We start from the raw sequence: 72,089 nt of genomic DNA on the forward strand, positions 1-72,089 counted from the left end.
GCTCCTGTGCGTCTATTTCCGCTTCTGTGCAGTGATAGGTGAGCTGCCGGTCACGGCTGCATCTCTCTTATACGTTGCCTTTCCAGTGCTCATTTTAGTTATTGTTTGTAAAGGGCTCACTTGGATGTTGCTGCTGGCTGCGCGCTGCTCATCGATACATGGCCGATGCCGCCTACTGAACTGTCGCTTTGGTATAGCGTCCCGTTCCCTGCTCCACGCCACGTTGGCCGGGACTGCCCGATTGGGTGGCCGACAGTAGCGGCGCAGCGGCGGCCAATCCACCTATAAAAACCACTGCTGCTTTGCTTCAACGTTATTACCGCCTTGCCAGGGCCAGCTCGGACCCGATCGCTTTGCCGTTCATTCGGCTAGCGATAGTTTGTTCCTTTTCCTGTTGTGTCGCTATCTCTTTTGTTTAGTTGGTGCAACTACATCTTAAAGTGTGAATGTTATGTTATGTAAGAGTTTTTGCTGATTTCTCCTTGTGTTTAGTTATTATAGATTTTGTTTATTTAATTAATTTCTCTTATTATTATTTTGTTTCCATTATGTTTTCTAACTGGTTGCTCTGCGATCCCCCTCAATTCAGGTGCTGAGCCTACGGTGGTGGACTGGTGTCCTGGTCACGGTGTCCCTTTTGTATTGTGTTTGCAGTTGGTTTATTTTTCATTTGTTTTACGCGTGGTGTTCCTGGGACCCCCTTTCCTTTGGATGCAGGTGTTCACAGTAGGTCTCAGCACTGATTGGATCTCAGCACCCAATTTCCCTCCTTAGTGAGTAATTATTTAGTAGTCTTAAGAACAGACATTTTGTATAAATAAAAGTATTTTTGTATGATCGAACTGCCGTCTCTGCCTCATTGCATAACGGACCTCAGTGCCTTTCCTTCATTTGTGCTAGTCCACTTAAAATAAATCTCTGGGTGAAATTCCCAGGGTGGCGTTGTCTGGCAATAATTAATGCTACCGATACTGCCTTTAAGAAAAGGGGCATCACTCCATAGCTCGTGCTGCCAGACAAGCAAGGAGTAACAGCCACATGATGCAATCAAATAGTGGCAGGGGTTTGAATGAATTCTGTTTTTGTGTTCAACCATTCACAAAAATATTGATTGTATAATCTATATAAAATCAGCAACGTTTTGTCAAATTTACCATGGATACAGCAGAAGGACTATCAGAACAATTAGATGCCATCTCCCGAATGATCTATCAAATTAAGCTAGTCTTGGTTATGCATTGGCAGAGCCAAGGGGGGTGTGTGGGATGATAGGGGCGACATGTTGTGCGTTTATCCCCAACAACACAGCTCTGGATGGGTCGGTGGCCAGGGCGCTGGAAGGATTATAGTGCCTCAGATTAGAGTTGGCAGAGATCTCCGGAATCAATAACCCCTTCTCAGGACGGATGGAGAGCCTGTGAGCAGTGAGTGCTAAAGGAGCACCAGGTGTCATCCAAGAGTACATGGAGATCCAGTTAAACCTGGAGGCACAAATGAGGATCCAAAGGAGGCCCGACCCGATCCTACTGGACGGTTGGGAACATATGCCCTTGTAAAGGAGGGATGAACATTGGACTGTGATATCTCAAACACCAGGTGGAGGATCACGAAATGTGCTAGTAACCTCTTCATGTGAGCCGGCCTCGTGATCTACAAGGCTTGATTTCAGCCAACAGGAGCAACATCTATGACCTTGTCCAAAACCCCCCACCTGTATCCTTGCGCACCAATACATGAAGATCACCTGAGCCATTCAGTTCCGTGCAAACCTACAGACAATCTCAAGATTTCAAATGCTGAAATGTCCATGTTTGGGTACATTATCATGACACATATTTTCAAAATTATTCATTTTTAGTTAATTATTATGTCACATATTTTGGAGAATGATGATTTTCAATGCATGCTGAAAACATATTGTTATAATTTTTATGAGGGTATTTTAGGTACACATTTGATTGTGGTTGTATTCTAAATGTGGAAACATTGTGGTGTTATGTTTAGAAAGGTTTTATGATCTTTTTATGAATACTTTGCGGGAGTCAAAAATATTGGACATAATACACCACATTTGGCAATCTTTTTCATCACCAGGTTGCAATCCCTGGATCCAGGTTGAAACTCCTGCTTTAGATTAGCGGTGTTTTTTCTAGGTAGCCAGATGTGGTGCTATTCTGATCCAATCGCCGGCACATAGTCTCATAGACTAATTTATAGATAATGGGGACATGGGGAAATTTAAGTAATAGAGATGTTATTATTGTTTTCTTTTATTGAGGCTTGGGCAAGCCTCAAAGGGGGGATATGTGGTAGAAATTAACCTTACATTCTATGTTAAACTATGATTATTATTAGGCCTACACATCATATAGATACTTTAATAGTGGAAAACAGCTGATCACCTTTAGCCTAGATGTTATTTGCCATGTGGCACCAGTGAGTGAGTCCAGTCCATTCCCATCTGATGTGTCACACCAGTAACGCCCCGTGCCCACTACCTCCGTCAGTTGTCCGTTGCCCATTGACTTTGAATGGGGACGGTCGCGCAATGCATTGTGGATCCGTCAGTTGACTTGGAGCGTTCGCCACCGTCAAAAAGTTGAAAAATGTTCAACTTTTTCGGCAGCGACGGATCCGTCATCCAATCAGATCGCGTATGCAAATTTAAGCACTGTGACGCGACTCGGGCTCTGACGATACTGGAAAGCGGGAAAGCGGGTCTTCTTGCCTCGCAACAAGCAGGAAGAAGCGGGAAGAACCCGGCGAAGCGATTTGATTGGCTGACGGTTGCCTCTGCAAAGACTACTCCCCCATCCGTTTGTTGAGGCAACCGTCAGCCAATCAAATCGCTTCGCCGGGTTCTTCCCGCTTCTTCCTGCTTGTTGCGAGGCAAGAAGACCCGCTTTCCCGCTTTCCAGTATCGTCAGAGCCCGAGTCGCGTCACAGTGCTTAAATTTGCATACGCGATCTGATTGGATGACGGAACCGTCGCTGCCGAAAAAGTTGAACATTTTTCAACTTTTTGACGGTGGCGAACGCTCCAAGTCAACGGACGGATCCACAATGCATTGCGCGACCGTCCCCATTCAAAGTCAATGGGCAACGGACAACTGACGGAGGTAGTGGGCACGGGGCGTAAGAGAGTCCAGTCTGCTCCCATTGTGATGTACTCTCTGAAGACAATGCTTACATTCACACGTGTGCATCATCTCTGTTTGTATAAGGATAATATATGTTCTAAGGTCACATTGGGATCCAGAAGACATGAGAATATGCTGACATCCACACAGTATGACCCAGAAAAACATTCTATGCACATCAATATTTGATGAAAGTCCAACTTTGTATTGTGTAAAGGATTGGGGATATAAGGAGCTGTCCGGGATTCATTCAGCAGTGTGTATTCGCGAATACCATTCGGCTTTGTTGTCTCTCGTTTGCGGGCGGCAATAAACTCTCCATCTATACTTGACCTGGGCCCCGTTTCCCGAAAGTTTCGTTAGCCTAAGTGGATCGTGAAGTGCGTCGAAAGGGCATCGTAGAGTTTTCACCGCGTTTCCCGAAAGCATCGTGGGGAACGAACGTCTTGAAAACGCTCGTAGCTAACGAGTACTCCAGGGGTGCTCGTAGGTACTCGTAGGACGCTAAGAGCATCGTCAGCTATAGCCTCAGTGGCGACACCATCGGACATTCCGTCTATTGGATGCGTTTTATTAAAACGCATTGCGCCTTTATGTTCTTAGTTTGGTAATTAATAAAGATTATTAATTAATTTATGAATAAAGATGTTCAAATGGCCAAAATAAAACGGGACAGTCACAGTCCAGAAAATGTTTGCGCAGGCAGGGCACTCAAAATGTGTGAGAGAAAGTGGGGGGATTTGTGCAGACTGACATAGGCTACTCATAAAACGTAGCATAAAATAATGTAAAAAAATAAATTAAATTAAACAAATTAAAAAAAATAAAAAATAACGAAATAAAAGAAATTAAAAAAAATAAGAAAATAAAGAAATACCATTTTTTATAAAAAACAAGCAAAGGAGCAGGCAAAAGGCTGGGATATGGTGGGGATTGGTCACGTTGACGGGAATGTTTAGTGACATGAGGGAGGGTGGAGGGGGTTAAAAAAAAGTCTCAATCACTATTCGACGCGCATGAAAACCAGCCGCGTAGCTATGAGGGAGGCCGTCCTCACACCGATCTTCCTCATCGTCATCGTCCTCAACGTCCTCCGGTTCAAGCAATGCCACCCCAGCCTTAGCTGCAATGTTGTGCAACATAGCCGTCACACATATCACGGCGCATGACTTGGCCGGAGAAAACTGGAGCCCTCCGCCTGACTTGTGAAGGCATCTAAAGCGCCACTTCCACCTCCCGATCGTGCGCTCAACGATGCACCGGGCCAGACGGTGGGCTTCGTTGTATTCCTCATCATGGACGTCTCCCGGGTTATTCACAGGTGTGAAGAGGAATTATTTAAGGGGGGAAAATGCCGTGAAACGCACAGTGCATTCAGGATTAGGACTGATATAGGCCTATGTCGGTTTAAGCCTAATCAATTGTGTTTTAATGTCTTTAGCATTCATATAGGCTAATTGCAGTCTATTTTTTTCGTAGGATACTCTGCTGTTGTCCTTGATGGGGATATCTTTTAACCCTTTTTAACACAATTTTCCTGCGACATTCCTGCGTCTCCCCCTCCTACGGAGCCCATTTCAGCACCGTGTCAGTAGACAGTTACAATCCTACGACGTCGTGAGTGCAGCGAATGCGCGTTCACGTTAAGAGGAGTTTCGGGAAACGCTCCAAAGAAATTGACGATGGATCGCAAGATCCATCGTGAGAATGATCGTACGAGCGTGGATCCATCGTTATCGGGAAACGGGGCCCTGGACTCTCCGATTCCTCTTTGCTTATAGCTAGTTGAAGTGAATTAGATAAGTTGTTATTATTAGTGCCACAACAGCGGTAGTCTACACGAAAGAGGCTGAAAAATGGGAAAACTTAATATTTATTAGGGGTGTGTAGGGAATATTGCACTACGGTCCTCTATGTTGTTGCACGTAGCGGAACAGGAAGTTCATGACTCTATTTAGATGTAAACCTACCAGCACTTTCAGCTGCTCATGACATCTTTGGTTATTGTCATTTCACTGCTGTCGTTCATTAAAGCAAGTGAACAAATGGAAAGTTGTTCTTATTTAGTGTGCAGCAATTATTGTCCCTTCAGAGCATCAACTTTATCTATATATTGGCATATAATTAATAATAAGATATTTTTCTACCTCATACTGTACTTTAAATCTGTTTCTCTCTGTCACATGTTTTATGAACTGTCCGAGCTCCAGCACCCTATTGACTGGGGGACATTGGACATTTAGAATCTGAGACAGGATAGTAGGCTATAACAGTAATTCTTTAACTTTTATCCGTTTTATTACATTTTTCATCTCTTTTACCCCTTTTAACTGAACTAAGAGTTATGATCTCTTAGTTATAAACAGATTGTATGAACTAAACAGGCCGATCAAATAATTAAAGATCGATTTTGTCTATTGAATGAAATCACACTTCTCAGCCACCGCAGCAGAGATGAACAGCTGATAGGTGCAACTCTAGTTAAAGCGGAACGAGCTGCGTCAATTCAATTCGTGCTCATTATTTTATCACAACTTAACTCTGTTTTGGTCTACAGATGACTGTCAAAAGTAATCTTAAAAACGTTTACACTCGCAACACATCTACAAATCTGTAAAATCGTTTAAAAAGACAGACTAAAGGCTACACAACGTTTACAAAATACATTGCCTATCTTGCAAAAATGAAACCTAGCTAGCTTTATCCACGTCAGTGTGGATTAAAACAACAAATGCTTCGCGTTCGGTTATTTGTTTGATGAAAAAATCTAAACTTAATTAAACTAATAGATCGGTAAAGAAATGCAAGTCTCGTGCCTTTATAATTGTAGTATCGCTGTTTTGAATAGTCACCTACCAATACCTCCAAGTAGATAGATAGATAGATAGATAGATAGATAGATAGATAGATAGATAGATAGATAGATAGATAGATAGATAGATAGATAGATAGATAGATAGATAGATAGATAGATAGATAGATAGACACTTTATTGATCCCTTGGGAATGCTCCTTCAGGGAAATTCAAAATTCTAGCAGCGGTAGTACAGACAAGACACATAAACAAGCAAGAAAAACACAAGCTAAAATGCAACAAGACATTGTATAAATAAATAACTACATTTTAAAAAGAAGAAGCAGCAGCAGATGTTAGCAGCAATTATTATATCTTATTTATGTTAATAAATAAATGGAGTGTGTAGCAATAAATAAATAAATAGATTATGCAAGCTCGATCAGTCTATCCCAGGGGTTTTCAAAGTGTGAGAGAGTGAGCCCCCCCTCAGAGAAAAAATTCAGCTGAGCCCCCCCCCCAATTTTTTTTTTTTCTAAAGACCTGTGTTTTGAAAGCTATCTTAATTATTTTACACATTTTAAACATCTCTGATCATAATTTTAAAACATTTGAAACATATTTTTTAAACATTTGAAACATATTTTTAAAACATTTTAAACATATTTCTGAAACATTACAACATCTTTGTGCGTTTTTAAACACATTTCTTAACACAATTTAACAACTTTATCTAAGCATGTTTTAGCTTAACCTTTTTTAAATACATTTGAACATCTTAATCTGTGTAAACTGCCAGTTTACACAGATTCATTCAGGGTCCCCGACTCTGAATTTTCAGAGTCGAATCAGATCTGCTTTTTCAGTCCAGAGATTCGACTATTCGGCGGGGTTTGTTTACCGGCGTTGCTATGGTGACCTAAATTATTATAAGCAACTGAAAACGATGCCGGTTTGAAACTAAAACTGTGATTCTGAAAAAAGTATAAATTATATCGAAATTCTGTTTCGATAGTATTGAAGATACAAGTGTGTAGAGTTGTTAAATGGTTTGCACGAAGATAAACGGTTGAAAATTGATTTAGTTAGGTTACTTCTACAGTTGAAGTACGATTAATGATTTGAACCATCGACTTTCAGGTTTTTCTTCGGGTTTATTTTTTTCTCACGTCGTGCCCCCCCTGAAGAACTCTGGCGCCCCCCAGGGGGGGCGCGCTCCACAGTTTGAAAACCACTGGTCTATCCTATTTCTATTTCCCTTTATCCACTGTACACCTCCTGCTGCCCCCCCCTCCTCCCTCCAAGTGCGGAGTTGTGGAGTGTGATGGAACGATGGACAAAGGAGTTCATTAGTCTGTTGGTGCGGCATCTGGGGAGGAGCAGCCTGTCGCTGAAGGTGCTTCTTTGGTTGCTGATGACAGTGTGCAGAGGGTGGCTGGTGTCATCCAGGATGGCCAGAAGCTTCTTTGTGGTTCTCTCCTCTGCCACTGTCACCAGACAATCCAGCTTGAAGCCGACCACAGAGCCGGCCCGCCTGATGAGCTTGTCAAGCCTGGAGGAGTCCCTCTTGGTTGTGCTGCCTCCCCAACACACCACAGCGTAAAAAAGGATGTTGGCGACCACCGACTGATAGAACATGGACAGAAGTTTACTACAGATATTAAAAGATCGCAGCCTCCTTAAAAAATACATTCTGCTTTGGCCTTTCTTGTAGAGGTGGTCGGTGTTGATTGCCCAGTCCAGTTTTTTGTCAAGCCACACTCCCAGGTACTTGTAGCTGCCCACGGTTTCCACCTCTACCCCATTGATGTCCACTGCTTGGGGTCGTGGCTAGAGATGTTCCGATACCATTTTTTCCCTCCCGATACCGATTCCGATACTTATGCTGTGGGTATCGGCCGATACCGAGTACCGATACCAGTATGTTACAAAAATGACTGTGATATGATTATCATTGTGGTAAGGCCTGGGTCAGGTTAAACCCTTTGTAAATGAATGAATGAATAAGGCAAATTAAAGCCATTTATTTTTAAATAGAACAGTATAAAAAACAGTAGTGCAACAGCAACTTAAATAATAGTTATTTTAAAAAAATAATAAAGTGTAGCCACAATATCTTTAAAGGAGCATTTCACCGGTGCAGACATGAATATGTATTGAAATTGGGTCCTATATGTAGTCGAATAATAAAATAAAATTCTAATTTGGTGCCGCCTTGACCGAGAAAAGGCAGAAAGTGACTTTTTGGCGCTTGTGGATTGAAGACAACAACTCCCACCATGCACAGCTTCGCTGGCGGCCACTCCCGCTGATCATCTCCGCCTATCGGACACCTCCTTGTTCCATCTACTAATGGAACAAATCAGCGTGGAGCTTGAACCGACGTCACTAGAGTAGTGACGCTTGCACAGAAGCATACGGCCGTCATCTTTCCTTATTCTGGGTGGAAATAGTAACATAGTTACGCCATTAAATGCGTTTATGTAAACATTTTTAGCGAGAAATGTGCATTTTAATTTCATAATGTTCGCTCGTTGAATTTGAAGGATGTTTTTTTTGATAGTTATGACGAAGAGGGAACGCTCCATTCACTTGCATGGACAGCGTCTCTGGTTGCTAAGCAACCTCAACGTCTTGGCGGACTATATTATTGTTATTTATATCCGAGATTATTTAATCTAACCCGATCTAAACTCTATCATGCACCCAAACATGGCGGCGTTTGGGTTTCCTACCTCGGACTCCTAAATCCAGCGCAGCCACAGGCGCCTTGGCGCGTTGAACCAATTTTTGTGACACACAATGATCAAGCGACAAGTTAGTTACGTTACACGCGTTTGGTGTGGCCGTAGGCCGTGTCCACCAAAAGCGTTTTTTTTATGCGGTTTCACCCAAAAAATCGGCTTCGTGTGGACGGGGCCAAGAAGGCGAATACACGTCACCAAGACGGGGAGATTTACGCCACTATCTGCCAATGGATCGTGGATGCCTGGGCTGATATAACAGTCTCCACTGTGGTCCAAGCTTTCACGAAGGCAGGAATAATCACTGAACTGCCAGGCAACAACAGCGACAATGACTCGGATAATGACGAGAGGAATCCGGGCATGTTGGATGCCGTAGCCTACTCGCCCAACTGTTCAATTCGCACACACAAGAATTCGAGGAATTCGTAGACGGGGAATGAACTGAAAAGGTGATCTTATTGTTAAGAGATATTGATCAGATATTGTTAATATGCACATTAACGTTTGAACATCGTTACCATGGGAGTGACCGGAGTTGTCAGAACGCTTAATAAAGTTTGACTTTATCTGACTGTTTTGTTGACATTCTCTATAGCACATCTCGGTCTTGTCTATGCTATGCGCCTAATAATCCGGTGCGCCCTATATATGAAAACAGTTCTAAAATAGGCCATTCATTAAAGGTGCGCTTTATAATCCGGTGTGCCTTATAGTACGGAAAATACGGTAGTCCTCGTTTGTATTTCTTTCGAAATGGTGAACTTTTGCATGGAGCCATCTTCTATGTCAGATCCAGTACCCTCCGCCAATGTACTTCAGTTTTATCAACAGCCTCTGTTATCTTAGCTTCAGACGCTGTGGATGTTAGTTTCTGCTGGTGAAGTCCCACCCACTGGCACTGCTCTAATAGGTCTGTAGCGTCAGTGGGTCCCACCCCCTCGTCGTGCTCTTTAGCGTGACGCGTCTTCAAGTGTTTTATTAAGTTGATAGTGTTGAAATTAGCAACACTCGTGCCACCCCTGGAAATCTTTTCACGGCATACGTTGCATGTCGCAGTCTTGCTGGTGGGAGCATCCAGCGTGAAATATTGCCACACCGCCGACATGATAACGCTAGCTCCTTGATTGACAGGTGATCAATTCTTCTTCGCCCCTCTAAAACAGTAGGCTGCAGATGGCAGCACAGCGCAACTGTTTTAAGAGCCGCGAAGAAGAACTGTGTCAGCGCTAACGGAGCTAACCAGTAAATAGCTTTCTATTTTAATAAATTACGTGGTATCGGAGGTGCCTGGACTCCAGTACTCGCCGATACCGATACCAGCATTTTCGGCAGTATCGGAGACATTTCCGATACTGGTATCGGAATCGGAACAACTCTAGTCGTGGCCTTGACTTCCCAAAGTCTATCACCAGCTCTTTGGTTTGGTTTTTTTTTAATGTGTTGAGCTGCAGGCTGTTTGCATGGCTCCAGGTGACAAAGTCTCTCACTAGAGTCCGGTACTCCTCCTCTTGGTCCCCCCCTATACACCCCATGATGGCTGTGTCATCAGCATACTTCTGAATGTGGCACGATTAAGAGTTATGGCTGAAGTCTGAGGTGTATAAGCTGAAGAGAAGAGGGGCCAGCACCGTCCCCTGAGGCGCCCCAGTGCTGCTGATTAAGATGTCCGTTGTGGTGTCCTTTAATCGAACAAACTGTGGTCTATCTGTGAGGTAGTTGGTGATCCAAGTTATCAGGTGGGGGTCCACTTGCATAGCTGACAGTTTGTTTTGTAGTATGAGGGGCTGGATTGTGTTGAAAGCACTAGAGAAGTCTAGTAAAAGAATCCTGCCTGTGCCCGCCCCCTTGTCCAGATGTGAGTGGGCCCGGTGTAGGAGATACAGGATGGCATCCTCCACACCAACCCCTGTCCGGTAGGCGAACTGTAGTGGATCCTGAGTGTGCAGCACCTTAGGCCTGAGGTGTCTGAGAAGGAGCCGCTCCAGGGTCTTCATCAGATGTGATGTGAGTGCCACCGGTCGGAAGTCATTCAGCTCACTAGGTCGGGTTTTCTTTGGAACCGGAACTATGCAAGATGTCTTCCAGAGGGTGGGCACTCTCCCTAGTTGTAGGCTGAGGTTGAAGACGTGCTGAAGCGGCTCCCCAAGTTCAGCAGCGCTGGTCTTCAATAGGCGTGAGCACACATTATCTGGGCCCGCTGCTTTCTTTGGGCGAAGCTTCCTCAGTTCTCCTCTGACCTGGTCAGCAGTAATAATGCAGGGAGGAGGGTCCACTGGGGTGTTTGAGGAGAGATCGGTAAGAGGGGGGTGGAGAGTGGTGTCCAGTGGTGAGGGGAAGGGGGGATCACATGACTGTGGTGAAAGTGAGGGTGCCATTATGTTGGTGCCTTGGCTGGGTGGGAGGGGGGATGGTTGGTCAAACCTGTTGAAAAAGATGTTAAGCTGGTTTGCCCTCTCCACAGTCCCCCCCTCTGTACTGTTTTTAGCTTTGTGGCCTGTGATGATTTTCACACCATCCCAGACCTCCCTCATATTGTTCTCCATCAGTTTGTGCTCCACCTTTCTCCTGTAGCTCTCCTTCGCCTCCTTCAAACACTGTTTCAGCTCACGCTGTGCTGTCTTAATCACCTCCTTGTCCCTGCTCCTGAAGGCTGCCTTCTTCTTATTAAGGACAGTTTTGACGTCACACGTCACCCAAGGCTTGTTGTTTGGATAGCAGCGAACAGTCCGAGTAGGGGCGACTACATCTGTGCAGAAGTTTAGATAGTCTGTCAGGCAGTGTGTCAGCCCCTCTATGTCTTCACCGTGGGGGCTCTGTAGAACACTCCAGTCTGTAGTTTGGAAGCAGTCTCTGAGGGCATCCTCCGCTTCAGGAGACCATCTCCTAAAGGAGCGTGTTGTGACAGACTGCCTCTGCACTAGGGGGGTGTATTGTGGCTGCAGGTAGATCAGGTTGTGGTCCGACTTCCCAAGTGGGGGGAGGGGGGTGACCCTGTATGCATCCCTAACATTTGCATACAGGAGGTCAATTGTCCTGTTGTTTCTAGTGGGGCAGTTCACAAACTGATAAAAAACAGCCAGAGTAGAATCCAGGGTGGCATGGTTAAAATCACCGGAAATTAAAAAGAAAGCCTCTGGGTGTAGAGTCTGAAGCCTTGCTGTGACAGTGTGAATCTTGTAGTGGCTGTGGCAGTGGCTGCATCGGCTCTCGGAGGAATGTAAACACACACCGCGATCACGTGACTAAACTCCCTCGGTAAATAGTATGGCCGGAGGCTGACAGCTAGTAGCTCTAGGTCCCGGCAGCATGAAGCCTTCTTCACAGAGATATGTCCTGGGTTACACCAGCGATCGTTGACATATATTATGAGCCCCCCACCTTTGCTCTTACCACAGGCTTTTGTGTCTCTATCGGCTCTCACCGCGCTGAAACCCGGCAGGTCCACGTTAGTATCCGGGATGAGGGGGGTAAGCCACGTCTCTGTGAATATTAGCAGGCTGCTCTCCTGGTAGATCCGCTGGTTAGTTAAGGCCGTTAGCTCATCAATCTTATTTGGCAAGGCGTTCACGTTCCCCATGGTGATGGAGGGGATTGATGGCTCAGATTGATGGAGGGGATTGACGCCTCAGATTGTCCGCTAGCCTAGCCTTTAGTTTAGCGCCAGCCTTACAGCCCCGATATCTCCTCCTCAGCGCTGCCTTGTGTGCTTCTCAGCGCCGGCTTCTGTGCTTGTTTTCAGAGCCAACAACTCTTCTCTCGGATAAACAAGATAACTGGTGCGTGCCTTCTCTTTAAAATGCGTCATATCCATGGATATATATTAAAGGCACCCAGTGCAACTTTATGTAAACATTCAATGAAAAATAAACATTCAATTTCTAGTCTTTTTTACACGTAGTAAGTTTCAATAACTCCATACCATTACATATCGACATTCAAGGAGCAAAGATGAGACGTCGCTGTGTGGTGAGAACTGATAGAAAATCGTAAACAACAACAATCGCCGGTGGGGAGAAGCCATTTTTCCATTGACTGGAAGCCTGCTTTATTTATTGTAGGTTACAAAAAATAAAGAAAATGGCGGCATTGTTGTTGTTATCGATTTTCTATCAGTTCTCACCACACAACAACGTCTCATCTTTGCTGCTTGAATGTCGGTATGTAATGGTATGGAGTTATTGAAACTTACTACGTGTAAAAAAAGACTAGAAATTGAATGTTTATTTTTAAGCCTCGAAAGTTGCACTGGGTGCCTTTAAAACACCCTACTCCTGCACAAGGTTGCAGGAGTAGCAAAACATTAACAAAATAAAGTTAAAAACAACACAGTACTACGGAGCAACTGGAAAGGCTGCCGTCTCGCAAAGCGCCATGGCAACGCCATGGCGCTGTGCAAGTGTGTGCAAGTGTTGTGCAAGTGTAGCTGAACCGAACGTGTCACATAGCTTCGTGCAGTCCCGTCCCTTTCGCACGTTGGCAATAGAATTTGCAACTCGCGCTTGCGCAGTGCAAAACGACATTTCTTTTTTTTGTTGCAATTTCCGGTGTGCTCGTGGATGTTTCTGTGGGAGGATGTCTGCAGCGGAAGTGCGTGTGGGTGGATGTCTGAAGCGTGTGGGTGGATGTCTGCAGCCAGACCCCACTCGCAAATGTAAAGCTGGACCCAGTGTATGAGATGCTGAGTGTTTAGAAAAAATCTGGCTGAGGTTTGTGGTACCAAAAACAAGTGGGAACAAGGACTAAGAACAATGAAGCAAACATACAGTAAGTGAACAAGAACAGCAAAGTGGAGCAGGGGGTATCACTATCAATAAATAAAACAATGTTAGTCATGTGTGGACCAAGAACAACAAATGTGTAAAGGTGTGCGTGTGTATCTAACTTGTAAAACAAGAACAAAGTGAATGAACAGGGAGGAATATTATAAGTTATTAATAAACAAAGAAAATACTCCACATTATACATCAGGCTGAGGTTAAGGATAGTAAAGTGCATCAGGTCGGAAGGAAGGACAACAATCGCAGCAGTCGCCGCCGCCACCAGCAGTCGCCACCACCAACAGCCGTCGCCAGCACAAGCTGCCACCACTAGCAGCAGAAGGCGAGTCCACCATCCTTCACCACCACCAGCCAGCTCAAGCAGCCATCGCCTGCTACAGCAGCGACCTGCAGCAGCGGTGTTTGCCGGCACCAGCCAGCTAAAGCCACCAGCAGCAGCAGCCACTGCCATCAGCATCCGCCATCAGCCGCATACACCATCAGCAGCAGCAGCAGCAGCCGCCGCCACCAGCACCAGCTGCCACCACCTGCAGGAGAGTGAAAATAATCAGAAGACCTTGAATAGCCTGTAGGTCAATGAGTTTCCCCACACATGGCCAAATAGTTGCCAAATTGGGGAAGGGGTGGACAGAAGCTTACCTTATGAAAAAAAAGAATGACACTACTGTCTGTGTAATAACGTTTGAAAGCTCGTCATTATGGCTTTTGTGTGGAATAATTTCTATTCATACATGTAATCCAACAGCCTTTTCAAGGGTATAATTAACAAAAGCAACCTTATTTATACTAGTGTAACAGACTGTTCTGCGTTTAGTCTGGAAAAGGAGGTGTGTCCCCCGAACTTCCCCCTTACGGCAACTCACGAGGGACACACCTCCTATAGCATCAGACACACAGTACTTCAACACAGTAGCTAACACCGTCAGGTTCAGCAAATTAAACCCGTCGTTAATCAACCTTATTGATCCTAGTAATCCTACATCAATAACTAACTAAATAAAAGTTGGCATAGATTTACTACTTAACTTCTGGTGCAGTGATACCTTCACAGCTGGCGAAATCGAGCTGACTAACTAGCAGGCAATGACTGAAAATCGGTCGTCTACCAAGATAAATATATATAATTACGCTGTGCACATACAACTAAAGACCAGTATATGCATCATAAAGGCCCTTTGATGCAATATAGAGAGCTGACATTTCAAAAGAGGTAGCAATTTAATCAATTTACTCCCGGAAATACCGTCACAGATGGCGAAGTCGAGCTAACAAACTAGCAGGCAATCTGTTGTCTACAAAGATAAAAATATACATAATTACGCTGTGCGCATACACAAATAAATATTGGTACATGCATCATAAAGGGCCTCTGATACAATATAGACAGTTGACAATTCAAAAGAGGTAGCTATTCAATGCACTTACCTCAGAAGTTACTGGATGGCCACTGGCCAGCAATGGAAATGAATGATCTCCTACGCCGTAAATGAATGTTTTGGCACTATGCGAGGCTCCATACCATGGAAGTAGGCGGCAAAAAATGCTACAACGGAGTCCAATGGAAGGGTCGCCATCTACGTAGAGGCACTCCTGCCGCGCGCCCATATGCCTGGTCAAATCTGCCCGCGTGCGCGCTTCAAGGAAGGTAACCAATCACAACGGAGTTGGGTTGGCAGGAGGGGGGCGAGGGGGCGGAGAAGGACGAAACCGAGCGTTGACAGAGAAAGCTGAAAGCGCCCAGATGAGAGGAAGAGTTTCCCGAAAATCTACATTGTTTTTTGTGTATGGTTAAACATGACTATCAATCATTATAACAACGTTTATAGGTCATAAAAGTCGAAAAGCATAATAGGTCCTGCATTCATTCATTGATTTTAACACTCACTCGCGGAAAAACATTTTTTTGTCAAGATCAAATAGGCTACTCATAAATCCTAAAAGTTATGGGCTTGTACACGATGTCTGTGTCAAGAAAATAAGTGTTTTCTGTATGGTGTTTGCAGATGCATGATTTAGGTCCCGTCCACACGGAGCCGAAACGGGCGAAAACGATCCGGTTTCGTTTTATGCGGTTTTGGAATATAACCGCACGAGCTGTAGTAAATATTCAAAGCGCTGGTTCTCCACAGAAAAAAGTGTAGCGCATCAAACCTGCGCGCATCCTGCGCGATGTATACAACCATTCAGTCACGAAGAGATTAAATCTTTTACAATACTTTTTAAGTTAGTTTAGTTAGTAATTACATTTATCAAGGGGCTGTGTTTAAAGCTACAAAAAGAATACAACTAAAATAATAGATTAATAAATCAACGCAACTCTGACGTCGCCTAGCTGGTGGGGGGCTGATGACGTCATCATTTGCGTTTCAGGCGTCCACACGAATCCTAACACGAAACCACATAGGTCAGGATATATTTGAAACCAGCCTGGGACATGGTTTCAGAAATGTGCGGTTTCGGGCACCGGATCCGCCGGCTCCGTCTGGACGGTCGGCCGAGACACACAAGACTTATGCGGTTTCACCAAAAAATCGGCTCTGTGTGGACGGGGCCTTACATACAACTGAGGCCACATCCACACGGAGCTAAGACGGGCGAAAACGATCCGGCTTCGTTTTATGCGGTTCATGTCTCCGTAAAGACGGAGTCATTGCGAAACCGCATCGAGCTGTAGTAAATATTCAAGGCGCTGGTTCTCCACAGCAAAAAGTGGAGCGCATCAAGCCTGCGCGCATACAGCCTGCGCACTCTATGCAAACAGTCTTCAGTCACGAGGAGATTCAACCTTTTAAATTGAGCAGAAATACTTTTTAATGTACAGTTAGTAATTCATTTTATCAAGGGGCTTTATTTAGAGCTACAAAAATAATACAAATAAAATAAATAAAAAATTCAACGCAACTCCGACGTCCCCCTGCTGGTGGGGGGGCTAATGACGTCATCATTTGCGTTTCAGGCGTCCACACGAATCCAAACGAAACCGCATAGGTCCGGATAGATTTGAAACGCACAAGACTTATGCGGTTTCACAAAAAAATCGGTTGATGGGGAGTTTGTTGGGGGAAGGAGGTGCCCTAGTTCAGCCTGATAGGCCAGTTGGGACAGGGGGCGGGAACAGCTAGCCAGTGTTCGTTATCGCCATATTGTTTTGGGCACTCCTCCAACCCCGTAGTTAGTTTGTACGGAAAGGATAATTAAAAGCCTGGTTCTCCGGTTAAACGCAGGCCACTCTGTGTCCTCCTCATTCCGCTGCAGTTAGCCCCTGCAGTGACGGGCCACAAACGCTACATTATGACCGCTCTATCAGCTGTTCTTTCCTAAATAATTTAACCAACGTTATTATCTACAGTACAACAAGATTTTGTTTTGGAAGGCTGGGATATATAGCCTACTTTGCTCGAGTTTATTATCATTATTATCATTATTTTAAAGGCCCACTATGCAACTTCGGGCATTTCTTCGCTGTTTTCTTGGTTTTGGCACGCACATTTCTCTACACAGCGCCCCCTACAGCTTCGTAGTAGATATTTTACAACACTGTCGTAACAACTCGTTGACGACCCTCCCCCATGCACTTCTACGCGAGCCATGTGCATTTGTTTTCAAAGAAGCCGGCGAATGCGTGGAGCCATGTCCGAAGTAGATGTTCATAAAGTGTAGGCAAGGTTATACATTTTTAAAATGGTGTATTTGTATTGCAATAAACATAAATCCATCCTTTTTTATAGTTGATGGGGAGAATTTATATCCTAGATTATAATTGTTTTATCTCAAGTTGAACAGAACAATCAGTGTAAGAGTGTTGGCCAACATAATAATCTGAATAAACAAGAACCTGGATTCGGGGATTCAGTCTGTATCTGGGGGACGAGACAGACGAACAGCAAAACACCCATGGAAACAAAGGTGTTTATATGATTGCAACCAAGCAAGCTAGAAACATACAGGGCTCACAACAAAACGGTCGAGAAAATAATTTTTACAGGGCTCACAACAAAATGATTGAGCAATCCCATTTGTACAGAGACTATCAACATCAAGAATACCACGAAGACAAAGTTCACCCACTTTCAATTTCAAAAGCAACACGGCCAAGTCGGCGTCTGATTTGCAGTCTTCTTTTTCTTTCAGTTCACGCTATTCCTGAAAAGCTTGCCCAACGTTTACTCGTGTCTGGCCTCTCTGTCGGTCAGTCTCCCTTTTCTCTTCTTCTGTTCCTCCGACATTGGGTTTCTCTGTCTCTTTTTAGTCGGCTGATCTATGATGAATGTAACAATCCCTTAGTTACTTGTGTTTATATCGAGCCGGTTCCGTGTTTGGGGGTCTGTGCCGTAAAGCAATTCGTTACTTCGCGAGACCCGAGACTCCCGTGAGAGTGGGTGGCGGGTCGCCGGCAGAAACATATTCCTTTTCTCCGCCAAGATGCGCAAGGGGGAGTCGAAACAACGAACAATCGAACAAAAATGTATAATAGAACCATCGCAATGACTCTTAGCCTGTTATATTAAGGTAAATCAAGCCAAAAAAGTTGCGTGTCTGATCTCTTTTCTGGTCCACTCTTTTTTTGTTCCACCGACAGTCGCCTCTTGGGTCCCTTATCAGTCGATTGATCCATGATGAATGCAACAATTGCCTCGCAACTGGCTGTTTATATCTAGCCGGTGCCATGTTTGGGTGTGTGTCTGTGCCGTAAAGCATTTTCGAAACTACAATCTGATTACATTTTCGAGGCGCGATTGGATACTTCCGCTGCGTCACATCCGGATTGTGTCGGTCCGAACAGAGCAAGTTGCATATGCGCTTTTTCCTTGGAGAGGTGACATGGCACATGACACACCCACCAAACGACCTAGAAATGGTTGCAGAACCATCAGAATAACTCTCAACCAGCATAATTAATGTCATTTTGGCTAAAAAAGTTGCATAGTGGGCCTTTAACGCATGGAATATCCTACTACAGTTTTCATTCATGCAGCCCTTATGTAAAAAAAATCGTGCACAATCAACATCATAATATTTCAATCAGGCAAAATCGTTTGCATGCATGTAATGAAACTACTGGTGTGTAAGCTTATGTTGCAGTTCCGACGTGCCATTGGTACGTCAAAATAGCAACACCAACTGCGTTATCCGCTAGTGCACTTAGACCAGGTATTTGTCGGTCAGCTGCGCAACTGCTTTATCGATCTGTAAGATAGCACCATGTATCATATGCGCTGGAACACTCCTCTGCTTTTCGCCGATATGCCTCTAGGGGCGCAGGTCTAGTGGCGCAGGTTTGCTGTGGGGGAAAATCAGCTTTGCGCCGGGTGCAAACTAGCAAAGATACATGCGTCGGTGTAGAAAGTAAATTGCGCTGGATGCAAGATATTATGGTGTGTTCCTCAATCCTCAGACGCAAGACTTCCGAGTCGATAGTCGAAGATCTCCCAGCTTTCTTGCGGCAATTCTCGAAGGCACCCCCCTTTTTGTCTTCATCTTTCGGAAAGATGTTGCGCAGAGGTTGCCAATTTGTTGATATTTTCATATAGTGTTCTGCATGCATTCGTTTGAAATAACTAGTTCCAGTTATTTAGGAACAGTGAAGGTAACGAACTCTTAAAAAGAACGTGACCTTGAACAAGTGAAAAATGACTATGAACATAAATATATTGAACTAAAGTAACATCTATCAAGTGTAAACATGCACAACACAAAATGTCAGTAAGGGAACTTAAAACGTGTTTGTGAGGGCACAGAATAGGCTACAATTCATTTGAATCAGTGGGAGCCCTGTGCATGTTTCCCTGCAACAAGAAGGTTCCATCTGGGGGTGATGGAAGACAGTGACACCCTTAGCGTGTTTGAAATGTCCAATCGATTGCGCGATTGGTTTTAATTGCAGTCATTGCCGAAAATCCGGCCTCGCATAGGTACGTGGTGGGAAATGGAAGCAACGTTTTCAGCGCTTTTACGGATCTCTCGGGATACTCCGCTTTGGTTTTGATCCAAAAACCCGCCAGAGAGGTTTGCTCAAACACACTTTTAAGACCACCATCATTAGCTATTTCGATCAACTGATCTTCCTCCTGCACTGACAAGTGATTCGGGACATTGACAAATGGGTTGCGGATCCACTCATTCGTTCGCCGTGGATCTTTGGAGGAAGGGAAGTAACGTTCAAAATCATTTGAAAGCGCAACAAGGTGGTCGCGCACCAGCTGCGAGAGAATGGGCCCTGCCTCAGTCTCTCCCAAAATCCCCACTAATGTTTCAAATGCAGCAACTTTATCTGCCAGTTTAAAGACAGTCGTCATTCTACCCTGGAGGGTCAGGTAGAGCTGAGCTCTTAGTGTGACACTACTGTTGAACTGGGGCCGTATTCACAAAGCATTTTATCTTACCGCTAGGAGTGCTCCTAACTCGCGCTAAAACATTTTACGTAGGAGTTTTTTCTTAAAAGTTATTCACAAAGCCGCTGAGACCTACTCTTACTAAGGATAAATCACAAAGAGTGAACTAAGAGTGACGCGCCGTTGCTATGGATTACGTCAATTCTCGTGCACGAGTTTAGAAGCGGTCAGTTCGGTGATTGGTTGTTCAGACGAGCCCACTGAATCACCGAAAAACAAGGAAATAGCCTAGGCTAGAAATTAATTCCTATTAAGTAGTTATAGTGCAGTTAGCAGAATACACGCATGATGACAATTTTGTGCAGACCACGATAATGACGTTGTAGCCTGCACGTTCAAGAGAGAGAGAAAGCAAACAATAAAAATACGTAAAATCTAAAAGAAAATAAATGTTACGAACTACCCAAGTGTTGACTGATTTGTGCCAAGGTGTTTACCTAAAATGTGTTTTCAAAGTGATCCCTAAATGCCAGTCCACTCGGTTCCACACGGCCAAATTCCTTGTAATGTTGATCGCCATCATCATCATCATCATCATCATCATCATCATCATCATCGTCTGGCTGTGGAATGTTCCTCCGCTTGCAAAGGTTGTGTAGAATGGCACATACAGTGATTACTGTGCTTGCCCTCTCTGGGGTGAGGCGTATTTCGCCGTGGAGGACATGAAACCGACGTTTCATCTGCCCAATTCCTCTCTCCACAACATTTCGTGTATGTTTGTGTGCTCGCAAAGAGCCAATACGATGTGTTTTACGCATAGGACTAAGCGTAATCTGCGTAATCACTTACATGTTACACTTTAACTGTGCTCCCGGTTGTGGATTAAGGTAGGGTGTCTAGAGCCACGTCTTGCATTGATAGTCACTGTCACCCAGCAAGTGACACCCAACTCCTACATCTCAAAAAGCTGCCTCAGACCGCTCACCATTAAAATGCGCGAATCATGGGTAGCTGAAGATCCAGGCCGCTTTGCAACAACATCCAGTAGGCTATGTTAAAATTTGCATCAAAAACAACCTGCGTGTTGATGGAATGCACTTTCTTCCTATTGACGAACACGTCCTCGTCTTTTGATGGCGCAATTATTTTTATTTTTTATAAGTTATATATATTTTTTTATAACTTATAATTTTTATAACATTTTATTTCGGGACTAATCAGATTATTCCTGTTAGTCTGGGATGTTATTGCATCGCGCATTAACTCCACAATAAGTTGAATACCCTAACATTTCGTCTCGCAGGCATTTTAAGATTCTTTGTGAATAGGTCTTACTGAGTTAGGAGTCCTCTTGAGGACTTTTAAGCTCTCCTAGACTTAGGTGCTACTTTTAGTCCTAAAATACTTTGTGAATTGCTCTTAGTGAAAAAAGTTAGGAGTCCTAAATTTAAGAGTGACACGCCCATTATTTTTAGGAGTTACTCCTAAATTCGCCAGTTAGGACCTACTTTTAGCCCTAAGATCCTTTGTGAATACGGCCCCTGAACAAGTAAAGTGATGTTAGGCTGCGCTCGCAGCCGCTGAAGCCAATACGTGTTGAGGACGGGACAGACATACCTAAGACAGTTATGCCTAAGAAAAGAAGTTAAGACCTTGCCAAAAATGCAAACATGTTATATGCAATCTAACAACTGCATATAGACTTATGGCATGTAAAAGAGTGACATTATTGCGAAGTAAATTGAGTTCATTAAGTGTGCATGCATTTTGCATGATTTATTTATTTATTTTCTATTCATGTCGTAGTCTACTAACCTACGGCCCGGTGAGGAATGTCCCGCGGCCCGGCAGCGGGCCGCGGCACCGGTGGTTGGGGAATGCTGCACTTGAACACTTGGCCAGATCTGCATTTGAACTCCACGCTGTCACTGTCACCATTCCTATCAAGCTCTCCATTGTGGTTATCTACCGTCCTCCAGGTCCCCTCCATGACTTCTACGACGAGATGGATGCCCTCCTCAGCTGCTTTCCTGAGGATGGCACACCACTCGTTATCCTCGGTGACTTCAACATCCTCCCAGAGAAGTTGCACTTACCTGAACTAACCAACTTTTTCGCCACGTTTGACTTAACACTTTCCCCTTCTCCTCCCACACACAGGGCCGGGAACCAGCTTGACCTAATATTCACTAGGCACCTCTGCTCTCTCCGTTACCCCGCTCCCCGTGTCTGACCATCACTTTGTCGATTTTTCTCTCCCCTTGAAATCCTCTCCCCCCTCCTCTCTAGTCCCCACATTGTCACCACCCGCCGTAACCTCAAATCCCTCTCTCCCTCTACGTTTGCCTCTACTGTTCTGTCTTCACTACCTTGAATCGAACGATTCGCTCAACTATCTACAGAGGAATCTTCAGACACTCTGCTATCCTCCCTCTCCTCCTCCTTGGATTCCCTCTGTCCCTTCCAATCCAGACCAGCGCGATCCTCACCCCCTCCTCCTTGGCTGTCCGATCCTCTGCGGACTTGTAGAACAAAGTTGCGGGCAGCTGAGAGGAAATGGAAGAGATCAGACTGTCCTAATGATCTATCTCACTATCTTTCCATTCTTTCTGATTTCACCTCCACTGTGTCAACAACCAAATCGGCCTTCTACCGGACCAAAATCAACTCCTCCGCCTCATACCGCAGGAAACTGTTTTCGCTGTTCTTGTCCCTCCTCAACCCTCCCGCACCCCCACCTCCTTCCTGCCTCACTGCTGATGACTTTGTTACCTCCAGTACTTTACCCAGAAAGTAAAGGACATTAGCTCCTCTTTTATCCCTGCCTCCATCCTGCCTCCTCCCATCCGCTCCTCTGTCTTTACCCAATTTATCCCTCTCACCTCTGACGAGGTCAACAGAATGATAACATATAACCATGCCACCACCTGCCCCCTTGACACTATCCCCTCCTCTCTCCTCCAAGATGTCTCAAGCGACATCCTGCCATTTCTCACCTCACTTATCAACTCCTCTCTCACTTCAAGCATTGTTCCAGCATCTTTCAAGACTGCCAGAATAAAACTCTCCTCAAAAAACTCTTAATACCACTGACATCCAGAACTACAGACCGGTATCTCTTCTTTCATTACTCTCTAAAACACTGGAACGTGCCATTGCTAACCAACTGTCCTCCTGTCTCTCATCTAACAACCTGCTTGACCCTCACCATTCAGGCTCCAAGAAGGCACACTCCACTGAGACAGCTCTCCTCGCGGTGCCTGAGTCCCTCCGTGCTGCCAGAGCCTCATCCCTCTCATCGGTTCTCATTCTCCTCGACCTGTCCGCAGCATTTGACACGGTGAACCACAAGATCCTCCTTGCCACTCTTGCCAAACTTGGCATCGCTGAATCTGCTCTTACCTGGTTCACATCCTACCTGATGAACCACACCTATCAAGTGACATGGAATGGCTCCTTGTCCAAACCCTGCACGCTTGAAACTGGTGTCCCTCAAGGCTCTGTACTGGGGCCTCTTCTGTTCCCCCTCTATGCCAGATCTCTGCTATGCTGACGACACTCAGCTATTTCTCTCTTTCCCCTCATCTGATAATGCCCTGATTGCAACGTGCATATCGGAATGTCTGGCGGATGGCAGCACCTGGACAACTGCCCATCACCTGAGGCTTAACCTCAACAAAATCGAGCTCCTCCTAATCCCAGGGAAAGATTGCCCACACATGGATTTACTGGTCACCGTTGAGAACATCACTGTATCTCCTTCTCCAACTGCCAGAAACCTTGGTGTGGTATTGGACAATCAGTTATGCTGCACCGCAAACATCACTGCGGTAGCCCGATCCTGCAGATTTGCACTTTACAACATCTGCAGAATCCGGCCCTTCCTCACAAGGGAAGCAGCTCAGCTTCTAGTCCACTGGTCATCTCCCGCCTCGACTACTGCAACTTACTCCTGGCTGGACTTCCTGCCTCTGCGATTAAACCCTTGCAGCGCATCCAGAATGCGGCAGCGCGCCTCATGTTCAACCTTCAGAAGTTTTCCCATGTGACCCCCCTCTTCCGGGACCTCCACTGGCTCCCTGTAGTAGCTCGCATCAAATTTAAAACGATGGTACTGGCATACAAGGCAGTCGATGGAACTGCCCCTGCCTACCTCCAAGCATTGGTAAAGCCACACACCCCAGCTCGATCCCTCCGCTCAACTGCCTCAGCTGGACGTCTGGTACCGCCATCGGTAAGAACTAGCAAAGGTCGATCAACAAAGTCACAACTTTTCTCGGTTTTGGCACCTAAGTGGTGGACGAGCTCCCTGCCATTCTCAGGACCGCAGAGTCGCTCACTATCTTCCGAAATAGACTCAAGACTCACCTGTTCAGAGTCCACCTCGACTCTGCATAGCCACCCTCCCCCTTCTGGCCACCATTGTACATTGCCATTGTACATTAGCCTAGCGATTGTTGTACTTGGTTCTATGAACATCCTTACTGTACCGACAGTATAGGCTGATGCTAATGTTGTTCTTTCTTTCTTAGACAGTATCGGCTTCCTGTGTTGTCCAGGCCATCAGAGCTAATTACCGAGCACAAGATGGGCAGTACTGTGGCTACCAGGAGACAGTAGATGTGTGTGACTATTTTGACAAACGCAGACTACACGTTTTATTTGTGTAAATAGTTCATATTTTTTCACGAATAAAACTTCAAATTCCTGTCGGTTGTTGTGATTTGTTTACTAACCTAAGTCTTGTTATACTAAAGTAGGCCTACTGTGTAAGATAAACACTCATTTCAACTGGGAGGGAAGATTGAGTACAAATACTTGATATGCTGAGCTACTGTAATTAGCAAATGTTTTTATGGTGTACAGTAATATACAAATGATGCGTTTGAAAAAACAAGGGCAGAACTCTAAGCTAGTCGACGTATCACAGGGATATGTTTGCACAAAGTTTGCTCGCGCTAGGACCATGGGTCCTTCCCCCTCTGTTCGTGTTTGTGATTATGGCATGAAATTGTCTAGCTGTTGCAAACCAGCCCGAAAACTAACATCACAACTTTACATTGTATTGCACGCACAACAAGACCATGCAATGTAATCAAGTGTGTAAGAGCATTTAAAATCGACAATAAAATGACCTTCGTGGTACAAATACAAAAAAATTAAATCTCTTCACGGGCGCAGTTGTGAGCGTCATCACTGCACTCGGTCTACTCTCAGATTTTCGAAAGATGAAGAAAAAAGGGGGCGTGCCTTCGAGAAATGCCTTAAAGGAAAACTTCATCCATCTCCATTAAGCTTTGTATCGTTAGAACCCCACTCATATTTTTGAATGGTTTTGAATGGCCTGTTTAAGATGACGCAATATGACGATTTTTGCGTTGAAGTAAATAGGAAGTGTGATGCTGCGTATTATCCATCCGTCTCGGAGGTCCGAGGACGTTGCCTAGCGACACGCACAAACACGCCCCTTTTCCTCGGACGGCGAACTCGCCATCTCGGTAGAACTAGTGGTGACCGAGCAAAATTCCGAGACAGAATTCAAGATGGCTGCGCCCAGTGTGACTTGAAGTAAGAAGTGTTTTTATTGTGCTTGGACCACTTTGGTGGTTTAAACGGAAATTTCGATCACTCGTATTACTGCAATACCTTACTGCTTCTGTATCTCTGCCTATGGCCTATAGCCTACTTATTTTCGAGCGCCTGGTCCTCTGCCAATGCTACCGCGACAACAGCTTTCCGGGTGGGGTCCATGTTTTCCTCCAACGACCGAGTGAAATACTAAAACGCTTGAAGCGTGGGCGTGGCGTCAGATCCGAGACTACAAGCACCCACTGACGCTACAGACCTATTAGAGCAGTGCCAGTGGGTGGGACTTCACCAGCAGAAACTAACATCCACAGCGTCTGAAGCTAAGCTAGTAGAGGCTGTTGATAAAACTGAAGTACAATGGCGGAAGGTACTGGATCTGACATAGAAGACGGCTCTCTTCATTCCCAGGACATTTAATTCGAAGTCTTCCGGCTTGAAATGGAAGCTGAAAACCTAGCCCGTAGCCACTGTTTGCAACGCTCCAAATCTCTTGTTGGTAGGCCATGAAAACTTACTGCTTGTTCTTTCCTTGTCCTGATTGAACATCCCGGCACCATGCAAAAGTTCACCATTTCGAAAGAAATACAAACGAGGACTAATTCACTGAGTTCACCAACTAATACTCTTCACTAGAAATGTTGTGTGAAATGATTTTCAAGCAGTCTTTCGGTATTGGTAGATGGAACAGCGAGGTGTCCGATAGGCGGAGATCTAGATCAGCGGGAGTGGCAAGCAAAGCTGTGCATCGTGGTGCATGGTGGGAGTTGTTGTCTTCAATCCACAAGCGCCAAAAAGTCACTTTCTACCTTTTCTCGGTCAAGACGGCACCAAATTAGAATTTAATTGTATTATTCGATTACATATAGGACCCAATTTCAATACATATTCATGGCTCCACCGGTGAAATGCTCCTTTAAGAAAGCTGGGAGATATTCGATTTTCAACTTGGAAGTCTGGCATTCGAGGATTCATGAACACACCATTAGAGTGGTGAGGTCACGCCCTTTCCGGTAGAGCCCATGGGACCATGACCTATGAGATCGAAAAATATGAATGGGTTTCAATGGAGAGAAAGTAATTATTTTCATGTCCCAGTCTTTACATGCCCTGGATGTCAAGAGTTTGACCGTTTATTGTGCAATTGTTCAGTTAAAGGCTGTAGAGAAAACACAATGAGAAAGACTACACGTTTCGTATGTGACGTCACGCTCCCTGCAACTGGCCTGGGCAAGACCGACAATCTCCCCTTCGTCATAACTGAAACTCTCCACATGCCCCAACTTATAATGGTTTTCACCTCTTTCGATGCTTTTATCCTCCCCTTGGAAAAAAGCGGTGAAGTGGAGCAGAGATCGCCATGCCTGTACCGGAGTTCCAAGTGCGGGTGGTGACGTACATCATTCGCGTCGAGAGCAGTGAAGAGCTGTAGTTCACAAAGCGGCCTCACACAAAACCTAACATAATCAAGCTTTTTTGCGAATTTGTTTAATTTTCTTTGCATGAAAAATCATCATTTAAATCAATAAAAACAACATATGTGTAATCCGGGGCATATAAAGACTGGGACCAGAAAATAATTACCATCTCTCCAATGAAACCCATTCATATTTTTCGATCTCATAGGTCCCATGGGCTCTACCGGAAGGGGCGTTAATTCGGTAGGTGTCGGTAGGTTAATATATTAATAACATACATGATGATGAACACAATTCTGTATGCAAAATCTGTTTCCTTGGTAAGGTATCCCCTTCCCTCCCTGAGAACATTGTTCATGTCCCTGATGTGCATTTTCCCCTTTTATAAAGTGTATGATTAAGTCCTGTGTGTCCTATAGTTAACTATGTTATGGTGACTTCCTATTGAACTACCTTTGGTTTATTGTATATGCGTGTTTCAATGCAATGGTTTGGATCTCAGTGTCCTTTGGCCTAGAATAATGGAAGATTATCTGTCTCCTAAGTCTATCTACCACTTCATTCCCTTCTAAACCTCCGTGAGAAGGTATCTCTCTATCATCCATTCATCCATCCAGAGCATAAATCTAAATACAGGTACGTTGAAACAATGCATTCTTTGTTTGTGTAGGAGGTAGTTTTATTACCACAGGTTGAGAACATAATCAAACAAGCGTTTTTAAAAATAACCCTCACAATGTTTCAGTTTGAAATATTACAGATGTAATGCTGAGTTGTATGTGCCAAACATGTACGGAATACATTCGGTGTTAAACTGCGATTTTCAACAACAACAATATCAACAACAACAATAGCATTTCTGTACATTTGGGAGATGGTAACACATCATTAAGGGGTAAATTTGAACCTTCCACATTTTATCTATTGTATCTATTGTAATTCAAATGAAAGAAACAAGCTGCTGTTTTAAAGAGAATCGCATTGCTACCAAATTATAAAGATCTCCAAATGTTTGTCTGGCAAAAAAATATATAAAGATAAATACATATAAATGTAATTGTATGGGTTATATTTGACAATGTCTAATTTTAGTTAATACGTTTTTAGTACTAAAGAAGTGATTTTAAATTAAGCATAGAAATTAACATCTATGATCAGAAATACTAATAGGACATATAGACCTTTTTAGGTTACCGATCTTCTTCTGTCTACAAGGGCATCTGAGATTCGTAGTATACATCTTGTCCGGGTTGCTCGTCGAATGTTACCTTAGCATCATCTCCATCCAGCTAGAGACAAACATGACAATCACGGTCAGCGGGGGATCACTGGTGTGGTGGTGATATGGTCACTCTATGCTAAAGGTATGCATGTGGTATGTTAGGGCAGTATATATATATATATATATATATATATATATATATATATATATATATATATATATATATATAAATATAATTTATTAGTTGTATTTTAAAAATAAGACATTGCTATATATTCAATTAACAAACTGCATATTAAAAAGGAGAACCATCACACTATTTACTAATACAAGAAAGAATAGCTTCAGAGACATCACACAAAAATGCATTGTGCAACAATGACCATAAAACCCTCCAAACATCAGTAGTTGGACTATTTATATTTGGCAAAGCGGACCATTGAAGAACACAGAAGAATACCAGTCCAATGCAACAGTGGTGAGTGTATGGGTGTCCTATGATAATAACATGCTAATGTAAAGCTCCTGGTGGGCATCATGGACTCACACATCTCATCTCCAGGGGGGTGAACAGTCGTCCGGTCATGAACATGCGCAGAGGGATGGTGAGGATGAGGACGAACGGGAGCGCAAGCGAGGCAGGACTGGATTTGACGATCCACAGAATGCCGAGGCACACGACCTGGATGGTCGTGTACACGTGCATTCTGGCTGTGCTAACCTGTTTACGACACAGACACAAACAAATACAGACACAGACACACGCATACACACACACACACACACACACAAAGACACAGACACACACACAAAGACACAGACACACAGACACAGACACACAGACAGGAAGACACAGAGACACAGACGGAATCAAACACGGACACACACACACAGACACACAGTCAAACAGACACACAGACACAGACACACAGACACACAGACACAGAAACAAACACGGACACACACACAGACACAGACACACACACACAGAAACACAGACATAGACACACAGTCAAACAGACACACACACAGACACAGACACACAGACACAGAAACAAACACGATACACACAGACACACACACACAGACACAGACACACAGACACAGACACACAGACACACACACACACACACAGACACAGACACACACACACAGACACAGACACACAGACACACAGACACACACACACACAGACACACAGTCAAACAGACACACACACGCAGACACAGGCACACAGACACAGAAACAAACACGGACACACACACAGACACAGACACACACACACACAGAAACACAGACATAGACACACAGTCAAACAGACACACACACAGACACAGACACACAGACACAGAAACAAACATGGACACACACAGACACACACACACAGACACAGACACACAGACACAGACACACACACACAGACACAGACACACACACACACACACACACAGACACAGACACAGACACACACACACAGTCAAACAGACACACACACGCAGACACAGACACACACACAGAAACAAACACAGACACAGACACACAGACACAGACACACAGTCAAACAGACACACACACACGGACACATAGTCAAACAGACACACACACACACACGGACACAAAAACACACACACACACACACACACACACACACACACACACACACACACACACACACACACACACACACACACACACACACACACACACACACACACACACACCTCTTGCTATCATCTTAAATGGCAAACTACATCTTGCGTCCCTCCATACTTTATCAATATAAAACATTTGTAGCTTCTCAATGATATGGGCTGACTCTTGTCTCGTACACATCTTGTAGCTCTTGCCATGGCCTTACTCTCATTAAACATTTACTCGAGGCTGTCTCTACAGGGTCTGAATGAAACCTGCAGTATTTGTAACATGATATTATTGTTAGAATAATATAGAAGTGATAAACAAATTGTGACTTCTATGTTATTATAACTATTACATCATATTACATTTTAATCAGTAATAATAGCATTTCAAAATGCAAAATCGATATAACCAATAAAAAGCAATGCAGAACTTAATGATCTTAAGAAAGAAGAAGCAGTGAAAAGGTCTGCGACGTTAGATCCTCTGCTGGCTCTGGGCCTGACCTGGGTGGCGTAGGGATCGTCAGGGTGGTACTTCTGGGGGATGAACAGCAGCAGGATGCGGTCCCACAGCTGGATGCCGTTCAGCGAGGTGATGCCCATGTAGAGGAAGATTCCGAACAGAGCGGACATGGGGATCATCTTCAGTATGGGCTCCATCAGGATGGACAGGCCTGGGGGGGGAGATGAGCCAACTAGTTCAGGAACGAGTGAATCATCAATGAATGAGTGAACAGACAAGTTAAAGAGTGACTGGGGGTTGAAGAGACAGGGACAAATCAGACTTTTTCATGGATTTGGTTAGCATTACAGTCTAAACTATTGCAAAAACTTTCATCTTCTGAATGTTCTTTCCACAGAGGGGTACTTCCTCTTTGGTATAACCCCCCAAGGGGACCACCTACCGACCAGCAGCCCCACCAGGACCCCCGCTGACCCCCCCAGCGGACCACCTACCGACCAGCAGCCCCACCAGGACCCCGGACCCCCCCAGCAGACCACCTACCGACCAGCAGCCCCACCAGGACCCCGGACCCCCTCAGCGGACCACCTACCGACCAGCAGCGCCACCAGGACCCCGCTGACCCGCTGCTCGAGGACCCTCTGGATCTGCGGCTTTGGGCCCTTGCTCATGACGGTGAGGGCGTTGGCGTGGGTGACGGAGCGCACGGTGGCAGCGCTGAGCCACGGCATGCCGAAGATGGCGCTCAGACCACCCATGGACACCAGCAGCAGCAGGTCGAAGTGGAAGCCTGAGCCCTTCACCATCTTCCTCTCAGGCTTACTCACGATAAGGCTGCCAGCAGGGGAGGAGGAAGGGGAGGAGGGGAGAGTAGGAGGGAGGGGAGGAGGAGGAGGAAGGAGAGGAGGAGGAAGGAGAGGAGGAGGGAGGGAAGGAGGAGGGGAGAGGAGGAGGGAGGGGAGGAGGAGGAGGAAGGAGAGGAGGAGGTAGAGGAGGAAGGAGAGGAGGAGGAAGGAGAGGAGGAGGGAGGGGAGGAGGAGGGGGAGGAGGGGAGAGGAGGAGGAGGAGGAGGAGGAGGAGGAGGAGGAGGAAGGAGAGGAGGAGGGACGGGAGGAGGTAAAGGAGGATGAGGGGGAGGAGAGAGAGGAGGGGAGAGGAGGAGAGAGGAGAGTAGGAGGGAGGAGGAGGGAGAGGAGGAGGGGGAGAAGAGTAGGAGGGAAGAGGAGGGAGGGAGGAGGAAGGATATGGAGGATGGAGGAGAGAGGAGGAGTGGAAGGGGAGAGGAGAGAGGAGGGGGAGGAGGAGGAGGAAGGAGAGGAGGAGGGAGAGGGAAGAGGAAGATGAGGAGGGAGGAGAGATGAGGAGGGAGGAGGAGGAGGGAAGGTGAGGTTGAGTGAGGGTATTGAGGACAGAGAGGAGAGGACGTGGAGGAAGGAGGGAGGGAGGAGGAAAAGATATTGAAAGCAGAGATGTATGGTTAAATGACGAGGTAATGATGAGGCGTTACAGTAACGATATTACATTTTTGGGTAACAAAGTAATGTAACGCATTACATTTAAAATATCGGTAACTACACTACTTTACTAAACTATAGTAACGCGCTTTAACGCGTTACCCAAGCCGTGTTTGCCTGCGTGTAAAGTTCTGATCTGTTGTGGTGCGTGCATGCGTGCTGCCTGTGTGTCTGCAGTATGAAGGTAATTGTACAAAAGTCTTTAGCACCTGTAACTGCAGATTTTGTATGCGTACACTAAAATCACAAATGTGTAACAGTACATTTGAAGTCGTAAATATTTTTTCTACCATTGTAAACACTAAATAGGGTCTACGAGTTCACAAGTCTGTGTTACAGGTGCACACATCCTATCCAGTGCATCACAACTTCAAAGAGTCTTTTGCTACAATCATTGCAGAGCAGTTGGTTCAAAATACATACACACACACCCGCGTTTCATAATCTGAGAACATGCACAAAAGTTTTCCATTTGTAAACCCAAATGTGGCCTAATGCATCAGAAGTTGCACATCTGTGAAATATTTCCTCACAAATGAAATTATACAGATCGCTATGTTCTATGAGCATAATGAGCGAGCACAAGTCCATCGATACAACTGCTCGAATCTGCTGCTACGAGTCTCAGCTGTTGTTTTTCTTGCAGATACATTTGCAACACGTCTATGTGGTACAAGTGTAGCAAAAGTGATTTGTATCCTTATGAAGCAGAGCGTCCGTGGGCGGGACAAAATTGCAGCATTAACTAATGAAAGTCTCCGGCAGGGGGTGCATTTTTCAAACTACACTGGGAAAATCCAAGCAAACTCTTACTTTCTGGAGTCTTGAAAGTAGACAAGAGGGCATCCTACACGACAGAGTTGTATCTTACATTATGACAAATTAAATTACTTAGTTCAACTGAATTCCCCCCAAATTATTGCATTAACATGCCACAAGTATCCTTCAATATATTTTAATGGTCTGCTTGGATGAGGACAGACAGGGATGTTGTTCTTTCATATGGTATTATATGCTATTTTGTATAGATTTATACAATAAACACAAGTGATGATAGGGCAATGATGTTTGTCCATGATGTATCTACAGTAAATTAAGAAACGGGAAAGTAAAGTAATAAGTAGTGAAGTTACTTTTCAAATGTAGTAACTAGTAAAGTAATCTCATTACAATTTACAGAAGTAACTAGTAATAAGTAACTAATTACTTTATTTGAGTAACTACCCCAACACTACCCCAAGTTAATAGAAATTATGATAAATTGAATATCACAGAGCAGGATTGTGAACGTTTACAATATCTCATGTCAATTTACAATCAGCAAAATGTTTCAGCGTCGGTCGACTAACTCTTAGGATATTGATCCTGTGCGCCTCCTCTTTCCAACGGAATTTGTTGAAGATATGAAACCATTCAATGGAACACACACACACATACATTTTTAAATAAATATTTGGAATCGTAAATTCATGTTTCGCGCAGTGTGCCTCTCTGGAATTGAGCGGGTCTGCAGGATCGCACTCTGCACAACCCAGTCAGTAAAAAAGTCACGATCACGCACGACACCGTAATCAATGCTTTCCAAGCATTGGCGGTGATGGCAACTTTCTCTGCTAAGGACAGGATCGCACAGAGGGAGGCTTCTGCTTCGCTGTACATTTTCTCCAGTCGCACAATCATAGTTTGGCGACATGGCACTGTGTAATCCGCCTCGAGAAATGCGATCAGATCGCGGAGGACTAACACGTCACGTCTCTGGCAAAGGCCTCCGTATTTAAAATAGCATGCATATGCATCAGTTATATTCTCAATTAAATTTACAGAGCAATCCCTGCAAAGTATTTAGGTTAACTATATAAGAGACTAGGTTTAGTGTGTTTCTGAAGGGGGGGGGGGGGCGTGCCATCACGATGGTGGCCCTCCATCGTGATGTCAGTCAGACATCACGATGGACGATGACATCGTCCATCGGCACAACCCTAGTAGGCAGTGTATTTTTAGGGCTGCAACTAACGATTATTTTAATAATCGATTAATCGGTCGATTATTTTTTTCGATTCATCGGATAAAAAAATAAAGATTTTAATTGCTGCACCTTTATTCAAAAACTGAACATTACTTCAAATTCACAGTGCTGACTGAAGTGTAAAAACACCAGGTTATTACTCCAACGTTCCGGAACTATTAAAAGTAATATTAAATGATAAAAAAACATAACTGGGATAACACAAAAAGAACATACAATGTATGATATACATTTATATATATAGCCTAGGCCCTAAAGTATATAAGGGATGTACATGGTTAACCGATAAGCTCTTCAAACGCTACTACTATTAATAACGGTTAAAAATAAATTAAATCATCTTAATTTCTCTCAGATGACAGGAGATCGTTAATTTTTATTGATATTGATACCATTTTCGAGACTCCTTATCGAACCAAGTCGTTATTGAAACCACTATTGATACTTTTCTATTATTTTGTTAAAATAGAACTTGTATTATTGCTTTAATTGCTGATAAGATGATCATAGCTCAAGATAGGCCGTTAAACAGGTCATAATTCCATCTTTACTACTTATTTTAATATTGCTGGGAAAAGCAGTATTAAAATATTTTTATTTAGCTTTTCGCAAAATCTCAACACATTAATCATATTACTGAGCCGACCTGAACACATCACATTTGACACTGTTAGCTACTTTTTTTTTAAGCTAACTAGCTCTATATCCTGCCGATTTTAACGTGGATTTAAAAACTGGATTACTATTTTTAACTGACGGGACTTTCTACACCGTCCGGTTGTGTGATTACTACCGCTGCTTTGAATGACTGTTGATGCACACAGTGCCGACTCCGAGCCCGTCGGCACACCGTCTGCAGCAGAAGCTGACAGAGTTTTTGGATGGACTAGACGGATACTGAGTTGAAGGAGTTTTTTTAAGCCAAATACAGTGAAGGTACAACACTTTTATATAGTCCAGTGTTAAGATATGACCAAAATACAAGCTGTGGTCGCTCACACTAAAGCTCGCTGTGGGCGTGCATGAACCATGAATCAACCTGTCGGCGGCTAGCTGTTAGCAGTGCTGCGCCTACGAGTGACGTATTAATCGCGCGACTCAACGAATCTATGACCAAATTCAACGCTTTTAGTAATCGATTTTTAGCGATTTTATCGATTCGTTGTTGCAGCCCTAATTACCTCTAACCCCCGTACTAAGCATGGACCTATTAAAGAAAGGACAGCAGACTAAAACAAGGCCGCCCATTCATTCCTATGAAAACTGCTCAATGGCGCAGGGCAACATCAAGGTGAGATTTGCTTCCGCGTCATGGGCGCCTAGCCACGCCATAGTGCATGACGAAATATTCTCGTTAACTAGCATTGTAGCATCATAAGCGAGAGGTCTAAGCGAGCACAGTCACATTGTTTACAGACCATGGAAGTATAAGTTCATAACCCCCTAGATGATTCTATATTTGTGATCTTTAAATTACACTCCTGCCATCTGGACAACAATTATTATTTAACAATTATTATGCCGGGCCGAAACAACATTTGTTTCACTACGACTACTTTCAGCTGCCCACCCCTCCTTCTCCTGGAAAAAATACGTCAAGAAAATAAAACGCTTGAGCTGGCGTTTTGAAAAGAGAAAACCCTACAATTTTTGGTAGATGGTATAATGATGTTTATGAGCCTTTGATTAATATCCAGAATTTTTTTGCCGAGACACATTCCTGTTCCTCACTTGTATTGGAGTGAACGACGATATCTACTTCTGGGACTCCATGAATCGAGGGGCCTGCTTAAACAGCTACAATACCAGGCTTGGCTGCTGAGCACTGGTGGATTGCGGAAGTATGTACTGCTCCTGGTACTAAAACGCCGGATCCACCCCCCCTCTGGGTTCCGGGACCTCCCACTTTACAAATTAAGCACTGGTGATGACTCACGTGGTGATCTGCGACTCGAGGAAGATGAGGATGAAGACGAGGATGGCAGGAACGCAACAGGCGAACATGACCCACACGGGGAAGGCCTTGTGCTCCCCAAAGGGGTTGATGAGCCAGCCGCGCTGGGCTGGGTTGGACACCGTAAGCCCCTTTGGAACCACCAGTTTCTATCCAACACAAACAGGCTGGTTTTCACATACACAAACTCCTGTCATTGATTACGTGTGTATTTGTTTGTGTTTTTGTGTGTTTGTGTGTGAGTTGGTTTAGACCCAGTTTACACGTTCATGGTTATTTTGAAAAACTGAGACATTTCCCTTTGTTTATGCCCTTCTTTTACACGCAAACTGAGAATTTGCCACTGAAAACCTTCTAAAAACTCTGGCCAGAGTGGAGTTTTTAGAAAACTATGGTTTCATGTTTGCATGTAAACTGAGAAAAACTGAGTTTTAGGCAGCCGACGTCACAGTGTGCACCTGCGCCAAAAGTGAACTATGTTTACATTTTCATTTAGGATTCTGATTGGCTTAACGTGGGCTTGAGCTTCTCGTTACACTGCCACCTACAGCTTTGGAATTTCCTGACGCTATTTATACACGAGTTAGTGTAAACGAAAACTTTCGTGTGCACAATGTTATTTTTGAAAAAGTAGCAGGTGAAATGGCCGATTGTGAAAATAGCCGGCCCAGTGTAAACGTAACGTGATATTTTGGACAACAAAAGTTGCAGAACAATATATAAAAAATCATGACATGAACCACCTCATGTTTGTCATTGAAGCCACCATGTTTATAGCAGGGGCAGGGTCAGGTTCTGAGCAGACATTATCGACGCTATCAGGCCAGGAATAAGACCTTAAGTTAAAAACATGATTTTAATTTAACTTAAATCGATGAATCCATTTCTAAAAGCATTAATGCCTTTTTAATAAACAGTGTAACACTTTTTTGTTAAAAGTTTAAATTACGTGATGTCATAGTCAGGGGGCCGCCAGTGTTGCCAGATTGGGCGGGAAATCTGGCTCAATATGGCAACACTAGCGGAGGCATGACTTGCTGATTCTAAGCAGTTTTCTTTCAGAGTGCAGCAAAAAGCACTGCTGCACTAGAACTTCAGATATACATAAGAATATGTAGTTTGTTTGGATGCTACCGCATTACTTGATCAATTAAAGAGCTAAGCTACTCCAAAGGTATTTGATTCAGAAAACAACTATTTGTTTATCTTTTTCGAACACTTACATTTGTCACATCGACCTTTGAGATGGCTGTGCTTTACGGATTGGGTAACCCGTCAACGAGAGCTCTTTAACGCTTGCATTTTTATTGGTCACACTTGTTGATAACGTTACTAGCTGCATTTCCATCTAAAAGGTGATGCGAATCTTTAGAAAGTTCTCAAAAAAGTATTCGAATTAGGTGCATTTCCATCAAGTGGTTTGAACGGGTAACTACCCTAGTTCTGCCTGGAGGTGGCGCTGTAGGCAAAAAAAGAATGCCAATAAGTGTCTGTAATAAATGGTAGAAGTAGAAAAGCTGTATCGTTGTTTGAGAGCTTTCCACTTACTCCTCAACACATTCCAGGGCTTGTATCCTTTTAGTAACATCATCTCTCTCTTAGGTCCTGATAAATAGTGGAATTACGTTCCACTATTGTCGTTGTTGTTTTCCATCTAAAATAGCTGTTAGGTTATTTTCTTGGATGAGAGTAAGCAATAGTTTAATCTCTTTGTCGGTCCACACGTATCTAGTATTTACATTGGCCATCTGTTCGATGTACGTAATTAAAGGATATGTTTGAAGGATATACAAACGGTTAAAAATAGATACGTCGTTTCTTGAACACGTAACGTTGTTTGAGAGCACAATAGGGAGATGACGTTACACGTTGATGCCGGCAGGGTTGCTATGGCCGGTCAATATGCGGAAATTGGAAAGACTGTCAGTCCTGTGGGTTCAAAGTTCGCTACGTCACAGCTGTTTCGAAAAGTGTGTTTCCATCTCCCATTTTGCGAATTTACTCTCTTTCGCATTTCTCAAAAACCACCTCAAGCGTGCGGATAAACTTTTTTGCGAATTAGAGGATTTTTATGCGAATTTTGGTGTTTCCATCACCGTTTACTGATTCGATACTTCAAAGTTCGCATAAAATCAGGGGGATGGAACCGCAACCTACTGTTGTGTTGACCAATAAAGTACTAAAATCCCGTTGCCGGGGCGGACTGGACAGGAGAGGCAGGGGGGAAATAAAAAAACAAAACGGGCAGAGCGCGGGGCACCAAGAAGAGTGGCCGATGGGAATACGATTTTCAGAAAGGCATCACGGCCAGATTAGTGATGGATCCAATGATTCTTTTCTTGATTCAGTTCGCGTCGGTCAGTTCGCCAAGAAGAGTCGTTCAGAATCGTTCGTTCGTTCAGTCGAGTTTCCGGTAGCGGTGAATCGAATCATGGAATGCACGGTTCTCAGTTGAGTCAGTCAGAGTCAGCTCCTCCCTCGTTTTAATTCTCAATCGATCCTGGAAGTCGGTCATCAATCAATATAACAACTTGAACCAAATGCAGCGGGATGGGGGGGTATAGTTGATTATTGGATGTTTAACATATCAGCAAGATAATAGATTTGATTTAGCAATGATGGTGGGGGTCCCGGGTGGAGAACGAACCAGGAAAGAATGAGACTAATTTCCGAGACATTCAAATATTTGATTAATCCGGCATGACACAGAAAGTACAAAGACAGCATGCATTTATCATTTCACTGATATTGAATCATATTATCACTAAGCCTCTTCCCTCTTCACCACTCATAGTCAGTGAACGAACAGCGAGTCAGCGACTAGTGGGTCTGGGAGGAGTCGAGTCTGAGAACGAACGAAACAAACAAGATCGACGAATCAGATAAAGATTCGTTCATTCGAATTGATTCGGTCGTGAACTAACCGTCACTAGGCCAGATAGCGGGTCCCAGCCTCGGCACAATATAGAGCACAATCAACCAACTTCAGTCCATAGTCATCGATAGAAAAAAAATTGATGTACTTGCTGAACTTGCTCCCTCCTTTAGATTTTGTACCTAATGTCTGATTGATTCTTGGATGAGACAAAAAATGCAAAATGAACGAACCAACCTGTGTGTAAACATCTTCAATGCTAATATCTGCTACCACCATGAGGAAGATGGCGATAGGGACGCCAAAGTCCCCAAGCAGCCGCCTGACCTGGTGAACACAACAGGTTTACATTGTTTCTCCTTTCCATACTGTTCCTATTTATTTATTTATTGATACCATTGATTCTGGTGATACTATTGCGTTTAATTGCATGATCCTTTACAAAAGTTGTAAAAAAAAAAATATATATTTATTTATTTCTGATGTTTTCAGTTATTAATCACAGAATTACTGAATGACTATAAGCACTTTTTTTTTTCTTTATCACAGAGGTGCTACTATCACATACTAGTAGGTTGAAGACAGGTGTAGCTCATGGTGTTCATTATGGTATACAGAGCAATCAATAACTGACCAACCTACACCTGTACGGCCCTTTACTATTCCATCTACAACAGGTTGCTTACTTTTCCAGGCAGAAATGTTCCGTTCTTGAACTGCCGTAGGAAGAAGGCGATGAAGAAGCAGCCCAGCATCAGGCACATGGAGAGCAGCGCCGTGTTGGGGTAGGCTGGGTTCACCATCACCTTGGTGACCGTGGTGTTGCCGGTGCCGTTGTCGTACCGACGGCGCTCCGTCACCATGGGCTGCCAGGGCTCCTCCAAGGTGGAGTTCAGGTGGTCGTAGTTCAGGACCAGAGGGTGGGTCCTGAAGGTCTGGGGGGTTTGGGGGTTCAGGTTTACAGGGTTATTACGTTTACTACTACTCGTTTACTATGTTAACTACATTTACTACTACTTGTTTACTATGTTTACTACGTTTACTACAACTCGTTTACTATGTTTACTACATTTACTACTACTCGTTTACTATGTTTACTACTACTCGTTTTCTGTGTTTACTACGTTTACTACTACTCGTTTACTATTCTTACGTAATTTTTCTTTGCTACATGTTTACATATTTTAAACATATGTAGCAAAGAAAACTGACGTAAGAATAGTAACCAAGCACGTTAACCTAAACGGTTTGCTAGTCAACCAAAACAGTCAGCAGGACAAGAATCAGCAAATAACCTAAACGGTTAGCTAGTCAACCAATACAATTTGCAAGACAAGAATCAGCAAGTAACCCCTAATGGTTAGCTAGTAAAACAATCTGCAAGACAAGAATCATTTCCAGTAAAAGTTCAAATCAGTACAATTTAAATTGTTTTCGTTTATGTTATTGATTTTGATATACTGCAGGAGCTGGATCAAATGAATCCCGTGGTAAAACCATAAGCCGAGGGGGCTGAGAGGGAGGGCTATGGAGAGGAGTTACCCTGCCCAGCTTGGCGAAGGTTTCGTAGATGAAAATGAGGGAGATGAGGATGGAGAAGATCTCTTGGGTGAAGCGGGAGATGAAGCGGACCAGGAAGCTGCCCTCCAGGGCAACAATGAGCACCACGATGATGACCAGCCAAACGCCCACCCACACCCGGCCCACTATGTATTCTATGTCCTGGGACTGGCAGAACTGGGAGGATTGGGATGGAGATGGGAACATATCGAAAAATAAATGAACACAATATATAGATAACTGGTCAGATAAACATAATAAACAATGTAAATTACAGTAAAAATAATAACTAAATACTAGTAGGAATATATGCAGTGGAAACGGCCATAATAAAAAGATAGCACAAACATTCTCTATATTCTTTTATTCCTTTTTTTCCAGTCGAGTTGAGGAGGGTTGAGGCATGCTGGGGGAGGGGGGGGCGGGCCTTCATACTGGAGGCCCCCCTCCAGTACTTTATTCACTCACTGCAAAGAAGGCCTCCTCAAAGACCAGCAGCGGGCCGGAGAAGCCGATGACCAAGACGGGCTGGGCTGACAGCAGGCAGAAGAGGACGCCCTGGAGGCTGGTGGAGACCAGCAGCTCCGACACGCCCATCATGTTGTCCACTTTGTCCGCTGGACGAGGGGCCGAGGTCACAGCTTTATCCCCACCTCCTCCTCACTCTATTCTATCATGTTTCAGAAGCAGTGTGTGCACTCAAACACATGCAAACACACTAACACGCACACACACACACACACCCACACCCACACAATGACACATACCCAGCAGTCCTCCGAAGGTGATGGCGGGCGACAGGGCGGCAAAGTAGATGAAGATGACGGCGGCGAGCACCTGGCTGTTGAGGGCGTCCGTCAGGTCGCTGCGGTAGTGCTGGTAACGGCCCTGCATGTCCCGCAGCATACCACCAAAGGGCCGGCCCGTGCGCGCTAGGGGGTCCTCCGCGGGGGCCCCGGTGGAGAGAGAGCCTGCGAGGAGGGGGGGGGGGGGTTGAAGATAAGAGGAGCCGACCGAACCTTTTCTCATAGGACAACACAGGTGTCACTCAGAACCATATTGAAGGGTGGGCTCCTCTCATGTAGCGGGGGGCGCAGGTCGTACGAGAAGCTAGTGAGAAGAAGTCTGCCACCTTGGCCCTGGTACATGACCAGAGCAGACCTGTGTGTGTGTGTGTGTGCATGTGTATGCGTGTGTGTGTGTTTGTGTGAGTGTGTGTGCGTGTGTGTGTGTTTGTGTGTGCCTGTGTGTTTGTGTGTGTGTGTGTGTGTGTGTGCGTGCGTGTGTGTGTGTTTGTGTGTGTGTGTGAGTGTGCGTGTGCACAGAGAGACTCAGTCAGTCTTTCCCAACCTCTTATTACCCATCGTTAGGTCTGAAAGTCGTTTAACCCGGTGAATACCTGCCACATGATGTCAATAGTCACCAGTGAAAGACTTAAGATCTTAAATCCTGGTCACCCACTAAGTCAGCCTGTGTAGACACACACAGACTGTGTCTGTGTGTGTTTAGTGTGCGTTTACATATATAAAGTTGCCTCCCTCAATGTGTGCATCTGTGTTTCTTAACTGTGTTTGGGTGTGTGCGCTTGTTTAGTGTGTGTGTCTGTGTGTGTGTTTGTGTGTGTGTGTGTGTGTGTGTGTGTGTGTGTGCGAGCATGTGTTTAGCATGTGTGTTTAGGATGTGTGTGTGTGTGTGCGTGTGTGTGTGTGTGTGTGTGTGTGTGTGTGTGTGTGTGTGTGTGTGTGTGTGTGTGTGTGTGTGTGTGTGTGTGTGTGTGTGTGTGTGTGTGTGTGTGTGTGCGTGCGTGCGTGCGTGCGTGTGTGTGTGTGTGTGTGTCCTTGGACACACCCCTGCGGGCCGCGGCGGTTAGGGGATCCGAAGGCTCGGGGGGCAACTGCCTATCCTCCAGCAGCCGCTTCTGGAAGCCCAGCAGGCCGATGAGCGCTGCTTCACTCTGGATCTCCGTGGGGGGGATCACCACGCTGCAGTCCATGAAGTCGGACACGGCCACCGTCACCTGGGCCGCGCTCTGGGCTCGCAGCGCCGCCTGGTTGAACACCTGGAGGGCGGAGGGGGGAGACCTGTTGAGGGGAGCACCAGCGGACCACCGCTAAACCACAGGGGAGCCTGGACCGGGTCACCTCCTTAACCACCGCTAAACCACAGGGGAGCCTGGACCGGGACACCTCCTTAACCTCCGCTAAACCACAGGGGAGCCTGGACCGGGACACCTCCTTAACCACCGCTAAACCACAGGGGAGCCTGGACCGGGACACCTCCTTAACCTCCGCTAAACCACAGGGGAGCCTGGACCGGGACACCTCCTTAACCTCCGCTAAACCACAGAGGAGCCTGGACCGGGACACCTCCTTAACAACACAATGTCAAGGAACAGTCCCCACAGCAAGAAGGAGAAGGAGAATGAGAAGAAGAATAGAAGGAGAATGAGAAAAAGAACAGAAGGAGAATGAGAAGAAGAATAGAAGGAGAATGAGAAGAAGAAGAGAAGAAGAAGAAGAACAACAACAACAACAACAACAATAACAACAACAACAACCACAAGGATAAGTAATATGGAGTTATAAAATCCCCTCACTTTATCAGCCATGAGGGCTGCCATGGCCCGGCCAGTTTCGTGGTAGTCAAAGTTGTTCTTCCCTGGACCAATCAAGACGAAGACAAAGCGAACGGGCACCGCGGCCTCCAGAGCCGAGTCCAGCACAGTCGCCGCCTTAAGCCGCACAAACGCCACTGTGGGCTTCTCCAGGAAGTCCAGGGATCCTGGCGGGAAAGACGGAACGGAATGACATCCATAGGAATAACACATAGTTTGTACGTTGTATATGTACATTGCTGTGGAGGATATCAATAGCGTCTGTCAGTGTAAAATTGCATTTTCTTTTTTTGCTGGAACGATGTATTAAGCTGTTAACAGTTGTTATTCCACTGGGAAAGTTGATACTTGGTTGGTTCTAGCAAATTCGGTCAACTATTATAGGGTTAAAACGATGCAGAGGATGAAATGAAAATGGATGCATTTAATGTTTCCAAGGACTTTGTAGGAGCAATTCTCATACACTTGCGTTTTCTTTTTAAATTATATTTTCTATTATTATTTGTAGCTATTTTATTAATCTTATTGTTGTCTTAGTGTACTCATATGTTGCATGATTCATTGTCCTTTCTGCTGTTAATTCAAAATAACATCTGTGAAACAACCATCACCTACCTACTAGCACCATGGAGGCCTCCACGCTTTCAGCCGCGTCGCTCTGATGAAACCAGATAATGGAGATGAGTTGACTGAGCACACACCCTCACAGGCCTGATTATGGATCCTTGGATCAGTATTTTGTCAACCCTTTCACAGTCTAAGCCTTTGAGCGATTTTGTTTCCTTGTGCAGCAGGTATTTGAACATCAGTGGGAGTAGAAGTGTGTTGTCTGGTCAAACTGGTTGAATTCGCCCCCATGTACTTCAAAAGACCCCTGATTCTAAACCTTGTGAGGGCAAAACAAAAATCTTTGTTGGTATATCATAACAAAGGCCATGGAATATAAGGACTAAAGACTCATGTTGAACATTATCGTCAATATTTAGATACTTTCACATTTCGTAATGTGCTGTGTACCACTTCATTGGAAGAATATTGGTATTATTGTTTTTTATCTATCTTTAATAAAATATTTATGGCATTAAATTACTTTATGGACAGGATCAGTTAGGATAGAGAGTGGATAACAAGATGAGCCTCGAGCCTGGGTCCACAGGCACATGCCGAAGAAAAAAGAAACAAATGGAAACATTTTCTTATTTCTTCGGTCAAGTGACACACCTTTTCTTTGACAGCGATGTTGTGTATCTCTGTTCCCTTAGTAAGGACTTGGCTTTCTGGGTCTGCTGACTGGCTAGAGAAAATAAAATACATGATTGTTATCAAGTGACAAAAAGAGAAAATGCAATCAAAGGACAATGAAGAGGTCCCTTAGGGATGTTGTCTTATTATATTCCTGTCATCCCTATTATTATGGCTAGAGTTAACCTAATTGTTATAAACTAGAAAATGCATTTCCTGCAGAAAATGCGGCTAGTGCTGTAGCGCAAAGTGAGGTTGAAAATAAGCCGCATAGTTTTAGACGTGAAGAAAATCAAGTGAAGCGAATTGAGTCTAAATGGAGTAAACAATGTAAACATGCACCCCATTTAAAAAAATGTAAATGGTTGGAAACAAATAAAGTGAAGAGTTAAACAAATAGCTACTGTGATAAAGTTTGAATACATTAAAGATATAATATAGCTGAGCGGTTCAGATCGGATTGCCAATTTCCAGCCCAACTATAGACACAAAACCGCCCAATCAACCAAAACCCACCCAAAAAATGTATTGCCTGAAAACCGGTAATAATTAATAATAATCATTATTAACTATGACGTTATATGGTGTACAAGGAGCCTCTCATCTATCTAAACCTCACAAGGTATGTGAAGAACACACTGACAGCAGAAAACGGGTCGTCAACGAGATGGCATTAATACACACAAAATAGGCATTTAAAGACAGTGTGCAGGAACACAACCACCGAAAATGGATGTTTGGTACATGAGCTAAAATAAAACAACCCTCAAAATAACAATGCATAAAATGATCTTACATTTCTGTAGAACTTCACCTTGAAATTATCGTACAAGAACTTAAAGAACCTAAACCGGAGAACTATGTTAAGTCAACGCCAGCTCGACCCATACATCATGAATCATAAACCAGAGAACTATGTACAGTCAACGCCAGCTCGACCCATGCATCATGAATCATAAACCAGAGAACTATGTACAGTCAACGCCAGCTCGACCCATGCATCATGAATCATAAACCAGAGAATTATGTAAAGTCAACGCCACCTCGACCCATGCATCATGAATAATAAACCAGAGAACTATGTACATGGCGTGAAAAACATAGTTTAAGCATTGTTGTTAGCATTTAGCTTTTACTTGGAAAACACTGCATATGTAGAAAGCACCTAGCCTCTAGCCAAATAAACGGGGGTCCTCAGAGACATACACCCGATTTATCAATATTTTTTCCAATCAATTAATAGTTTTAACGCCAGTGTACCAAGAAATAACATAACCGTTTAGGCTTGACATTGTGTTTCTAGGTTCAATATTGACGTTATCTTCGATGTCCGCAATGGTTAGCTTTCATAGCTACCTGGGGTCTACCTAGGGTTCTACCTGGGGTTCTGGGTCTACCTTGGGTTCTACCTGGGGTTCTGGGTCCACCTGGGGTTCTACGTCTACCTGGGGTTCTACCTGGGGTTCTGGGTCTACCTGGGGTTCTGGGTCTACCTGGGGTCCTAGCTACCTGGGGTTCTGGGTCTACCTGGGGTCTACCTGGGGTCTGGGTCTACCTGGGGTCTACCTGGGGTTCTGGGTCTACCTGTGGGTCTTCCTGGGGTCTACCTCAATGTCTTGTTTTTTAAACGATTTATGATGACTATATGCTCTGTAAGGTGACCTTGGGTGTCTTGAAAGGCGCCTCTAAATTAAATGTATTATTATTATTATTATTACCTGGGGTTCTGGGTCTACCTGGGGTTCTGGGGTCTACCTGGGGTTCTGGGTCTACCTGGGTTCTACCTGGGGTTCTGGGTCTACCTGGGGTTGTGGATCAGAGAGTTGAGAACGCCCTCCCGGTCTCCAGGTCTGATCTCCTTCTTCTTCACCAACTCGTCCACCATCTTCTCAGCGATGGTGGCCAGACTCAGCTCCTTACAGTCCAACATCACCACACCTGCACATGGCAAGGAAAACTCTTACTTACTATACTAGCAGACAACTTCAATGTGGTAGAGGAGATGTGATTAATTAATCATTAATTTCTTAATTTATTTATTCAGGTGTTCATGGCTAAAGTGTTTTTTCTGCTGCATTTGACAGCATTTCAGGTTCTATTTTCTTCCATCCAGTCATGCATCTATTCAATCAGCCATTAATGTTTATCCGTTCACCAATCCAGCCATCCATTCATCTAGCATCCATTAGACAAATTTGATCATCCATCCATCCAGTCATTCGTCCTTCCATCCAGCCATCCATCCAGTCATTTGTCCTTCCATCCAGCCATCCATCCAGTCATTCATCCATCCATCTTTCCAGCCCTCCGTTCTCCCCCTGTGTGTCCCGACCGGTGTTCAGGGTGCGTCTCAGCTGCACCAGGCTCTTGAAGGTGAGGTAGGAGATGTGCGAGGAGGGCGGACCCCCAGCCTGAGGGCTCTCCTCGCTGCCCCCCCAGCGGCCCACCTCCTGCCAGAATGACGGCTGCGGCTCCTGGGCCTTCATTGGCTCAGCCCCTGGGTCCACCTTGGACCAAATGGGACGATTGTGGGGGGTTACACTCTCAAAGGGGTCTCACAGGTCTACAGTCTACAACAACCCCCTAACCCTTAAGCATTGGGAAGGAAGGAACACACAGAGGAAGGATGGATCCCTACTCCCAGGACACTGAGGAGTGCCAGAATAGGGCAAGGCACATTAAGGCAGCATGGAGATTAATGGACACCCACAGAGCCCAGCTAACACCTGCCCCCAGCCCTGGATAGCTCTGATCCTTGCGGAGGAAAAACGTATATTTTGGGTCTAGTTGAAGAACAATGTGCCGGCCAGTGTTTTTCCACTCTTGTAGGTCAAAGAGATTGTTTGATAGGTTTGTGTTGGACCCCGGGCTGCCCTCTCCAATCACACAGAGCGGCAGGTGTTTTGGCAGCACCCTTATCGGGGCGTCGCCCAAGGTCCTTTGTCCTCTGTGTCAACGTGGAGCAGCCGGCGGAACGACGCCGGACCAGAGATTTACGCTTGCTGTCATCGTGGCTCATGTTGTGAAGGGGCATGGCTGCCGTGAAGGTGTCCCAGGCTGAACACTCCTGGCAGGTTGGGGTGGTGTCAGCCTCAGGCTCCTCTGGGCCTGCTGGTCTATGTCCCACAAGAGGGGCGGACAGTGGTTCTTTGCTACTGGCTGCTGGTGTTTTGACCATCAATAAATGGGGGGGGGGGGGGGGTGTTGGTAGAGCTGGAGCCTGTGTATGTGTTTGGGACCGTCCTGTTGTGTACCAATTGCTATCTATCTAACTATCTATCTTCATAACCCCTCTAGGTCCGAGCAGATTCTATTCTACAGCAAAACACCATTGCTCAGCTGCAAAAGGTCATAACTCAAATATGTAAAGCTTCCAAACAAAGATATCGTCTAATATCAAAAGTCGATGCCCTTTAAATGAACAGTTCCTTTGACATCGTGTAAACAATGATGATCCAAATATTTAGTTTTTCAGTGGATCCATCTATCTATCTGTCTGTCTGTCTATCTATCTGTCTATCTATCTACATTTGACACGTTAATAAGAATTTTATCCAAACCCATTTCATTGAGGGAGATCCCTACCTGGATTCGGTGTTTCTTGTTAACGATGATGTTCAAGGCAGCTTGACCGGAAGTAAAAAGGTGAGAATCTTAATTATAATCATTCTACATTTTATTTGGCACAATTAATTAATTTAGGATTCAACTTTCTTGATGAGCAACAATCATCATTATATATGTATGCTAATTATAATACTATAAATAATACTCACAATTTATATAAATTACATAACCATAGCTCAGCTGAAAAAGGTCAAAACTCACCCAAAACATGGAATAGCACAAAACAAAGTTAATGTCTCATATCAAAAGTCAATGCCCTTAACTTGAAAAGTTCCTTTGACATTGTTTAAACAATGATTGTCCAAATATTTAGTATTCAATGATGCAGTTGACCCTGGAAATGTTCCTTGTATCCACATTTCAGTCTTATTCCATTTATTAATCGACACTGAAAGTTAACCATACTAACTGAATCTGTATCAAACTGAATACCTTTCAGATGCAAATTTCAAAAGGACAAGGTTTTACCTGAAAGCATGTTTATTTACACAAAGTAACTGACTGACACCTCAGAAAGCAGACAACGTACACAGCCCAATACAACACAATACACATCAATACCAAAAGGAAGTGAATGATAATCACAGCGACTCGGTAAAGCTGGATGGCGACACTAAAGGCTCCCCCCGTGATGAGACTCATGCTCAGTGACGGCTGGTGGTTATTTTGCGAATGCATTACATTTATCAATAGGCCTACTTCACAGGGCTCCAGACGCCATGAGGTCACCTTTATATCTCTGTTCATAACTTTCATATAATGTGAATGATTTTTAAACAAGAATAAGGTGTAGAGAATTGCGTGTCTTTATTTGAAGCACAATTATAAATAAAAAGAAAAAATAAGGTGTTTAAAGTGCTTCACTGAGCTGAAATTGAACATTTCGAACTAAACCATTAAGCAAAATAAAACTTTTTTTGTGATTAAAGTATTAGACAATTAAAATGTTGACCGGTCTCCCTTTGCGCAAAATGCGGCTGTAGACGATCACACACTCTTTGGTAGAGACGTCTGTGTCGCCGTCAATCATGAAGGACATCTATGTGGCGTATCCGACGTCCGCAGCTGTCTTTTGCTTTAAGGTGTCGCCTATTATCGCAATGAATTGTGCACATGCCATCTCATTGCTATACGTCGGGTTGACGTTTAATCCATTTTTCTTCATGAGAATAATTTCGGATTTAAATTTGGTGAATGGCAACTCCTCTTTGGCAATGTTGTATGCAACATTAAATTTGATCATTTCCGATTCCTTAGAGAACCTTATTGTTACTGCCTGTCGCTGAAATGCAGCTGGGAGGGGGGCCACTTTCTCTACACACTTGTCATGTTGGGTTATTTAGATATGCTTTTTTAATGTATCGATACGAAACGTTGTTGACCCGCTTACAAATGCACTATTACCGGCCATATTCTGACCGGCTGAATGACTTTAGCCCAAATGGGAAGCATATGAAGGGGGCGTGTCACGATACCTGTCAATCAAAATTGAATGGAAGCTTACGCTACTCCGCTTGGGCTGAATACATTTAGCCCATTCACAGGAAAAAAAACAAGATATATCATGTATCCTGGGTTTTTCTGTCACTTTTTGGTGCAGTTGCTGCTTTAGGTTCTACCAAAATTTAAAACAAAATGTTCTAAGGTTTATAATAATATTTTTTCATTTTTACTGTAAAAGGGCTTAGCCCTGTTAGCCCATTTATACCAGCCGTCCCTGCTCATGCTATATATGCCAGATTGACTGAGAAGCAACATACTGAGGGCCCTATCTTGCATCCGGCGCAAGTGACTTGGTCACTGGCGCATGTGTCGTTGCTAGTTTACAACTGGCGCAGAGCGTTCTTTTCCCACCAGCGCCACTCGCCGGTAAATTAGGGATTGATCATGCGCCCCAAGGGGCGGTTCGGCGGAAGGAGGAGGCGTGTTTTCAGAGACGGTATTTTGCCGTCTCTGAATACCATTGCGCTACTGACCAGGAAATACCTGGTTTAAAGTCAGTGGCACGTTGTTCAGATGCTATTTTAAGGGCGCATGCATACATGCGCATGCGATGCATACGGATTGCTTGTGCACCTCGCGCATACACTTTGCTTCTCTCATCTACCCGCACATTCTTGGTAAATTATTTGGGAAAGAACAGCTGATGCAGCGGTAATAAGTTGTACTTTTAAATCAATGCATCTGCAAACACCGTACAGCAAACACATATTTTCTTGACACAGACATCGTGTAGGCCTACATGCCCATAACTTTTAGGATTGATGAGTAGGCCTATTTGATCGTGAAAAACATTGTTTTACCGCGAGTGAGTGTTAAAAGGAATGAATGAATGCGGGCGCGCGTGTGTGCTCTGTTTAAACGCACGCAAACTAAACGCTTCTCAAGCGGGTAAAAGTTAGCAGCAGGTTGGATATTCGCCGGATATTCAGTTTTGCAATCGGATTCATCCCGCAATCGGCTTCATCAACACAATTGCACTATATTACGGGTGTAGTATGTTGAGGACAGTAGGCTATAGGACAGCGTATTGACAAAAAATCACACCGAAATTAGTTGTTGCTATCGATATCTGTGCAAGAACAGTGCTGTAATCTACGGTCCGGCTGCAATCTGTTTTAGGGACCGTCCACAAATTACACCCCACGGACTGGTGACATAGACGTTACCATGGAATTGTTTCAGGAAAGAAATCACCAATAATCAATCAAAACACATATTCTCATTCTGATTGCTGTAGTACTTGCCAATGGTGGGCTTTTATTTACTACGAGTCATTATTTGATGACATTTTGTATTATAGCGAATGAGGATGCAATTGATATTTTTAAATATTCACCAAAAATCAATAAAACTACATTTTCTCATTCTGATTGCTGTAGTACTTGCCGATGGTGGGATTTTACTTACTACGGGTCATTATTTGTTCATATTTTACATAATAGTGAAACAGGATACAATTAATAGTTTAAATTTTCACCAAAAATCAATAAAACTACATTTTCTCATTCTGATTGCTGAAGTACTTGCCAATGGTGGGCTTTTACTTACTACGGGTCATTATTTGTTCATATTTTACATAATAGTGAAACAGGATGCAATTAATAGTTTCAAATATTCACCAAAAATCAATGGATATACATTTTCGCATTCTGATTGCTGTAGTACTTGCCGATGGTGGGCTTTTACTTACTACGCGTCATTATTTGTTCATATTTTACATAATAGTGAAACAGGATGCAATTAATAGTTTAAAATATTCACCAAAAATCAATAAAACTACATTTTCTCATTCTGATTGCTGTAGTACTTGCCAATGGTGGGCTTTTACTTACTACGGGTCAGTATTAGTTCATATAGTAAAAAACATTTTGGTGAATATTTCAAACTATTAATTGCATCCTGTTTCACTATTATGTAAAATATGAACAAATAATGACCCGTAGTAAGTAAAAGCCCACCATCGGCAAGTACTACAGCAATCAGAATGCGAAAATGTATTTCCATAGATTTTTGGTGAATATTTGAAACTATTAATTGCATCCTCATTCGCTATAATGCAAAATGTCAACAATTAATGACACGTAGTAGCCTAAGTAAAAGCCAACCATTGGCAAGTACTACAGCAATCAGAATGAGAAAATTTACTTTTATTGATTTTTGGTGAATATTTTAAACTATTAATTGCATTGTGTTTCACTATTTTGCAAAATATCAACAAATAATGACCCGTACTAAGTAAAAGCCCACCATTGGCAAGTACTGCAGCAATCAGAATGAGTAAATGTAGTTTTATTGATTTTTGGTGAATATTTTAGCTATTAATTTCATCCTGTTCCACTATTATGCAAAATATCAACAAATAATGACCCATAGCAATCAGAATGAGAAAATATGTTTCAAGTGATTTGTCGTGATTACTTTCCTGAAACAATTCCATGGTAATGTTTATGCCACCAGTCTGTGGGGTGTAATTTGTAGACGGTCCCTAAAACAGACAGCAGCCAGGATGTTGATTTAAGAGCTTTTCTCGCACAGATATCGATAGGAGCAACATGTCACTGTGATTTTTGTTGATACGGTGTCCCATGCTGTCCTCAACAAACTACAGCCGTAATGAATTGCAATTGGGTTGATTAAGCTGATTGCGGGGTAAATGAAAACCGAATATCCAGCGAATATCGAACCTGCGGCTGACTTTTACCCGCTACACTAGCATCATCATCTCATCTTCGTTCTCTTATCCGGGGTCGGGTCGCGGGGGGAGCAGCTCAAGCAGGGGGCCCCAGACTTCCCTTTCCCGGGCCACATTGACCAGCTCTGACGGGGGGATCCCGAGGCGTTCCCAGGCCAGTGTTGAGATATAATCTCTCCACCTAGTCCTGGGTCTTCCCCGAGGTCTCCTCCCCACTGGACGTGCCTGAAACACCTCCCAAGGAAGGCGCCCAGTGGGCATCGTTACCAGATGCCCGAACCACCTCAGCTGACTCCTTTCTAAGTAAAGGAGCAGCGGCTCTAATCCGAGTTCCTCACGGATGGCTGAGCTTCTCACCCTATCCCTAAAAAGGGAGACGCCAGCCACCCTTCTGAGAAAACTCATCTCGGCCGCTTGTACCCGCGATCTCGTCCTTTCGGTCATCACCCAACCCTCATGACCATAGGTGAGGATAGGAACGAAGATCGACCGGTAGATCGAGAGCTTTGCCTTGCGGCTCAGCTCTCTTTTCGTAACAACGGTGCGGTAAAGCGAACGCAATACCGCCCCCGCTGCTCCGATTCTCCGGCCAATCTCACGCTCCATAGTTCCCTCACTCGCGAACAAGACCCCGAGGTACTTGAACTCCTTCACTTGGGCAAACTAAAAACGTAACGCATAATACAATCAATGGCAATGTCTATTACAAATGCATATTAGGATAGCATACAATACTGATAAGAAACAATGTTTATAATGTATTGCGTATATCATTAAATAGAACCACAGTTACCGCATATCATAGCCTATGTTATAGCCTATCATACGTTTTCTTTGCCGACATTTATTTGAGTACTCAGTATTTCTGAGGTTGTGGAAGAAACCCCCTTATTCCATGTGTGAATTAGGCCATATTATTTGGCAATAAACTAAGCCATTTGCAGTTTGAAATTCATGTGCATCTGTCTCATCGGAGACTGCAGACGCGCTGTCAAAATATCAACTCGTCCGATTCAAATGCGCTCATGGCTCTTAAAGGGGATGGGAGCTGGCACTCTCATTGGTTTGTTGCACGTTACGCCCAAACCACACCTACGGGTAATTAGGCTGCTTCAGACCAACCCATTTGACACTTGCGCCGCGAGGCAAGCGTCATTTATCCGCCTGTAAAATAGCGATAGCGCCGTAGAACCGCCCACAAAGCTACTTGCGCTTTGCGCTTCCCACTTGCGTTTCAGAAAACGCAAGTGGGAAAAATAGGGCCCTGAGTGTTGATCAGCTGGATGTATGTAATTAGTAATTGTGAAGGCGAAATTGTTTAAAATGATGACATTATAAAATGTGTTGTTAATAACCACTTTGTTTGGAGGTTTGTACATGTTGTTTTGAAAATGTTCACTATTTGATAATTGTGCCGAAGTCCATCAGAATAACCGTTTGCTGGATGTGGGCGTAGAAGTTGTCTCTCATAACAGAACACATTCTTTGGCAAACTAGAGGGGCTGTGTGTGTGTGTGTGTGTGTGGCTGTCTGTTTGCGTGTCTGTTGATGAATGTGTTTCTATTATGACCCATGCATTCATATTTACTTTCAGTCATTAAAGACCATCATATTTGTGTGTGTAATATTATGAGCATGCATGTGTATAGTAATGTCAGATGTCTGACTTCAGCCTTCAAATAATGTCATTTACAAACTTGAGTTATTAATAGCACCTAAACAGCCTATTCATCTGAAATAAATAAACATTTATCTAATTGGAAATATGCAGTATATTGCATATTATTTTATTTGTTGTCTTTTTGCACTATTATGTTATTATGTTATATTATATATGTTGTGGTAAATATACTATTGGCACATTTGGAGTATGGGGAAACGGATTTTCGGTCCTATATGTAACTTGTTGAACGGTCGGTCTGACAATAGAGTTCACTTTGACTTTGACTTTTAGCGACAGCAGTCTCTACCTGTAAGTGACAGCAGTCTCTACCTGTTAGTGACAGCAGTCGCTATCTGTTAGTGACAGCATATACCTGTTAGTGAAAACATCTACCTATTAGTGACAACATCTACCTGTTAATGACAACAGTCTCTACCAGTTAGTGACAACATCTATATGTTAGTGATAAAAGTCTCAACCTGTTAGTGACAGCATTCTCTACCTGTTAGTGACTGCAGTCTCTACCTGTTAGTGACAGTTTTCTCTACATTTTAGTGACAACAGTCTCTACCTGTTGGTGACTGTAGTCTCTACCTGTTAGTGACAACAGTCTCTACCTGTCAGTGACAACAGTCTCTACCTGTCAGTGACAACATCTATATGTTGGTGATAAAAGTCTCAACCTGTTAGTGACAGCTTTCTCTACCTGTTAGTGACTGCAGTCTCTACCTGTTAGTGACAGTTTTCTCTACATGTAAGTCACAACAGTCTCTAGCTGTTAGTGACAACAGTCTCTACCTGTTAGTGACTGCAGTCTCTACCTGTTAGTGACAACAGTCTCTACCTGTCAGTGACAACATCTATATGTTAGTGATAAAAGTCTCAACCTGTTAGTGACAGCTTTCTCTACCTGTTAGATACTGCAGTCTCTACCTGTTAGTGACAGTTTTCTCTGCATGTTAGTGACAACAGTCTCTACAAGTTTGTGCAGTAGTCTCTACCCGTTAGTTTATATTAGTTTATTTAGTTTAATTGTTTCAGGGAACATGTACAAGATACATTAGTTACGTAGTGCAAAAAGATGTTCTGTACCAGATTCTAGCCAAAAGGTAATTTCCATCTGCACTCCCTGGGCAGGTAAGAGCAATAGAATAAAACATGCATGCCCACACACACAGACTCACACACACACACACACACACACACACACACACACACACACACACACACACACACACACACACACACACACACACACACACACACACACACACACACACACACACACACACTGCATATAATCAATAAGTATCATAGAAGTTATTGCCATATGCAGAATAACTGAGTAAAGAATGATGATTAGTGCTGATTAATGCTGAAAAGACTGATTACCTAATATCCTTTATTTTTTCCCTCACGTGAGAAAGCACCAATTTCTGTAATTTCTTTTCGATTGTTTGGGAGAGTGTTCCATGCTTTAGTTGCTGTAAAGGAGAAGGCTGGTTGTGCAAATACAGCGCTCCAATTTTGGAGGCTACAATCTCACCTTGTGAAGGATCTAGTAGCTCTGCCTGTTCATTCAGCACATGGTTGGACACATTTTTTCAAAGGTGGTGGAGCAGCATTATGAATTATTTTGTGTATTAGGTGCATGTCAGAACACAGTATAAGGTTATCAAGGCTAAGCTTGTTATACTTTTATTTCACAGTGGTGGTACTGCATTTATCTTTTGTCTAAAATTTAGTCCTATTTACACATGTCGAAGATCCAGAACAGTTTGCTACCAAATAAGACCCATGTCTTATTTGTCAAATCCCATTAGTGACAGAAGTCTCTACCCATTACTGACAGCAGTCTCTACCCGTTAGTGACAACAGTCTCTACCTGTTAGTGACAGCATTCTCTACCCATTAGTGACAACAGTCTCTAACTGTTAGTGACAGCAGTCTCTACCCGTTAGTGACAACAGTCTCTACCTGTTAGTGACAGCATTCTCTACCGGTTAGTGAAATTATCTACCTGTTATTGACAACATTCTCTTCCCGTTAGTGACAACAGTCTATACCCGTTAGTGACAGCAGTCTCTACCCATTAGTGACAACAGTCTCTAACTGTTAGTGACAGCAGTCTCTACCCGTTAGTGACAACAGTCTCTACCTGTTAGTGACAGCAGTCTCTACCTGTTAGTGAAGCTGAACTTACCCGTGGCGGAGCAGCAGCTGTGAAGATCGTCAGAACTCAGGTCTCCCAAACAGTGTTACTTTATAAGTCCCGCCTCTTATGCAGGGCTGTCACTCTGAGGGGACGGGGGTCAGAGCGTCGATGGGGCTTGCAAACACACACATGCACAAATAGACACACAAACATGCTTTCAGGCACAAACCCGCACACACAAATAAATGCACACACACAACACACAAATATACACAGACAAAGGCTAGCAAACAAACACACATGCACACACATACCACACACACTCCCACAGACATACACACACTGGCATGCACAAACTCAAACACACATATGGTAACACAAACACACACATACATACACGGACAGATTCCAATAACTTTATGTACCAAAAACACACACATAAATGTGTTTTTTCACATTCTTTTCATCCATACACAGACAGACACACACACACACACAAGACAATGTTCCGGTGTCACCCATAATATTGATAGTAAATACAACTTCTAAAGCGTGGACGCCTGTCACATACTGCCAGCATCTAATCTGCCTCAATGTCTCTGTTTGGAGGATAACAGAGGCTAGCATTACACCCCCCCCACACCCCTCTCACCTTCAGCGGTGCCAAGAGATCCCCTCCTCCTCTTCCTCCAACTCCTCCTCTTCCTCCTTCTCCCCCTCTTCCTCCAGCTCCTCTTCCTCCTCCACCTCTTCCTCCTCCTTGTCCTCCTCCTCCTCATCTTCCTCCTCTTCTTCAACCCCCTCTTCCTCCCCCTCCCCTCCCTTCTCCTCCTCCTCTCACTCCTCCACCTCCTCTTCCTTTCCTCCTCCGCCTCCTACCCGTCCTGCTCCTGCTATTCCTCAACCATCTCCTCTTCCTCAACCTCCTTCTCCTCTTCTACCTCCTACTCCTCTTCCTCCTCCTTCCCTTCCTCAACCATTCTCACTCTCTTGCTATCTTTCTCTCTCTCAATCTCTCTCTCACTCTCTCTCCCTCTTTCTCACTCTCTCTGTATCAATCTCACTCTCGCTCTCAATCTCTTTGTCTCACTTTCTCCCAATCTCACTATCTCTCTGTCTCACTTTCTATCCCTCTCTCTATTTCTGTCCTACTCTCTCTCACTCTGTATCTCAATTCAATTCAATTCAAAAAAGCTTTATTAGCATGAGAAACAAACATTAACATTGCTAAAGCAGATGAACAATTAGGAGGTCAAAGTATAAAACGTTAAATAAAATATATATATATTGACAGATCAGATATTTTACAATTTCTGAAAATGTTGGGTATTATACAAATTCCAGTGTCTCCTATAGACAGATAAATGAAAGATACACTCTAAATACACAGTATTTACAATATGGGGGACATGTGCAATAGTGCAATCACTGTTGGATGAGTCTGTTTAAGGGGAGTTTGAGGTCCTTCTATCATCACAACAGGTGACAAATCTGACTGCTGTGATCGCACATTGTTGTACTTCTCCCAACTGATATGGTAGTTTGTTAGCCTATGGTCTGACTGGGAGGAAGACAGAAAGTGCAGCTCAGTTTCCAGTTGGTTTTGTGTGCAGTGGGAGCCCTGTCTTCTCTTGGGAGCCTGGTCTGTCTGTTGCGTCCCTTCTCGATGGCCAGGCTTTGTCCGCTGTTAAGGGACAAGAAGAAGTGGTCTCTTTCCAATGTAACAAATAGTTATCCTTCTGTTTTCTTATAATTCGATTTTTGCCTGATGTAGTTGTGTGTTGGACAGAGGCAAGCTGGCTAAAGGGACATTTTTCTGGGTGTAGCTCGCTGTGGGTGAGGGCCTGGTTGTGGAGTGTGTTTCTGACACATTCCTTAAAGGTCCCATGACATGCTATTTTATGGATGCTTTAATATAGGTATTAGTGGGCCACTAACAGTATTCAAAGACGTTCCCGAAATTCAGCCGTGGTGCAGAGTTACAGCCACTCCGAGCCAGTCGCACATTGAGCTTCCCCCAAATGCGCTGTTTTGGTGTCTGTAGCTATAATGCAAATGAGGAGGAGCGAGGCGGGTCAAGGAGGAGGGTGGGGGTGTGGCCCTGAGCAGCTCGCAGCCACGGTACCGTGCGCTCTGTTTACAGTAGGCCTGCAGCGGATTCGAATTGTATCCGAATCCGTTCGGTTCGTTTACCACAGTTCGGAGCATTCTGGAGATCCGCGGATTTCGGTTTCATGAAGGCATTGCCTTGTGTAGCGTATTTTGCCTACTGTAGCCTACGTCCGATACAAAAGGGTGTTTAGGACCCAGCGGAATGCATTCTCTCCAGTGCTGCCCGAGCCAATGAGGTAGCTGTAATAGGTTGTTTTCTGAAGTTCAAGCGCACGATTCCTAAATTTAAAGAAAGTAATTGGTACAATTATATTCTAAATATACGGGAGATAAATACAAACGGGTGATAAACGGGATAACGGCCTTCGAGGTCGACCGGTTTGATGGAAATAATGGACAGGTAGAGGCAACTCTGGCTTCATGCTGCGCTCGTCGCCAGAGTTCTAAGCCTCGTCGGCCGTTATCCCTTACATGTGTCAGTGCACCATGTTTTCAAATGCATTTAGGGGAACATTTATTGCACAAAAAAGCCTTGCAAGTTGTCTGATTGCAGTCAATTAACACATTGCAAATAGCCTGTGGGTCTCATTCATTTTTGTGTTTCTCCCCCAAACCCTCCGTCAAAAAAAAGTCCGCCTTTTTACTACCACGGACATGATCCTAATCCGAACCCTATCCGAAACCGAGGCCCAAAACGGTTATCTGAACCGAACCGTGGACACACTGATCCGTTTCACCCCTAGTTTACAGTGGATGTATCGCAATGGCGAGGCGTACACAGCCTTTAGCCGTGTTCTGTAAATATTCTAGAAGACACGGGAGTCCTGGAGCTCTATATCTAAATAATATCATATTATACATCGATATCTATATCATATAATATATATTATCACGGCCAAAAGCTGTGTGAGCCGATATTATGAATCTCAAATGACCGCGTTGGGTTCTCCGACGTTCCTGGTTCTTCCACGTCCACATCAATCTGAAGTAGATTGAACCGCGACATGGAGGAGAAAGGGATTGTTGCCGGGAAGCGCTTAGGCACCTCCGCCTCCTGCAGATCCGAGGAGCTGATTTGGAATGTGGTCCCATATGTCGTCATAAAGGATCTAAGCTCCTCCCCTTTCTCTGCCTTGCCCGCCCAGAGAATTTGGCCCGCCAATGAGACACGACGGTGCGAGCGCCACATGTGTGTGTGTGTGTGTGTGTGTGTGTGTGATTACAAAGCCTTAAAACCACCTTAAGTATTTAAGTATTTTTGCATAGGTATACTTAAATTTGAATTTATACCATGAAATAGACAAAAAAAAGAAAAGAAAACTTCAACTTAAGTGAATAGCAACCTATAAAATTGAACATACACATGGTACATTTTGCTAAACAATGATGTTTTATACATTTAAAAGTCCAGAGGGGTATTCCACAAAGCCTTTTTATCACATAACTGGGTAAGTTAACCCAGGGTTTGCGGTAACCCTAGGTTTTCCGTTCCAAAAGGATCACGGTATGTTAGTTGCTACAGAAACATATGCTCTGAATCAAACCTGGTCGGACCAGGTTTTGCGCAGGTTAAGTTTGAAACATAACCCGGTTTTGGGTATTTCAACCGGCGTTCACCGCAGATTTCATGTGTTCACAATGGCATGCCCTTTTGATGAGAGAACTGCTGATATCGGCACGCAAATTATACGTGCAATCCACCGGGAGCGATTGATAAGACCACGGCTCGACATCTTGGCATATCGGATGACTTTTTGCTGGAGTGGAGAGATATAGATTCTCGCGCAAATCTTTGATATATTTAAATAGCCTTGCATAGCCAACACTACCAATCGAGGACCTGGCCTCAGTTCACTCCAGACTATTTGCGTAGCCCTCCGTTTTTTTCAAATGGTAGTTTTATCTAGACTATAATGTTGGAGATGCTGAGCACATCTCAGTCGTTTCAGATGACCCATCCAAGATTTGTATCGGCCTCCTATCATACAAAGAGCAATATTGTCTGAGGACTATGCCGAGAGGCATTTAGGCTACAACATAAAGCATAAAATAGTCCTAACGGACTTGCATCCACTGGAGAATGTTCGATCGTAGCCGGCGGCTTCATTACAAGCACTGATCCATCTTGATCTGTGAAGTTGATGAATTGTGGGGTATGGCCCCTGACTCTCTGAGGTGGTAGGTACCTCCAGGTACCCCCTCCATGCTAGGGCGCCCTGAATTTATGTTTATTAACAGCTCCTCCACCGGGGTCAAGACCATTTGAGGGCCAGATCCAGTCTGCCGACTGTCGGCATTTTCACGATTGGCTTAAAAAAATGGCTTATTTAAATTTATACCAATACGATAGTGGGAAAAGCTTACCGGTTTGTAAGGTTTTTATGCTTCATTTTTATACTTGATCCTCTGACCGCTTGGAAGCAATCGGAGTACATATTTTTTTAGAAGAAAGGGGTTATGTGGTAGGATCTTTAAGAATGCTTAACTGGGATATTTATATATTCATGGCTCAAATATTAAGGATCATGCTTTTGACGTGTAACAAACGCATTTACGCGGTCAGCGATCCGCTGCCAGGCTTTGGTTCTCCGGGTTGCAGAGGCTTTAGCGTTCCCTTTTCTTGTGATAATGTCCTTCTCCTCGTCATAGCTCTCCAGGAGAACCTGGAGTTCCATTTCATTGAAATAAGCGGCCCGTTTCGCCATATCGATCAGGGTTTCCATGATCCATACATCACGTCTTTTTAGGTTTGGCGTGGACGCACACAACCCTGTGTTAACCAACCCCGAGATGATTGAACTAATGCATAACCGCTGCTGTGGAACTGAAAACTCTGGGTTGGTCGGCACAGGGTTAATCAACCTAGAGTTCAGCGTTAACTCAGTGTTTGTTAAACCTCCGTTCGTGGAACACCCCTCAGTAGTGTCTGTGTTACAAGAGGAAATAAAAAATAAAATAAAATAAAGAACACTTTGGCCCAAAATGCTGACATCCATGAAAATATGGGATAATGCCGAAAAATGTACAATACAACAAAATATGCATTACAGTTCAGAATCTGTACACAAAATGGTATCAAACAATATTAACCTGAACAAAACAATGTGTTGATGTCACAGCAGTGGGGTATTCCACAAAGCTGTTTTATCACATAACCGGGTAAGTTAACCCAGGGTTTGCGGTAACCCTATGTTTTCCGTTCCAAAATGAATACGGTATGTTAGTTACTATAGAAACATATGCTCTGAATCAAACCTGGTATGAGCAGGTTTTGCGCAGGTTAAGTTTGGAAAATAACCCTGTTTTGGGTATTTAAACCCGCATTCACCGCAGATATCATGTGTTCACAATGGCATGCCCTTTTGATGATAGGCCTGTTGATATCAGAGCGCAAATTATTCGTGCAATCCACCAGGAGCGATTAATAAGACCATGGCTCGACATCTTGGCATATCGGAGGACTTTTTGCTGGAGAGATATACAGTAGATTCTCGCGCAAATCTTTAATACATTTAAATAGCCTTCTCCAGCCTTACATAGCCAACACTACCATTCCTGGCCTCAGTTCCCTCCAGACTATTTGCGTAGCCCTCCGTTTTTTGCAAATGGTAGTTTTATCTATAATGTTGAAGATGCTGAGCACATCTCAGTACTTTCAGATGACCCATCCACGTCCGGAACAAGATTTTCATCGGTCTCCTATCATACAAAGAGCAATATTTGCTGAGTACTATACCGAGAGGCACTTACAACAGAAAGTATAAAATAGTCCTAACGGACTTACATCCACTGGAGAATGTTCGATCGTAGCCGGCGGCTTCATTACAAGCGCTAATCTGTCTTGATCTGTGAAGTTGATGAATTGTCACTTTAGGTTTTCTACCCAGTTACCAAAAAAAAACATTTGGAACATACGCGCTGTGGCACGCACACGGTTTGCATGTGTTACTTCGAAGGCAAACAAAATCAAGAAAGTATCAAGAAGTACAAGAAAAACACAACCTACATTCAACCAGTGGGGTACCCTCAAATGGCCCCTGACTCTCTGAGGAGGTACCCCCTCCATGCTAAGGCGCCCTGAATTTGTGTCTATTAACAGCTCCTCCAGCGGGGTCAAGACAATTTGAGGGGCAGATCCAGTCTGCCGACTGTCGGCCTTTTTACGATTGGCTTAAAAAAAAGGGCTTATTTCAATTCATACCAATACAATGGTGGGAAAAGCTTACCAGTTTGTATGTTTTTATACTTCATTTTCTCTTGATCCGCTGACCGCTTGGGAGCCATCGGAGAACATATTTTTTTTAGAAGAAAAGGTTGATGTGGTAGGAACGTTAAGAATGCTTAACTGGGATATTAATAGATTAATGGCTCAAATATTAAGGATCATGCTTTTGACATGTAACTGACACATTTACGTGGTCAGCAATCTGCTGCCAGGCTTTTGTTCTCCAGGTTGCAGAGGCTTTAGTGTTCCCTTTTCTTGTGATAATGTCCTTCTCCTCATCATAGCTCTCCAGGAGAACCTGGAGTTCCATTTCATTGAAATAAGCGGCCCGTTTTGCCATTTCGATCAGGGTTTCCATGAGGACAAACTGATTTTATTTTAAAGGTCAAGTGCACTGTAACCTCATGTTTTGTTTTTATTTTTAGTATTGAACTTAAAAAAAAGAATACTCTGAGGCATTTTTCTCAAATTTGGCAAAAACTCACATTTTGATTAGGGAATTAACTGATTAAGTTTTGAAGGGGAAGGTCACTGTGGGCCCTATCTTGCATCCGGCGCAATTTACTTAATCACTGGCGCATGTGTAGTTGCTAGTTTGCAACTGGGGCAGAGCGTGCTTCTCCCTCCTGCGCCACGCTTCGGTAAATTAGGGAATGATCTTGATTGATGAGTATTTGATCGTGAGAAAACATTGTTTTACCGCGAGTGAATGTTAAAAAGAATGAATGAATGCGGATGCGCGTGTGTGTATGTGTGTGTCCTTGTCCAACCACCTTTTGTCTTGGAATCTCTGTTGCATGTTTGCTCAATAGCCTGATCACAGGCAATCGAAGCAAATCCATGGACACTTTGGCGTTGGACAGTCCACTGGCCTTTAACGCTGAGGTCATTGTGGCAAGAAGTGTGATGTGTTACAGGCAAATTGACCATTTCCAGCCAGTATGAAGGTAGATACCTAGCATAATTCACACGATCGTAAGCAAAAAAACATGCCATCATCAAGCGCACTGTTGACAGGTGAAGTTGCCCGTTGCTCCATGTCGAGTATTTGCACCATGTCGATGCATGAACTCCAGAAGGCAAACAGTGGGCTTTGTGCACAAAGTCTGCATAGTTTGAACACATTTTGTCAATTTTCTCGTTTGCACCCATGAGATCCATTGTTCTCTCTGGGAATGCACATTTGATCTCATTAATGAAATCCAAACACTCATCTCTCTCCACTGGTGGCAAAGAGTCTAAGAAGGTGTTAACTCTGGTGCGTTGCAGACTCTCACACATAAGTTTGTGTGCCCTCATGCTGCAGTTGTAGTGATGACCACTGATCACACCATTTTTGGATCCTGGGGCAACCATTTCAGACTCTATGAGTATGTCTTGCAGTCCTGCATCTCCAAACCTTTTTCTTAGAATACCGAGGTATTACATGCATGTGTGAAACTCGCTTAGTCTTATCACTAGACGCTTTGTCAAGTCTTCGTCTTTCCACTTCCTTCTGCAGTGGTTGTTTGTTCTTGACACAGGTTCAGCGACAGAACTTTGCAGCATAATGCCATTTGTATGGTGAGTGGTTCCACTGTCTCCTCCCAAAAGTCAATATTGTCCCACACCAGTATGGTTGGAGTCTTCTTCGAGAATCCAACCAGGATTTTGTCTCTGCCCTCTAGTAGTTGTAGTTGAGCATGGCTAGTGTCTAGACTGACAACTGTGTCCCATGAAGCACAATGTCCTAGTCCACTCAGCAGTGACACAACTTGTGAGAAACCTGTTAATTGGCGAATTCTTAGACCAAGACATAATGATTTGGGTGTCTGGCTCCGACCTTTTGAGGCAACATACATAATGTCTTGACAAATAGATATCTCTTTTAGTCCTATTTCATCCCTACTGACCGCAAGCGGCGGTGCTTAAAGCACCTCGTGCATGCGCATTTCGAGTACCTAGTACCAACAAAGTCACCTGAGACCCCAACGGGACACCAGGAAGGCTATATCTCCCGGTGTCGTCAGAGGATCTGTTCCTTTACATCTTCTCGCTGCGCAGTTAACGTATTAAACCTTTGTTTAGAGAAAGGAAGGACATTTTCAGCTGGCTACGTGCAGCCTCGTGACCTTCCCCGCGGCTCCGACCACAGGAAGCCCGTCCTCCAGAGGCTGTGGCTAGCTCATAATTCTAAGCAAGAAAAAGAGTTGCGTGTCGGCGTTTGTTGGTGAGGGCAGTGTGCTCGCTCCCGCTCCCAGCACTCGTTGGCCTCATTGCTCTGTTATTGTTTGTTTTTTGGTGTGTTAGCCGTTAGCTTTGCTCTGTTATAACCATCGATTTATTTGGTAACCCTTCCTTTTACAGTCCCCTAATTACTAGGTATTTACCCGGTACATGCATGGTAAATCATAGTGTATTACTGGGTAATTACCACTGGTAATAAGAAGGTAAATACAGAGGTAGTTACCCAGCAAATACATGATAAATCATAGTGTATTACTGGGTAATTACCACTGGTAATAAGAAGGTATATACAGAGGAATTATCCGGTAAATTATAGTGTATTACTGTGTAATTACCACTGGTAATAAGAAGGTAAATACAGAGGAATTACAGCTGAAGTACTAAGTAAAACCTCCACTATTACCCATCAACTCAACTAAGTAGCGTGTAGTTGTAACTGTTTTAGGTTGGTAATAACTCAGATATTGTGTACTTCCTAGGAAATTAGGAAACCAATTCTTATAAACACCTATTATCCAAGGTTTATGTTGTTAACAGCCCAAGTTTAATGATGTACTATCTAGAAATTAGCATAGTGCTTTCCAATAAAATACTTTTTCTTAGTTATTATTCGTAGCTGCACCCATTTAGAAAGGGTTTATTAGATTTACCACTATGGAATTACTTACCTGGTAGCAACCTCTGCAGGAACAGTTTTCCTCTAGTGTTATGGTACATCTTCTTAAATACTGGGTACAAAGCCGTTTGTTTCCATGGTATTACCATATAATTTATAATAGATACATTCCATTATCCATGCAGTCAAGACAAACTTGTACCATGTACGTTCTGCGACATTACCAAGTAAAACACACCAATTTACCCAGTAATTAAGCTGAAACTGTACTGTAAAAGGAAGCCTTGTTTATTTCCATGGTATTACCAGGTTCTTACCATATAATTTGTAATACATTATTCCCTCTTCCATGCAGTCAAGACAAACTTGTACCATGTACGTTCTGCGACGTTACCAAGTAAAACACGACAATTTACCCAGTAATTAAGCTGAAACTGTACTGTAAAAGGAAGCCTTGTTTGTTTCCATGGTACTACCAGGTTCTTACCATATAATTTGTAATACATTATTCCCTTTTCCATGCAGTCAACACAAACTTGTACCATGTACGTTCTGCGACGTTACCAAGTAAAACACGACAATTTACCCAATAATTAAGCTGAAACTGTACTGTAAAAGGAAGCCTCGTTTGTTTCCATGGTATTACCAGGTTCTTACCATATCATTTCTAATACATTATTCCCTTTTCCATGCAGTCAACACAAACTTGTACCATGTACGTTCTGCGACGTTACCAAGTAAAACACGACAATTTACCCAGTAATTAAGCTGAAACTGTACTTTAAAAGGAAGCCTTGTTTGTTTCCATGGTATTACCAGGTTCTTACCATATAAGTTGTAATACATTATTCCCTTTTCCATGCAGTCAACACAAACTTGTACCATGTACGTTCTGCGACGTTACCAAGTAAAACACGACCATTTACCCAGTAATTAAGCTGAAACTGTACTGTAAAAGGAAGCCTAGTTTATTTCCATGGTATTACCAGGTTCTTACCATATAATTTGTAATACATTATTCCCTTTTCCATGCAGTCAACACAAACTTGTACCATGTACGTTCTGCGACGTTACCAAGTAAAACACGACAATTTACCCAGTAAGTAAGCTGAAACTGTACTGTAAAAGGAAGCCTAGTTTGTTTCCATGGTATTACCAGGCTCTTACCATATAAGTTGTAACTGGTTATTCCCTTTTCCATGCAATCAACACAAACCATATATGTTCTGCAACATCGTTCACCAGTAGTTAAGCACTTTAATTGTTGTTATAAAACCCCAAACCACTGTTGATGAAAGGCATATTAAAATTATACAAAATCAAAGGCTTATCTTTCAAACAATGCATATCTCACTAACAGGCACTGAACACTGAAGAAATCTGACAAAAAAAAGAGCCGTCCACATCAACTCAATTTAAATGTTACTGATGGTGTTTTCATAAAACACATGACATTGTTATGGCAAGTGACCACCTGCAGTCTCCACATCTGGGATTTGAAGGCTGACCAAGACCTGACCAGGTACCTCCAAATCTCCCCTTCCATACTGTAATAAAGAATCAGAGGACAAGAAAATAAACATTAGGACTGTCAATTAATTAACATTTCTAGAACATGTAGAACTCAAAGATTATTTTGTTTATTAGTTTAAAAAAGGATGAACACTAAAAAAGTCTGATTTCTTCAGTGTTCAGTGCCTGTTTGTGAGATATGCATTGTTTGAAAGATAAGCCTTTGATTTTGTTTAATTTTAATATGCCTTTCATCAACAGTGCTTTGGGGTTTTATAACAACAATTAAAGTGCTTAACTACTGGTGACCGATGTTGCAGAACATATATGGTTTGTGTTGATTGCATGGAAAAGGGAAAAACCAGTTACAACTTATATGGTAAGAGCCTGGTAATACCATGGAAACAAACTAGGCTTCCTTTTACAGTACAGTTTCAGCTTACTTACTGGGTAAATTGTCGTGTTTTACTTGGTAACGTCGCAGAACGTACATGGTACAAGTTTGTGTTGACTGCATGGAAAAGGGAATAATGTATTACAAATTATATGGTAAGAACATGGTAATACCATGGAAATAAACAAGGCTTCCTTTTACAGTACAGTTTCATCTTAATTACTGGGTAAATTGTCTTGTTTTACTTGGTAACGTCGCAGAACGTACATGGTACAAGTTTGTGTTGACTGCATGGAAAAGGGAATAATGTATTACAAATTATATGGTAAGAACCTGGTAATACCATGGAAACAAACGAGGCTTCCTTTTACAGTACAGTTTCAGCTTAATTACTGGGTAAATTGTTGTGTTTTACTTGGTAACATCGCAGAACATACATGGTACAAGTTTGTGTTGACTGCATGGAAAAGGGAATAATGTATTACAAATTATATGGTAAGAACCTGGTAATACCATGGAAACAAACGAGGCTTCCTTTTACAGTACAGTTTCAGCTTAATTACTGGGTAAATTGTCGTGTTTTACTTGGTAACGTCGCAGAACGTACATGGTACATGTTTGTGTTGACTGCATGGATAATGGAATCTATTATAAATTATATGGTAAGAACCTGGTAATACCATGGAAACAAACGGCTTCGTACCCAGTATTTAAGAAGATGTACCATGACACTAGAGGAAAACTGTTCCTGCAGAGGTTGTTACCAGGTAAGTAATTCCATAGTGGTAAATCGAATAAACCCTTTCTAAATGGGTGTAGCTATGAATAATAACTAAGAAAAAGTATTTTATTGGAAAGCACTATGCTAATTTCTAGATAGTACATCATTAAACTTGGGCTGTTACCAACATAAACCTTGGATAATAGGTGTTTATAAGAATTGGTTGCCTAATTTCCTAGGAAGTACACAATATCGGAGTAATTACCAACCTAAAACAGTTACAACTACACGCTACTTAGTTGAGTTGATGGGTAATAGTGGAGGTTTTACTTCGTACTTCAGCATTAATTCCTCTGTATTTACCTTCTTATTACCAGTGGTAATTACACAGTAATACACTATAATTTACCGGATAATTCCTCTGTATTTACCTTCTTATTACCAGTGGTAATTACCCAGTAATACACTATGATTTACCATGTATTTACCGGGTAACTACCTCTGTATTTACCTTCTTATTACCAGTGGCAATTACCCAGTAATACACTATGATTTACCATGTATGTACCGGGTAAATACCTAGTAATTAGGGGACTGTAAAAGGAAGGGTTACCATTTATTTTCCATATAACTTACCGGTGAAGGCGGTGCCTTCGCTCCCGGTAACGTTTTAATTTGGTGTTCCTTTTTAAGCAGCAGCGCTTATGCTCAAGCTATTTAATATTGGTTGATTTTATTTTCTGGTGAAGGCAGTGTTCTCGCTCCCGCTCCCAGTAACGCCGCATTTGGCCCTTATTTGTTGACAATTAGTAGCAGCAATCAGGCAAATTAGTTTTCTGTTTCTTTTCTGTTCAATTTACTGGCGAGGGAAGTGCTCTCACATCCGCTTCCAGTTACGCTGCCTGTGGCTGCCTCCGTAATGGCCCGGCATGATGGAGCTGGGTGCTATGGGTGCCCCCCCCAAAGAGAAGGCAAGGGGCAGGCTGGCCTCCAAGGTGGACGGATTGGCGGCCGACATGGAGCAAATGCGGTCGCTCCTCCTGGCCCTTCAGCCTGAGAGTGGTCAGGGGCTGGCTGGGCTACAGCCTGGCCCTCCCTCGCCTCAGTTTGACGATGCCCTCTCTCTGGCAGCTTCGGCTAACCTCTTTAACAAGGTTATGACAGAGGGCAATGCCTCCCACATATTGGACGAGGCCTCCTGCTCCTCTGCACAAGGCTCTCTGCAGGGTCAGCAGACACCTCCATGGCGGCCGTCATGCGGATGGCTCTGGCTCGCCTACAGCTCGATGCTGCGCAGACTGAGTCGGCCCAGGCCAGCGCCTTCTTCACCCGTAACCCTGTCCCGGCCACATTCTCTGTCCCTCCTTCAGAGGATTACTTGAAGGAGCTTGTGGGAGGGACACCAGGGCCTTTTCCCATTCAATGTCGGATGCCTGGACCTTGGCTGCCATGCAGAATGTGGCACAGGTTGGGCTAGGCCACAAGTCACCAGTCGAGCCTGCCATCGCCTCCCTAATTCTGGCTCCTGATGAAGCTCTGAGGCAAAATGACAACCTCCTTTCAGGCCTATGACGCTGCGGCACGCATGGGTCGTCCCACCTGTTGCTGGGTCTTTCGACCTCTCTGCAGCAGGCCCAGGTTGAGCCATCGCTGCAGAGTCTGAGTGATGCCTCATTACAGGCTTTTGCCCTCATGTCAAGGGAGTTAGGGCACGCTATGTCCACCCTGGTCCAGACTCGCCACCAGGTGTGGCTTGTGCAGTCGCCCCGGACAGAGACGTGTAGGAGGGTCCTCCGTGCGGTGCCGGTGGAACCAGGAGAGCTTTTTGGGTCAGCTGCCCTGGAGGCACTGGAGGGGGCTGCCCGAGCTAGGCAGACCAGGCAGCAGCTGTCCGGTCTCCACAGGAGTGTGTCCGCTCCTAGCAGGCCTGGGTGCCCCTCGGCTATCCCCCAGTGGCGCTCTCAGCGCCGCTGGGGGCCTACGGAGGTGGCCTACGGAGGTCTGGTGGCCTACGGAGGTCTCAGCGGCCTGCTCAACAGATGGCTTTCGGACCCCCGAACGCCTACCTTCCTGGCAGCCTCGTGCCCCACAAGCCAACCGGCGCCCCCCTAGAGCCTCAGGAGGCCGGTGGGGCAGGCACTAGGCCCATTGGGCCGTCGTCAGTTGGTTTTCCCATCAGCAGCTCAGTTACTGGGCTGCCTGTACTTCAGACCCTTGGGCGGTTTTCACCTTGACCCAAGGGTACGAATTGCAGTTCCGACTCCGGTCCCTAGCCTTCAGCCGGGTCAAAAGGACTGTCGTCAACGACCCGGCAAAGGCCTTAGCTCTGGACCAGGAGTTGTCCACCCTCCTGGCCAAGGGGGCAATCGCGCCAGTGGATCCTCCCCTGCACCCCAGAGGATTCTACTCTCTCGTAAAAAAGAAAGATGGCAGATTCCGCCCCATTCTCGACCTGAGGGGACTCAATAGGTTCTTGGAGGTCCTACCATTTCACATGCTCACCGCATCAGACACGCCGCGTGTGGTCACCAGGGGAGAGTGGACCTGAAGGACACATACTTCCATGTCCCGCACCATCAGCACTTCCTACGGTTCGCCTTTCGCGGCCGTCATTTTCAGTTCAGGGTACTTCCCTTTGGTCTCTCCCTCTCGCCGAGGGTATTCACCAGGGTGGCTGCTGCAGCTGTCGCACCCCTGGAGAGGCAGGGTATGAAGGTCCTGCCGTATTTGGAGGACCGGCTGATCTGTGCACCGTCCCAGTCTCAGGTGGCCCGGGATACGGCTCGGCTACTTTTGCACGTGGCCCGGCTGGGCCTGACGGTAAACTTCTTGAAGAGTCGCCTGGACCCATCCCACCAGGTCACATACTTGGGGATGGTCCTGGACTCGGACGCTATGAGGGCCTATCTGTCACCTCGGCGGGTAACCGACATCCTCCTCTGCCTCCCCCTCTTCGGGTATGGCAGGATGGTGCCATTCATTCTTTTCCTTCAGCTCTTGGGCAAGCTGACAGCTGCCTCAGCTGTGGTGCATCTCGGCTTGCTGTCTCTGCGCCCTATGCAGAAGTGGCTGAACAGCCTCCACTTGGACCCCAAGTGGCACAGGAACCGAAAGGTCAGGGTGTTAAGCGATGCCTCTTCTCTCTGTCCCCATGGAGAAAGAGGTTGTATATATCTGTTGGTGTACCCATGGGTACCATTCCATCCCGCCGGGAGCTGGTCTAGACAGACGCCTGCCTCTCGGGATGGGGCGCGGTTTGGCAGGGCAGGTCTGCCAAGGGGCAGTCGCTGGCCCAGAACCTCGCACACATCAATGCGCTAGAGCTCAGAGCGGTACAGCTAGCACTTTCTGCCTCAATTGAGAGGGAAGCATGTGCTAGTTCGATTAGACAAAAGGTCTGCTGTTGCCCAGATCAACCACCAAAGGGGAACCGAGATGAGTCCGAGATGCTGTGCCCGGTAAGGGCGCTTAGGGCTTACATTGCTGCTACTGCCGGTATATGGCAGTCGGAGCATGTGTGTGTGTGTGTGTGTGTGTGTGTGTGTGTGTGTGTGTGTGTGTGTGTGTGTGTGTGTGTGTGTGTGGTTACCTGCGGAAAACATTTGTGCCTGTGACAGATGGTCCTTCTGGCGTTCACCTCCCACAGTAATGTTCTCTCCTGTGCTCCCGGCCAGCAGGGAGCACAGGGCCAGCAGAAACTATTGGCAGGCCCATCTTGGACCGGAGTGTCACTTTTTTTTATTATTTTTACATTGACATCATCCTACAAACATTATTATTAATTTTTTTATATATATATTTAAATGTAAACAATATAAATAAATGAATAAGTAACAAAATAAAAGAAATAAAAAAATAGGTAAATAAATAGAAAAAATAAATAAATAACAAAACGACAAATCAATACAATAATGATAAATAATATATATATATATACACATACACACATATACATATATATATAAATATATACATATATACATACACCTACACACATACACATATATACATGTACATCCACACACACATGCATAGGCCTACATACAAACATATGTATCTGTACACATATACTACATATAAAAAAAGATAATAATAATAATAATAATAAAATAAAAAACACATACAGTATATATATTTATACACAAGTTAACTCTTCCAGCTCTTCACGACTATCTTCCGAATATTAATAATAATAGTTTAATTATAATCCATATATGTTAACCATTTATTACATCGTTTCTAAAACTCAATTTCTAGATTTCTAGTTATATAGGTTATTCTTTCCATTTCTAAAATATTATTTATATTTGACTTCCAGTTTTTAAAAGATGGTGGAGTAGGTTTTAGCCAGTTCCTTGTTATTTGTTTCATTGCTGCTATCGTAAGTATCCTAAATAAGTATTTGTCTCTTTCTGATATGAGTTCATCCGGTGTTACACCTAGAATAAAGCATTTTGGTTCAGGTACCTGGTTAATTTGGAAAATATTCGAAATAGAATATGTAATCAGTTTCCAGAAGGTATTTAGTGATGGGCAAAAGTAGAAAACATGTGAATGGTCTGCATTATTTTCCCCACAGTTTCTCCAACACTCTGATGAGTTTGATGTCTTAAACTTTGATTGTATTTTTGGTGTGATAAGGAATCTTGTGTATATTTTCCATGCGTACTCCCTCCAAAACCTAGAGTTTGTTGTTTTATGTATTGTTCCATAAATGTTTTCCCAGTCCTCTTCT

The 72,089-nt window shown here is 44.0% G+C and overlaps 1 protein-coding gene and 1 long non-coding RNA gene across 2 annotated transcripts in view; one reads left to right on the forward strand and one right to left on the reverse strand.

Annotated features, from left to right (window-relative positions):
- The window catches only part of LOC130371959 (uncharacterized), a 1,084-nt gene extending 260 nt beyond the window's left edge, over window positions 1-824 (forward strand). The window contains exons 2-3 of the long non-coding RNA XR_008893269.1: window positions 1-38; window positions 114-824. The exon at window positions 1-38 is cut by the window's left edge and continues 30 nt beyond it. This is a non-coding gene — a long non-coding RNA (uncharacterized LOC130371959). The remainder of the gene's footprint in view (window positions 39-113) is intronic.
- A 26,196-nt stretch (window positions 825-27,020) lies between these two features.
- On the reverse strand, window positions 27,021-55,655 carry slc4a1b (solute carrier family 4 member 1b (Diego blood group)). Its single transcript, XM_056577238.1, has 18 exons — window positions 55,597-55,655; window positions 47,494-47,534; window positions 46,241-46,415; window positions 45,711-45,846; window positions 43,888-43,960; window positions 43,282-43,324; window positions 42,649-42,833; window positions 41,901-42,111; window positions 40,820-41,023; window positions 40,521-40,669; window positions 40,035-40,229; window positions 39,179-39,427; window positions 38,730-38,819; window positions 35,600-35,766; window positions 30,716-30,957; window positions 30,165-30,334; window positions 28,568-28,741; window positions 27,021-28,087 (listed from the first exon to the last, which is right to left on the reverse strand). Exons 3-18 carry the CDS (start codon window positions 46,392-46,394, stop codon window positions 28,007-28,009), a joined length of 2,523 nt encoding a protein of 840 aa, XP_056433213.1. The 5' UTR covers window positions 46,395-46,415; window positions 47,494-47,534; window positions 55,597-55,655; the 3' UTR covers window positions 27,021-28,006.
- Window positions 55,656-72,089: the final 16,434 nt, after the last annotated feature.

Source organism: Gadus chalcogrammus, chromosome 18 (assembly GCF_026213295.1).
Source record: "Gadus chalcogrammus isolate NIFS_2021 chromosome 18, NIFS_Gcha_1.0, whole genome shotgun sequence".
NCBI classification, from domain to species: domain Eukaryota; kingdom Metazoa; phylum Chordata; class Actinopteri; order Gadiformes; family Gadidae; genus Gadus; species Gadus chalcogrammus.

Coding starts and splice junctions, on each gene's coding strand:
- slc4a1b (XM_056577238.1), bottom strand. CDS start 46,394: ATGAAGGCCCAGGAGCCGCAGCCGTCATTCTGGCAGGAGGTGGGCCGC. Junction 42,834..43,281: donor GGCCTCCATGGTGCTAGTAG/GTAGGTGATGGT, acceptor CTTTCCCGCCAG/GATCCCTGGACTTCCTGGAG. Junction 35,767..38,729: donor TTGAAGATGTTTACACACAG/GTTGGTTCGTTC, acceptor TGTGTTGGATAG/AAACTGGTGGTTCCAAAGGG.